General features: G+C 39.0%; 1 protein-coding gene and 1 pseudogene across 2 annotated transcripts; one reads left to right on the top strand and one right to left on the bottom strand.

Moving 5' to 3' along the window:
- Nucleotides 1–21890: 21890 nt before the first annotated feature.
- LOC140762212 (uncharacterized) lies at nucleotides 21891–24685 on the bottom strand (annotated as a pseudogene).
- Nucleotides 24686–51221: 26536 nt separating this feature from the next.
- LOC140763185 (26S proteasome non-ATPase regulatory subunit 4 homolog) lies at nucleotides 51222–62893 on the top strand. Of its 2 annotated transcripts, none has more exons than XM_073101268.1 (11): nucleotides 51222–51349; nucleotides 51555–51668; nucleotides 51830–51935; nucleotides 54176–54290; nucleotides 54369–54578; nucleotides 54669–54981; nucleotides 56031–56157; nucleotides 58536–58639; nucleotides 58730–58798; nucleotides 61732–61815; nucleotides 62643–62893. In XM_073101268.1, the coding sequence occupies exons 1-10, from the start codon at nucleotides 51338–51340 to the stop codon at nucleotides 61774–61776; spliced, it is 1215 nt and encodes a 404-aa protein (XP_072957369.1). In that variant the 5' UTR covers nucleotides 51222–51337; the 3' UTR covers nucleotides 61777–61815; nucleotides 62643–62893. The 2 variants fall into 2 exon arrangements, with proteins under 2 accessions (XP_072957369.1, XP_072957367.1); XM_073101266.1 differs by having other exon boundaries at nucleotides 56028–56157.
- The last annotated feature ends 9196 nt before the right edge of the window (nucleotides 62894–72089 follow it).

Below are 72089 nucleotides of genomic sequence, written 5' to 3'. Positions count from 1 at the left end.
CTCGAGCCCAATCTTCCTAAGGAGCCTCTTGTCAATGAAGTTGTAGGTGGACCCGGTGTCGATCAAGATTCTCACCATGGTTTTCTTGACTACACCATTCACCCACAAAGTCTTTGGCGGTGCTGTCCCTGAATAGGCATGGAGGGAGATTTCGGCTATCATGTCCTCCACGAGTTGCTCCTTAGCTACTTCTCCTTGATGTCCAGCCACACCTTCATTTTTAGCTGCAATTGGGCCTGGTGGAACCATCCTTGCTTGTCTTTGCCCATAGGGTGGTGGCAATAGTAGCTCTTGTGGTTGCAAATTTTGAACCGGTTGCGGCGAGTTTATGGGATAGGACTCGCATCGTGGGGTCGATGGTGCGTTCTCATTCGCCATAGCTTCCCTTGTCGCCCATAATTCTCGCATCATCTCTATCATCATCTGGTTGTTCATGGCCATTTGTTCGGAAAGAGACCCCAACACAGCTTAAACACTAGGTTCTTTCGTTTTCCGATTTGGCCGGGCGGTTCCGCGGGTGGAAGTCCCCGTGACCATTTCCCCATCCTCTATTGGAAGAATCTCTTCTTCCTCATCTCGCCGTGCAGCCATAGCTTTGATGGTCGTCATAGGAAGCGTGTGTCCAAGGAACGGTGGCTCTGATACCAACTTGATACGATCTCCTATTTAGGCCAAGGTTCAATCCCTCCTGATTTCTAGATCTGGATAGAATTTACTACGGAACTTTAGAAATAGATCCCGTAAGATGCTACCGTCGGATCGACGTGAGATTTTTATATGTTGTAGCCCACTCACTCACCAATGATAGGGCTGCGGAATGATAAGATAGGCTTTGATACCACTTGATAGGCTACGAAACGATTCCTCTAAGATCTAAATTTATTGCAAGAAGTAGTCAATCGAGGGAAAATATTCATAAAATATTCTTCCATAGTCAGAAAATAATCGATCTGTAACTCTCTGATCTACGATTTTCGTACTACGCCCTTTATAGATTCAAACTACAACTAGGACGAAAATATGATATATTGCGGATGATGGTGGTGATGACGGGTGGAATGGAAGTTAGGGTTATGGATGATAATAGAGATACGGGTGGATGGGTAATGTTATTTAAGGGATAAAGACGAAAGGGAAGAAGTGGTCGAGATCCCAAAGAAGAGGGACAACTCAATAGTCGAGAGAGATTGAAAGTTAGCAGAGACCTTGCCAACGGTAGAGGTGGTAGGTTGGTGAAAAGCGAGGAAGGAGATTAGGGTAGAAAGAATAGAGAGAAGATAGGAGGCAAGAAATCAATAATCCAATAGCATTATGATTTTGGATGCCATCCACACCTTTATAGAGGCTAGCCAATAAAGCAAAATACAATTATTAACTCTAATTCTAGAAGATTCCAGCCGATCGCGTTCGAACGCACTAGATCGCATTCGAACGCACAAAAGGCGTTCTCTGTATGTGTGAACGCGATGCAGGCGTTCGAACACACCCGACCACGTTCAAACGCATATTTTGCGTTCTCTGTATTTGCAAACCTGATGCAGGCGTTCACAAATCCATTCGAATGCGACCTATAGAAAATTTATTTTAATGAAAATAAACAATTAATGCAATAAAAAAAGACCCTAACTAAATGTATCAAATCCTTCCACCACCCACTTACTCACTGCTGCCACCCTATTACCATCGGCCTACCACTCCATCATCTACCTAGGATCTCGTGCCTCTATCCATGGATCCATAAACGGACTTCCTAATGTTCATCTAGTTATCTGATGATATCTCCAAATCCCACCGTCCGATTGAAATTAGATTCTTTGGAAAGCTCTTTTCTAGGGCTAGAATATATTAAAATTTCACATTGATCTGATGACTATAACTTCCAAAATCCTTTTCCAAAGTTCCGTGTCGGATCCTATCCAGATTTGAAAATGGGATAGATCAAACATTAGCCAAGGGGAGATCATATCACGTAGCTGAAGGCATTTTTTAAAGATCTTTCTAATGAGGTCACTAGATCCATCACAGAGGCTATTCAAGCCTTGGTGATAGCCCTCCTAACTCAACACGATCACCCCATGCCGCCACCGCCGTCAACCACCATGGAATAGGCACCACCTCCACCTTCAAGTACTAATAATGGTGAAATCGTGAAGACCATCCAAACCGTGGCAACCATCATTTCTCTGATTGCGGTGCAGCACCCTCCATCCTTGTAGATCGAGCACTCCATTGTAGAAAAACCAGAGCAGCCCCTAGCAACAGTCGTGATGCTGTCTTCCCCACCCGCGGTGGAAGCTAGGGCCAAAAACTCTTGCTTTCCACCGAAGGCGATCCAAGTGCTCTTGGTCCAAGCCATCACATCCACTCCCATCCTCGGACCATCTGCACCCAAGTCATGGCCTAAACTGTATGCACTAAGACCTAGGCTCAAACCACCCATGGCTAGAATTTGGTCTAAGCCAACTGCGACTAGGATGGGCTATGGCTCAAAATGCTGGGCTCTAGAGCAGAACCCACCAAGGGCCCCTCCTCTACATCGTAGACGAGATCCATACGAAGATCAAGGACATAATGTTTAAGAGCGAACGAAGGTTTGGAAACCACCATGGATAGCTTGAGGATAAGGTGATCGGAAGCGTAGTTGATTGTTATGATCCGACCATGTGGGTTGAAAAAAAATAAATCCCCAGACACACGTATGTATCTAACCTCTAGGCAATGATATTTCTCGTTCGCTTAAGTAAAAGTCGGAAGAAATATTAAAAACGAAAGTAGAGATGAACGCCAAGATTTTAACGTGGAAAAACCCAAAACGGGAAAAAAACCACGGATCCAAACTCGGATCAAAACCAATCACTATAATAGTAGCAGTTACAAGACTGACTCACAAAACACCCCGTCGATCCAAACGACTTTGTTTCTCTCAGTCTTGATCGCTAGAACCCACGATTCACTGCTTCTTGTGATTGAAGTCCAATCTCAGTAGCCCTCGAGATTGATCTTTCGTCTAGATCACCCTTAAGACGAAAGATTAAATTCTTGTAGATGAGTGGAACCTTGTTGGTAGAAGAACCGATGTAGCTTCCAGAAGTCACCCTCAATAATGTTTCTTCCACTACCCTAGAGTTAGGGTTTCATAATCCTTATATATGATATTCAAGATAGAGCCAAATCCGAGTCTTATCCGTACTCATGATCTTCAAGATAGAGCCAACTCCAAGTCTTATCCGTACTCATGAAAGTCCAATATTTTTAAACTTTGTTGGTGCGTTCGAACGGGCTCGAGTGCGTTCGAACGCGACAGCTTGAATTCTTCAGGTTGCGTTCGAACGCGTTTGTGAACACGGCTCTCTGTCTATGTGAACGCAGTGCCCGCGTTCGAACGCGTTTGTGAACGCGGTGTGAACTCAATAGCTTTTCCCCAATAACCTTGCAATTCTTTAGACCAGAGATATTCTAGACTTGTGTAAAGCTCATATACATGTAAAAAATACACTTAGAATATTTTATACACAATTGCCAACAAATAAAAACCTAACATGGGTTAAATCGAGTCGAGTTGAGTCTATTTATCTTTTAATTATTCCATGATATAAGCCTTTTAGGCAAGTCTAATTTAGTCATGTGAGTCATTAAAGCAAAATAAAGTCGAAATAAGTCATGACACCCCTTAAGGCAAGTCTAGCTAAGGCAAGTCCAAATAAGTCACGATAGCCCTTAAGGCAAGTCCAATTAAGTCAAGTAAGCTTTTAAAACAAGTCCAATTAAGTTATGTAAGCCTTTAAGGCAAGTCCAAATTTGAGTCGTGTCAACTTTTAAGCCTATATATAGAGGGGTAGGGCTTCTTTGTTATTCATCCAAGAATCCAAGTATCCAAGCATTGAGAATTAATTGAGTTTAGTTATTTCCTTATTACCTTATTTACCATTTTATCATAGTTGTTAGATGGTCTTTACCTTTCTAGGAGTAGATCATATCCCTAGAACCTCCAAAGCTTCCAAACCCTAGTCACCACTTTTCTCTAGCAGCCACTCTCCGACGACCGCCACAACATCGGATATTTATCGTTCTGCCCTCTTTGACCTATCTCCACTATTTTACTTTTAACTTTTCATCCTGAGCTCCAATTTAAGTGAAACGAGATCCTTTAGAACCCTAACTCACAAGACTACCTTCACCTAAATTTTTATAATTTTCTTACGTTTGGATCTAGACCGATCCGTCCGTAATATTGGTATTAGAGCTGACGTTCCTCGGACAATGGTGAACACATGATCCAAAGCTAACACAAGGGAGATCGCAGCCATGGAGGACTAAGTACTCATTTCAATCCTTGTGAAGGTTTCCTCAGCACCACCAACAGTAGACGACAACCCACCGACATAAACATAGGTATTTTTTAAAGATCTTTCTAACGAGGTCACTAGATCCATTACAGAGGGTATTCAAGCCTTGGCAACACCCTTCCTGACTCAGCACGACCACCTAGCGCCACCACCACCGCTGGCCACCGTGGAACATGCGCCACCTCCACCTTCAAGTACTAATAGTAGTGAAACCATGGAGAACATCCAAACCGTAGCAACCATCCCTCCTCCGATTGAGGTGGAGCACCTTCCATCCTTGCAGATTGAGCCCTCCATTGTAGCAACACCGGAGCAGCCCCCAGCAATGGTCGTGATGCTATCTTCCCCACTCGTGGTGAAAGCTAGGGCCAAAAACTCTGACTTTCCATCGATGGTTATCCAAGCACTTTCGATCCAAGCCACCATCGTCAGCACATTCCTTGGACGAGCTGCACCTGATCCATGGCCTAAACAGCATGTGCTAAGACCTGAGCTCGAACCACTTGTGGCTAGAATTTGGCCCGACTCACCCATGGTCAAGGCAAGCTATGGCTTGAATAAGTGGGTCCTATAGCAAAACCTATCATGGGGCCCCCCTTTCTCATAGCAGACGAGGTCTGGACAAAGATTGAGGACATGTAATTCAAGAACATTAGAGGGTATGGAAACCACCATGGACACCTTGAGGATAAATTGGTCAAAAGCGTAGTGGATTGATGCGAACCAGGTCAGATCGGATCACATCAAAGGGAGATTGAGCTCAATGGATTGAGTCTAGTTATCTTGTCTACTTAGCTTTAATTAGAATCTTATTTGCTTAGAATTTGTTAGTTAACTAATTCCGCTCTGCATAGTTTCAAGAAAATATTTGAAGGATATTTCACAGATGACCAAATATTATGTAACCATTTGAAGAAGATTGAAGACGTCCTAATCTACAACTTCCGTATTCAAGGTTTCTCCAGATTCAGATTCTATCTTTGGCAAAATGAAGAATCAATCCGAGAAGGATAAGAAAAGCTGATTTAGCTAAGCCATGTTTATCTCTTATGTAAACACTTGAGACAAGTCTAGTTAAGTCATATAAGCCTCTATAGCAAGTTCAATTAAGTCATGTAAGCCTCTAAGGCAAGTCCTAGTTCGAATTGTATAAGCCTGTATGGCTAGTCTGAGTACAACTCATTATACCCAACCTCTATATATAAAGGGGCTGGGCTTCTTTATTGAGTATGGCATTGAATGGAAGGAATATTGAGTTAAGTTTATTTACCTTGCATTACTTATCGTCCTTATCTTTTACCGTAGCCGTTAGATCATCATTATCTTTCTAGGAGTAGATCTAAGTTAGAAACCCTAATTCTACCTCCAACCCATAGCCACCATTACCTCTAGTAGCCACCCTATCCTACAGCCATTCACCACCACCCTTCGACAATTGCCACAATATCGGATATTTACTATTTTACCCCATTTTGATATTTCTCCACTATTTTAATTACCTCTTACCATCCATACATTCGATTGATGTGAAATCAAAGCCATTCGAACTCTATCTCATGAGGCTACTACCACCTAAATTTTTATAATCATCCTACGGACGGATCATTCCAGATCTGGTCCGTAATAGTCCTTTTGGGCACACCAAGGAACACAGCAGCAACCAAGCTCCCTACCTACACCGCAAGAAAGGCATAGCGTATCGATGCTTGCTTTTCATCACAACCGAGAACTGAATCCATTTCACCATGAAGATGATGATGGATAGACAGACTATGAAGAACTAGAAACCCCTCAATATCATCCTGGGGATGCTGGATTGAACCCAAGCGAAAGGAGGCCCAACCAAGAAGAAGAAGAAGAAGAAGAAGAATGCGACGTCCGTGTGGGGACCGTTCTCCTCAACTTTCCACCCTTCAATGGAGTCGATCCGCTCAATTGGTTCTATCAAGAAAAGCAATTCTTTGAGTACCAGCAAACACCTGATGCACAAAAGGTATTTCTAGCATCCTTCTGCCTCAAAGACACCACCATCCGATGGTACCAAGCCACAAACAGAGCTCAACCCTATCGAACGTGGGAGGAGTTCGATGATGCATTTGCATTCGGTTTGGGCCCTCCAGTTATGAAGATTTCCAAGTTACTCTCACCAAGCTGACTCAAAGGACTACAGTGAGAGCATATCAAGAGGAGTTCGAATGTGTTAGCAACTAAGTTTGAGGATGGTCAGATTCCCAACTCAAGAGCACGTTTGTTAATAGCCTTCAGCAGGACATTCAAGCCAAAGTGAAGGCCGCTCAACCAACTACATTGCTTGAGGCTTTTGCTACATCTCAATTGATGGAAGAGAAGGTTAGGGAGCTTTGGTTGGTAGCAGAAGGGGGCTGGAGCACTGCGAGGCAAACCGCAATTACACATCATGTGTCAGTGGCTCCACCAAGGACAATGGGTGCAAGACCCCTTTCGTGGCCACAACTAGAGGTAAGGGGGCCTCCTCAAGCTCCTATATGAAGACTTACCCAATCCCAAGTTGAAGAAAGAAGAGTTAAGGGGCTGTGCTTTTTTTGTGATGAACGATTCACTCCCGGGTAGAAATGTGCCTGACCAGCAACCACGGTGATAGTGTTGGACGAAGCGGAGGACATGGAAGAAGATTATGCAATGGAGGATGAACCAAAGGACCTGGTTGAAGACCAGGAGGTTGATACACTTAGTTAGGATTTTATCTAATTAGCTAAATCCAACTCTGTACAGTTTTGGAAAAATATTTGTGGAATATTCGACACATATCCAAATAATATCAAACTAGTTGGATAAGGTCGACAACCTCTAGATCTACAACTTTGATATTTATGACTTCTCCAGATTCGGAATATATCTATGAAAAAATGAAAGCTTAATCCAAAAGGTATTCGAAGAAGATAAGGAATATTGGTTTAGTTGGTTTGTTAGGGTTTCATATTGTTTTAGGACCTATTGGCTAGCCTCAATAAATATGTAGATGGCACCCAACTTTATATTGCGATTGGATTATTGATTTCTTGCCTCATATCTTCTCTCTAGATTTCTCCCTCCTCCCTCTTCACCATCCTTCCACCTCTACCGTTGGCAAGGTTTCTCCTCGCTTCTAATCTCCCTCGATTGTTGAGCCACCCCTCTTCTTTGGGATCTCGACCACTTCGTTTCTTTCGTCTACTTCCCTTAATCACTTCTACAATCCACCCTCATCTCCATACCCATCCATAACCCTAATATCCAATCCACCCGTCACCACCACCATCACTCACGTTATTCCGTATTTTCGTCCCTGCTACAGTTTTAATATGCGAAGGGTGTAAATGCAAAAGTTGTTAGATTAGGAAGATACAGATCCAACCCAATTAGTTTCGTAATTTTCTAACGACCGGAGAATATCTGACAAATATTTTATCACGGTTATGCGGACTGCTTCCTACAATAAATTCAGATCTTAAGGAATTATTCCGTAGCCGATCTTTTGGTTCTAGATCCCATCAATTTGGTATCCGAGATTTAACAAATTGGTATCAGAGCCTATCAATTGGTATTAAAGCTTATCAATTGGTATCAGAGCTTATCAGAAGTCTTGGAGAATAGTGAGAAGGTCCACGTAGAGATCTCCATGCATGCATACATCGACATCAATGCATCAATGCATCAAGGATACTTCAAGTCGACGGCACTGTGAAGAACCAAACCATGTGGATCTTCATAGACACCAGGAGCATCTACAACTTCACGGATGAACGTATGGTAAAGAAGATAGGCATGGATACATAGGCTACCTCTGGGTTTATGTAGCACTTGGAGACGGCACAACTCTTCGAGCGAATGGCATATGCCAAGAGGTTCTTTTGAAGATTCAAGGCAATTCCTTCACCTTGGATCTTCACCCTTTGGCCTTATGAGTGGCTGACATTGTGTTGGGGAACCAATGGATGCAAAGTTTAGGTCTGGTGACCTTTGACTTTTTAGAGATGTGGATGGATTTTAAGCGAAGTGGCAAATGAGTGTGGTTAGATAAAATTCTACCGTGACTTGGAGCCCAACTTTAGCCGATGGTGGGGTTGCCAAGGGTTGGCTACCATGGCCTTCTAATGCAACTAGTCTAGAGCCAAGTGGACCACACAATGGAGGAAGGAGTGCCCTTGACTTGACCAACTTATTGAAGGAATTCAATGAGGTGTTTCAAGAACCACACGGCTCGACCATAAGACCACCGCATTGAGATCACTCCCGGGGCTAAGCCGACTAATGTATGACCCTATCGGTACCCATTTGTGCAAAAGGAGGAGATCATAAAGCTTGTCAAGGAGATGTTGGACAACATAATCATGCAACTAAGCTAGAGCTCGTACTCATCACCAATGCTCCTATGATGGGTTCTCGATACCAAAGATAGGCTACGCAACGATTCCTTCAATATTTGGATGTATTATAAGAATCAGTTTGCGCAACCGTGAAAAAAATATTCGTCAAATATTCTTCTGTAGTTAGAAAATTACAAAACTAGGTGTATTAGATTCATAACTTCCTAATCTACAACTTTCGTATTTACGCCCTTCGAACGGCAACTAGGACTAAAACACAAAAGAACGTGGGTGATAGTGGTGGTGACGGGTGGAGTGGATGTTACAATTATGGATGGGTATGAAGCTGAAGGTGGATGATCGATGTGATTAAGAGATATAGACGAAAGGAACGAAGTGGTTGAGATCCCAAAGAAAAGGGGTGACTCGATAGATAAAGGGGATTAGAAGTTGGGAGAAACCTTGTCAACGGTAGAGGTGGAAGGATGGTGAAGAGGGAGGAGGGAGAGAGTCTAGAGAGAATATAGGAGACAAGAAATTAATAATCCAATAGCATAATAAAGTTGGCTGTCATCCACATATTTATAGATGCTAGCCAACAAGTCCTAAAATAATATAAAACCCTAATTCTAGTGGATTCCCGTCAATCGTGTTCGAACACGATCAAGCGCATTCGAACACACTCAAAAGCTTCATCTCTGTATGTGTGAACGCGATGCAGGCGTTCGAATGCGAGGGTTCGAACTCGCCCGACCGCTTTCGAACACACAATATGCGTTCTCTGTATTTGCGAACCTAATGTAGGCATGATACGATTCGGACTTCACCGATATCATCTCGAGCATGGATTCACTTTAGGAGTGTCTTTGTTCGAACGCGGCTGTGAACGGGGTTGTGAACGTAGGTGAAGAGTGTGCATTGTGCGTTCGAACGCACTGTGAATGCCTGCATCGCATTCGCAAATCCAAAGAAGTGGGAAACAGGCGCGTTCAATCGCGCGTTCGAACGCCTACATCACGTTCGCACTTCTAGAGAAGAGCAAACTTAATGCATTCGAACGCGGTCGGCGAAAACTATATTGTTTAGGGTTAATTTTGAGTTGTTGGTTAGCCTCTAAAAAGATCTGGATGGCAACCAGAGGTGATTATTGATTATTGATAATTGAGTTTTGCTTTGTCTTCTTCATCTTCTTCGCTTCCGTTCTCTCAATCCCCGACGACGCCACTTCTAACCTCCCTCTACCGGCCAATCACCCTAGTCCTTTAGGTGTGGCCCTCTTCTCCCCCTTCTTTCAATCTATCCAACACTTATCCTAACCCTTCCATCAACCATAACCCTTCCACCACCACTTTTCACCAATGCCACCCCATTAACGCCGGTCCACCTCCAACCACTATCACCTAGGATCACGTGCCTCCATCCACGGATCCAAAACAGACCACCCTGACCTTCGTCCACTAATCGGACGATATCTCAAGATCCCCACATCCGATTGATACGATCTAGAAACGGTGGCTCATATACCAAGCTGATACGATCTCGCCTTGGGCTATGGAGCTCTGATACCAAGCTTGATACGATCTCCCCTTTAGGCTAAGGTTCGATCTCTTCCAATTTCCTGATCTGGACTAGATCTAGCACGGAACTTTGAAATAAGATCCCGAAATATTCCGCTGTCGGATTGATGTGAAATTTTGATATGTTGTAGCTCCAGAAAAGATCTTTCCAACGAATCTAGTTTCAAGCAAATTAGATGTGGGGATCTTGAGATATCATCCGATTAGTGGACGTTGGTCAGGGTGGTCTGTTTTGGATCCATGGATGGATGCACATAATTCTAGGTGATGGTGGTTGGAGGTGGACCGGCGTTAATGGGGTGGCACCAGTGAAAAGTGGTGGTGGAGGGGTTATGGTTAATGGAAGGGTTAGGGCAAGTGTCGGATAGATTGGAAGAAAGGGGAGGAGAGGGCCGCCCATAAGGGTCTAGGGTGATTGGCCGGTCGAGGGAGGTTAGAAGCGGCGTCGCCGGGGATTGAGAGAACGAGAGCAAAGAAGATGAAGAAGGCAAGGCAAAACTCAATTCTCAATTCAATATTCACCTATGGTTGCCATCCACATCCTTTTAGAGGATAACCAACAACTCAAATTAACCCTAACAATACAATTTTCGCCGATCGCGTTCGAACGCGGTTGTGAACGTGGGTGAAGAGTGTGCATTGTGCGTTCGAACGCCCTATTCAAACGACTGCATCGTGTTCGCAAATCTAGAGAAGTGGAAAACAGGCGCGTTCGATCGCGTGTTCGAACGTCTGCATCGCATTCATAAATCCAGAGGAGCGAACTCGGTGCGTTCGAACACGACACCATCTATGGTCGAACGCGACTCCATCTACGTTAGAACGCGACCTACATGAATTTTATTTTAATAAAAATAAACACCTAATGCAATAAGAAAAAAATCCTAACTAAGTATATATGCCCACCACGCTTCCCCCACCTTGCCCTCAAGGTGAAAACTCAGGAAAACACTCCAAGATATCAGTCTCCAACTCTCATGTCACTTCATCAGATAGCTTGCCAAGCCACTTAACTAGAATCTCCATCTCCAATTTGCTACCATGTCGTTGTCGGCATCTAGCAAGTACTCGAACTGGCTCTACAATCTCTATCTCTTCCAATGGCTCCGGTAGAACCGATCCAACAATCTCATGATCTCCAATGTGCTCTCTCAATAATGAAACATGAAAGACAGGGTGCACTCTCAACCCCTCCGGCAGCTCCAAACGATATGTAACCGAACCAATACGCTCCAACACCCGAAACGGACCAAAGTAGCAATGTGCTAACTTTTGGTTTCGCATCAGACGTAAGGTCATTTGTCGATACGGTTGCACCCTCACAAACACCCAATTGCCGATGTCAAACTCCTGCTCCCTATGGCTATGATTATAAACTTGCTTCATGCGATTTTGAGCAAGTTTAAGATGAGTACACAACCTCCTCAATGTGGCGTCTCTATCCATCAATGCTAAGTCCACCTCTATCCTATCTGCCAATGCCACTGGATCATAAGCGCGTAATGTCAGAGCCGTGTGTCCATACACCACCACAAATGGAGTTATGCCAATGCTGCTATGATAGGCGGTGTTATAAGATCACTCCGCCCACGGTAAGAACTCCAACTATCGTCTCAACATCTCTTCAACAAAACACCTCAAATACTGCTCAATGCCTCGATTAACCACCTCGGTTTGGTCGTCCGTCCGTGGATGGTAGGCCGAACTGAAGTTTAATCGAGTCCCTTGCAATTTAAAAAACTCAGTTTAAAAGTCACTCATAAATACATGATCATGATCCGAGACAATCGTGTGTGGGATGCCATGTAATCAAGCAATATCTCTAACAAAAATTTCAGCCAACATCTAGGCTGAAAACGGATGTGACAATGCCGAAAAATACGCATATTTGCTCAATCTGTCAACCACCACAAAGATAACAGAATAACCACATACTAGTGGAAGACCCTCTATGAAGTCCATAGAGATGTCCTCCCAAACACGATCTGGTATCGATAAAGGCTGTAGTAATCCGGCCGGTTTCAAAATGGTTGCTTTAGCCCTTTGACAGACTTCGCAAGCATGGACAAAACTCCTCACATCCCGTCTCAATCCTAGCCACATGCAACTCTGAGATATCCTCCTATAAGTCCTCAAGACACCCTCATGACCAGCCTCTGGAGTTTGATGAAAGTGTTCCAACAATTTCTACTCCAATCTGTCATTTGCGGGTACTCGAATGCATCTACGGTCCAACAGCAAACCGCCTCAATTCTCCAACTCGGGATAGCACTCCGGATCATCCATCATCTCCTATAACAATCTTAAAATATCTGGGTCAGATGTAAATGCATACCTCAGCTCATCAAGGAAGGGAAAGGTAGGAGATGAATAAGTTGCAAGCTCGGCGGTATCGGGTTGGCGCGATAGTGCATCCGCCGCTCTATTTTCTGTTCCCTTCTTGTATTGAATTTCATAATCATACCCCAGCAATTTTGTGATCCATCACTGCTATGCCGGAGTGTGTATGCGACATCCCATAAAGTATGGAAGGCTCCTTTGATCGGTTCGGATAATGAATCATTTACCGATCAAATAAGGCCTCCACTTTGTCATCGTATGTAGAATTGCCAACATCTCCCTCTCATAAGTCGATAATTGCTGAGATTTTTATGATACAACCTTGCTAAGATAGGTAATGGGACATCCTTCTTGCATTAATACAGCTCCTATACCAACACCCGACGTATCACATTCCATAATAAATTCTTTGGTGAAGTCCGATAGCGCTAAAACAGGTGCCGTCATCATTACTGTTTTCAACTTTTTAAAGGCTAAAGTGGCTTCATTTGTCCATCTAAAATAATCCTTCTTCAACAAAAAAGTGAGAGGAGCAGCGATCTTGTCATATCCGGCGATGAAACGTCGATAATATCCGGTCAGCCCTAAAAATCCTCTCAATCCGGTGGTAGGAATAGGCCAAGCGGTCATATATACAACCTTTTGTGGATCCGCCGCTACACCATCCGCTGAAATGATGTAGCCTAAATACTCCACCTTTGGTACTCCCTATACGCACTTGGACTTCTTGATCTTCAATTGGTTTTGCTCCAACAAATTCAGCATGTCCTCCAAATACCGTCAATGCTCCAATTTAGTCCTACTATATACCAAAATATCGTCAAAAAATACCAAGACATACCTTCACAAAGAGAGGCTGAAATATATCATTTATGAGGCCTTGAAAGGTAGCTGAAGCATTGGTGAAACCAAAAGGCATCAATCGAAACTCGTAATGCCCATCCGACATCCGAAATGCAGTTTTGTGCACATCCGCCAGATAAACTCTAATTTAAGATACCTGACCCTCAAATCAAGCTTACTAAATATAGTCGCCCCTACAACCTCATCCAGCAACTCATCGATAACCAGAATGGGATACCGGTCCTTGACGGTAATAGCGTTTAGTGCTCGATAGTTGACACAAAAACGCCATGTACTGTCCGTTTTTCACACCAAAAGCACGAGGGATGAGTATGAGCTATGATTTAATTATATGAGGCCTTGCTCCAATATCTTGGCTACCGTTTTTGAGATAACTTCTTTTTGCACATGTGGATACCGATATGGCCTCATGTTCACTGGTGCAGCCCCGGGTACAATCTCTATGCGATGGTCCACCGCCCTCCTCGGTGGCAACTCCTGTGGCTCCTCAAACAGTCCATAAAAGTTATCTAATAAATTAGATAATTCAATGATAGTACCAAAACTCGTTTGAGGCTCATCTCCTGCTGGTCCTAACTAAAGAAGATAGGCCAAATCATACGCACCAAGTAGCCCCACCATAGGCTGCATTACAGGAATCGACGAAGTCCAAACACCATCAAGCCGCACATCTTTGTTTCCTTGTTTATATTTCATCAAATGTGACGGGTCCCAAACTCTATAACCACTGAGCACCAAAGACAATGTCCACTCCTCGCAGCGCCAACGGATACAAATCCATAATGATGTCGTGTCCTTGCACCTATATACTGACTCAGCGACACAAGCTCTCCGCTTTAAGCTTCGTGCCGTCTCCAATAGTAACGTCAAACCCCATGGTCGATTCGGCATCCAAACCCAATTTCCTCACTAGCCTCTCATCTAGAAAGTTGTGTGTACTCCCCAAATCGATGAGGATGTGCACACAATGCTTTCTAACGAGTCTGTCTACTCATAACGTCCTCGACGCGAAAGTACCCGAATATGCATACATCGATATTTCAACTTGGATATCTTCCTCCACACCCTCCTCAACGGTCTCCTCATTTGTCTCCTCTGGACACTCTCCATCATCATCAATCTCATCATCCTCCTCAGGACCATCGATAAGCATCACACTCCCGATTGGTTTAGAACACTGATGACCGGGGGTGAAACGCTCATCACATCGAAAGCAAAGGCCCTTCGCTCTTCGCTCCTCCACTTGGGCAGGTGTGAGAGTTCGAACGGGGGGTCTTGTGCCTCTTCTAATATTAAAAAAAGGTCTTAAAGGTGGTCGTGGTCTAGTAGTCATAGCCGCTATTTTTGAAACCGCAGAATTTCTAGCCGGCATTCTAAGTGCATACCGCCCATCTCGGTTGCCCCAATTATTTTTCGCTGCCATCCTTAAAGTCCTATACTTTTGTTCCATCCTCACGGCCTTCTCAAAGGCCTCCTCTAGAGTAATAGGACATAGAGCACGAAGATTGGCTTGTATCTCCTCTCGCAGCCCTAAAATTAATGTACTCATCAATGTACATTCGGGCAACGGTGACTCACAACGACTACTAACTCTTTCAAACTCAGCTTGGTACTCCAATACGGTAGACCTTTGAACCATCTCGCTTAATATGGTAGCAAAATCTTCATATGTCACTATCCCAAATCTACGTGTAATCCTCCTACAAAAATCAGCCCATCCAGTAAATCCACCACCACGAATAACCGATCTATACTAATGCAATACCGTTCCTTGGAGGTAAAAGCTTACCATCTGGACCTTTGCATCTTCCGTTGTACCTTGACAATCAAAATATTGTTCAACTTGAAACACCCAATCCGTTGGATCACCGCTTTGGAATTTTGGAAAGTCTAAGTGTGCGGTTCTCTCCCGAATAGCGTTGTTGGGTTCGCGAAAGATCCTTGGTTCAGGTCTAAATCTTTGTGCAGGTTGATCACCTTCTCTAATTCCTCGAGCACGTCCATCACCATCTCCATAGGGATCAACCTCATCCTCATAGTGCTAATCCTCATCATCGACGAAGTGCACCGATGCCGCACGCCTCTCGGGTTCCACCACTGCCGGTTTTGGATTTTGTAATGGAGGTGGGGGATGATGTGAAGGCATAGGTAGGAGAGGATCATTGACACTCATATGATGCACCTGAACCTGTAGGGTATCGGTTCTATAGGGTCCCATCGCTGGTCCTTCTTGAAATTCCGTTCGTCATCGAGGAGATGACGAACCTAATCGATTCACGACATATTCTTTGAATTCATTGTGATCCTTTTGTATATTGTCAACTCTATGCAACAATGTTTGGAACATGCCCCTTAGTTCATCCATATTCGAACCTATAAACGTTGGTTGACTTGGTCCTACCGTGGTCGCTCCAAAGAATCGGCCTCACAGTTAAGATCATCGTGCATTAGGTCCTTCCTTGTCGGTGTGCTCTCCATAGGTCTTCTTGTTGATATCATCTTCCTTGTCTCAACCATTAATGGAGGTCTGAGGTTCGCCTGCTCTAATACCAATTTGATGGGTTCTAATACCAATTTTATAGACTCTGATACCAAAATTGATAGACTCTGATTCCAAATTGATGGGATCTAGAACCAAAAGATCGGCTTCGGAACAATTTCTTAAGATCTAAATTTATTGCAGGAAGCAATCTGCGCAACGGTGGAAAAATATTCGTTAGATATTATCCAGTATTTATAAAATTACGAAATTAATTTTGTTAGATCCATACTTTCTAATCTACAACTTCTGTATTTACTCCCTTCACAGATTCAAACTGTAGCAGGGACTAAAATATAGAATAACGTGGGTGATGGTGATGGTGACGGGTGAAGTGGATGTTAGGGTTATGGATGGGTATGGAGATGAGGGTGGATTGTAGAAGTGATTAAAGGAAGTAGACGAGGGGAACGAAGTAGTCGAGATCCCAAAAAAGAGGGGTGGCTCGATAGTCAAGGGAGATTAGAAGCGAGGAGAAACCTTGCCAACAGTAGATGTGGAAGGATGGTGAAGAAGGAGGAGGGAGAAGTCTAGAGAGAAGATAGAAGACAAGAAATCAATAATCTAATAGAATAATAAAGTTGGCTACCTTCCACTTATTTATAGAGGCTAGCCAACAAGTCCTAAAACAATATGAAACCCTAATTCTAGAGGATTCCTGTCGATCGTGTTCAAATGCGTCCGATCACGTTCAAATGCACTCAAAAAAGTACATTCTCTGGATTTACGAACGCGACATAGGCGTTCGAATGCGGGCATCCGAACTCGCCCGACCACATTCAAATGCACAATATGCGTTCTCTGTATTTGCGAACCTGATGAAGGTGTTCATAAGGTGTTCACAATGGCATTCAAACACGACTCCACCTGCGTTCGAACGCAACCAACAGAAATTTTATTTGAATAAAAATCCTAACTAAGTGTATTATGATATGTCATTGTCCTCTTCAGCAACGTCCTTGTGTACAGCCACTCATGGAAGGAGCATCTCGTCCACCTCCATAACATGTCGTAGATTTTGAAAGACAATAGGCTGAAAGTGAAGGAGTCCAACTGTTTATGGGGTCAGTGATGTGATTCAGACTAGATTGGATCACCTCGAAAGATATTGGGCTTGATAGATCAATTCTAGTTATCTTATTTATGATTCTTATGTGGTTTAGTCAAATCTTAGTATATTAGAATTTTATTTAATTGGCTAAAAACAACTCTATACAATTTCAAAAAAATATTCACAAAATATTCTACAAATATCTAAATAATATCAAACTAATTAGATAAGATCTCTAACCTCTAGATCTACAACTTTGGTATTCACAACTTCTCCAGATACGAAATTTATCTCCAGAAAAATGAAGGGTTAATCCAAGAAGATAAGGAAGATTGGTTTAATTAAATTTGTTTTAAACTTTTTGAATCTCTATAAATAGAGCCTTATGGCTTGTTTCTTAGGCATGCTTGGAATGAAAGATTAATTAGCTTTTGCCCTGACATCTCTCTCAACTAGGCCGCAGGCCTCTACATCTTCCTCATCACTCTTCACGGCGCCACCTCTTCCATTGGCACGGTCTCATCTAGCTTCTAATCTTCCTTTGCTGCCGATCCCCCTAGTCCCATAGGGTAGGCCTACTTCTCTCCCTTCATCTTTTTATCTTAACTGTCTCTACCTCCTGTACGGTTTTTACCATAGTTGTAAACTAATCAAAGCCTTCAACCATCTATCGCATCCGCATTCGCAAACCACCACCACCATCATCTATTATTGAGCCACCACCATCAACTACTCGGCCTTCACTCCATCATCACCTCCATCCTATACCTAGAAATCCGTGCCTCCATCCATGGATCCCAAATCTTGTGTAGAACTGCTACAAATCGGATTAAGCCAGTTCATAATAGTCAACCAAGAGTAAAGTATCTCGACCACAACATATCGACGACAGGAGTGGAAGTCGATCCCTCCACGGTGTGGAACATGGTGCAATGGTAGATTTCAAAGACACCGAAGGAATTGCAAGACTTGCTTGGATTGACAGGCTATTAATGTCGGTTTATTACCAATTATGGCAAGATCGCCACCCCCTTGATGTCACTACTAAAGAAGGGAGAGTTTCAGTGGACCAAGGCAGCAACAAAGACATTTGAAGAATTGAAGAAGGCAATCACTAGGCCTTTTGTAGTGGAATGCGATGCATTAGGTGCTAGAATTGGAGCTTTCCTCGTGTAAGAAGGAAGGGTAGTGGCATACATGAGCAAGTCATTGTTGATAAAGAACCAGATGATGTCTACATACAAGCAAGAGATGCTAGCCATTATCTATGTCATCACCAAATGGAGACCATATCTCATCGAGTGGCGATTCGTAGTGCGTATTGACCAGCGGAGTCTTCCATATTTCCTTGGACAATAGATTCACACTCCAACACAACGACGGTGGGTGACAAAGTTGTTGGATTACAACTATGAATTGGTGTACAAAAAAGGAACAGTGAATCGAGTCGTCAATGCGCTATGGTAGCAACCGAACTGGCCGATTTAGCCATGATTTTGATCCCAATTTTTTTGTTCATTTTGGAGATTAGGGCTACATGTTTAGAAGATCCAGAGGTGAAGGAACTCATGAAGAAAGTAATGGAAGAGCCAGGAAGCTATCTGGGATTTGAAGTGAAGGACAATCTACTACTAGATCGAGGGCGAGTGTGGATACCAGCCAAACCCAAGCTGCGGGTTACTTTGATTTGCCACTTCCACAACACTCCTATGGGGGAACATTCAGGACCTATAAGGGGTTAACACAAAATTGTGTATAGGCGGGAGCAAGAAAAGAAGTGTTATCCTATATTTGAGCTTGTGAAATTTGTCAATGCACTAAGGTAGACTCAACAAAACTGGCGGGGCTACTGCAACCCCTAGCTATTCCAGACCAAATTTGGGAAGATGTGACGATGGATTTTATTAAAGTACTCCCCCATGTCAGAGGACATACAGTGATACTGGTGGTGATCGACTGGTTGACAAAGAGTGAGTATTTTTCATCTCTAACGCACCCATACACCGCAAAGAAGGTAATAGAAATTTTTGTGAAAGAAGTAGCCTAATTGCATGGCATGCCAAGATCTATAGTTCCAAATTGTGAGCCAATCTTTGTGAGCCAGTTTTGGCAAGAGTACTTCAAGCAGTAAGGGACTGAACTCAAAATGAGCTCGACATATCATCTGCAAATTGACATGCAATCCAAAGTGATTAATCGCTGCCTTGAGTAAGTCTCAATATTCCCATTCAAAACCAAAATTTAAACTATTGTTTCTTTAGTCCATTTCAGATTCTAGGGAAGGTGAGAGCTGTCACATATAAGTTGGACTTACCCAAGTCGTCTCGAGTTTACCCAGTCTTCCATGTATCTAGCTTGAGAGCACAGAATGGTCCAGTTGAGTTGGTAGCACTTGAATTACTTGAGCCCAAAGCTGAGGGGATTGAGCTCACACTGGAGAAGGTCTTAGCAAGAAGAAGGGTCACAGAGGTGCTAGTGAGTTGGGAAGGTCAAACGCAAGATCGAGCCACATGGAAACCCAAGGCGACATTGGTGGACCACTTTTTAGGATTTACACTTTGAGGACAAAGTGCGCTGAAGTATGATGGAGTGATGTGATTCAAACCAAACTGAGTCATCTCGTGCATGGATACAACCTATGAATCCCTTTCATGTTTTGGTTTCTTAGAATTCTGGCTATCGAATGCCCCGTTCGAATGCTTACATATGTTTGCACATATAGAAAACGTAAATTGTATGTTTGAACGCGCTCAACACCGTTCAAATGCGCTCAGCAAAAATCCACTATTTTTAGGTTTATCATTTGTTTGTTTTGTTTGTTAGCTTAGCCTCTTAATATGTGGAAGAAACCTTATTATGGTTATCAATGAATATTGAGTTAACCTTTCTTCTTCCTCTATTTTGAATCTTCACCCTCCTCGCTCAAACCCTAGCCATGTGCCATCTTGATGCCAACTACCCCTTACTTCCATCGACTATCAGACCTCCCTATACCTTGGGATACCGACCACCTTCTCCCTCTTCTTCCTTCACCCGATAACATCTCATACAAACCCGACCGATAACCCACATCCACTCCATCACCACCACCCATCATCTTTATCTCCATCGTAACTTTGCATATTTTCTCCCTAGCTATAATCCAAAATTGTGAATAGTGTAAATAAAAAAAATGTAGATCAAGAAGATATGAAACGAACTCATCTAGTTTCATAATTTTTTGGCTACGAAAAATTATCTGACGAATATTTTCCTCCGACTGCACGAACTACTTTCCTACACCCTAACTTGATCGGGTAACTGAGATTGGCCATATAAACCCTCCTCCTTATGTACCAACCACCTTCTCCCTCCTTTTCCCTCAATTCTTATCAAGTTCAACCACTACCTAGAGTTAATTACATTTTGGCCAATTTCACCATTATCTCGTTCCATCCCGTGCTTCCCGACCTTCACTCACCAATTTTATTATAACTCTCTATCTATCTATTTAAACATCAAGATATTATATTCATTGGAAAGCTCTCTTTTAGGGAAATAACATATTCAAATTTATGAAGTTTAAATGGGTGAATCTTCCAGAATATCGGCAAGATCTGCCTAGAATCTGCCACTAGTTAGCAACACATCACCACCACTACCTCCATCTTCATCCCCAATCTCTTCTACTCATTCCACCACCCCTCACTCTCCCTAGAACACCTTAGCTATCCTCTGAACCATCCTCCATAGCCTGCATCATGTTCTAGACTCCATGAGAGACCTGCAACTCTATCTTTAATTCTTTAACCGAGATCACCTTCACCTGCCATCAACACCACGAAACTTTGCCGATATTAAACCTACCTATGATCCAAATATGTGAATATCAAAATTGTATATTATAAGGTTAGGGAATGGACCCATCTAGTTTTGTAATTTTCTAGCAATGAACGAATATTTGGCGAATATCCTCTCCTACTACATATACTACCTTCTTGCACTTGATCTTGAGTCGGTAGCTGAGATCGGGTCATAATAAATTATAACCTCGTGAAGTATAAGAATAAAATTTTTTGATCCATCACTATGTATAGTAATTAACTTAGCATGACTAATTTTATTCTTTTCACTATGTGCCTTATTATTATTAAAATAAAAGAGTTAGTTATATGTACAATACACGAGAACAACAATAAATAATATAAGCATGCACAATTAAATACATAAGATATTTACTTGGCATTTTCACTATTACAATACTCTATCAAACTTCTACATTGATCTAGTAAGACTTGAATCTCGATCGACAAAACTGTCTTCATAATTATCATGAGTACCATATTCTTACCTTGGGCCTTCATTAGCCATTTTTGCCTTGTCTCTTCAATTTTATATATCAACTACATCAAATAAGTAACCATAATTAATTATGGAATATCTCACAGGAAAGTACAATGTAAAAGAATCATCATAAATCACCTTAGTTTATCCCACATTATAGCCTTGTTATGGTTTGGCCTATCCTCCAATCTCTAGACATTAATGGTGTATCAATTCCATTTCTTACAATTGTACTAAGAAATGTTAGTAAACTTTGTCATCCTTTTACTAACCCGCTGACTATCCGTTCCACTTTAATTTTATATGCCTATGTCCCTCCTCCTCCTTCTCCTCTTCTTGTACTATTGCACAAATTCTTTCATTTGAGTTGGGCCTCTACCTCATTTCTTTTTGTCTTAACTACACCTACTTACTTGAAGTAAACATATTATTATATTTACATACATCATAATTATATACCATAATTACTTCAAACATTTAGAGAATGATTGTGGATTTCATTAGATGTGAGAACCCTAGTTTCTCTCATTTGGCTTTCAGTTGGTACTTAGAAATTGAGATACGACATGATATTCTACTAGTTGATGCCTTAGCTGACTCTTTGACCGCAATATTAAGATGCTGATCAAAGTCATAAGGAAAAAGTTAGATTTAAGATAAACATGGGCAACCAGATTTTCAAGACCTTGATAATTTAAAAAAAAAGGGTCATAAGAGATAATGAGAAGATAAAAACTTTGACAACATTAAGTTATCTAGAGAAAGCATGTGATGTTATTGTCTTCTACATCTTGAGAATTTGAATCAGCAATTAGATCTTGATCTCTATTATAATTCAATTATAAAGGTGCACTAACTATCATGATAGGTATATTTATTCTTGTCTAATTTATATAATTAGTATCATAAGTTTCGATGCTATCAACATTTAGGTAATCATGAGTTGAATTAGGAAAGTATGTCTCAATATTAAGGTCGTTATTATTTTTCTTGGACATATCAAGAAAATCTCTAGGTTTTGTCTAAATGACAATATGCCAATATCGTTCAATAAGATCTTGGACATAAAAGACTTGTTCAGCTTGTGATAACATTATAAAGTGTTCATTTGATAAGTTTGCATTACTACTTAAAAAGATGATTGAAGTTGATAAAATTGTAACTAACTTCATCTTTCTTAATTCATCTACATTTAAAGTAAACTTTTACCTAGTCACACTTGAACAATATTTCCTTAGCTTGGTTGCTATAATTTAGTTTAATCATTTATTTAAGAACTCCATAATACGTTAAGTCTCCTTTGATAGGATTTTGATCTTTAGAACTAGCAAAATTTGAAGTCTTGTCTATCACTACAACTTTGTTGTTTTGTGTCTTTCTCTATTTCCTAACATCTTCAGTGTAAAATCAAAACCCATTGATAATATAGTTTTATATTTTTTTTTTGTTTACCATAAGAGGACTTATTGACAACCACTTGATTTTCTCTAGAATTTCCTCACTACCTTCTTTGACTAACTTGCCAACCTTTTCAAGAACAAAAATTAAAATGTTATTCAAGAAAAAAAATTAAAAATTAAAAATTAACATAAACTCATTCCTATATTTAATTTTATTCTCCTTGCATGATATATTTAAACCATTCAACAAATGTATTGTTATTCATTCTCTCTATAGCTTGTCTTTGTAAATGATGTTGTGAGTTTTTATATCTTGAAATTGCATTCTACATATAAAGATAAATTTGTCATATATAACTATATAAAGAAAACTTATTAAAGGTGCTAGATAGACAACTTATGTAAAATAAGAGTCGATAGGTCGTAGTTGAATAAAACATATTTATGAGCTTGTAACAATATTGTGTAATCTCAAGTGATACCTTCACCATCATCCAAAGGACAACCTCCAATTGACAAAAGAATTGTTTTCCTAATTATGATGAATCATTGATGTCATCCATTTTCTTACTAGACAATTAAAATCTAGTCTCGACCCTATGTAAATAATGAGAGCAAAACATTAAACAATTTTATTATGCACATACAACTTTAATCTCAACATATACCTACAAATTAATGTCAAATCTAATTATATATATTTTACATTTGAAATATAAATAATATTTAATTATATCTCTCAATGGGATACATCAAACAATAATGAACCGGTTAAACCGACTCTGGCCTCACTAGTAAGATGAAGTTAAGTGCACCATGAGTATCTAACTGTTAAATGTCCTTTACATGGATAACCTTATAGAATAACTCCTTAAAATAATTGCTTAATCTCTAATATTGCCGAGGTGATATTTTATGGCAAAATTCTTGTTAGAGCCAAAGGAAGTAAATGTTGCATTAATACATGGCTATCATAACTCTTGGGGCTTGAGATTTTTCTCACTTTAACACGTATATAATTTAAAATATTAGTTGTATAACAATTTATAAATTTAACTTGTTTTAGTACCTTACAAAAGATTTCTTTTTCTTTCTTGCTCATTAAGAAGCATGCTGAAGGTAAGTCTGATTTATTTTCCTTTAAAATTAGATGGAGATCATGTCTTATGCCTATATCACAAAGGTCAAGCCTAGCCTTTATATTATCTTCAAATTTTCCTTCCATATTTAATAAGGTATAGATAATATTGTCACAAATATTCTTCTTTGTATGCTTGACATCAAACAAATAAGTATTTCCCAATAAGGCAATTCGAATAATATACTCATTTTCTTCCAATTGTACTATAAACGCATAACTTCTCCTCGCCCACATTTCTTTATAGATTTTTGTTAAGTATATTTACTAAAAATATTAATCACATCCTTTAACTGATTTAATGTATCATGTCTAGAAAAAGGAGAGGGTGCTTCTCTATTTTCAGGCTTAGCATCAAAAAAGTTTGCATCACATTGAAACTTGTCACCACTATCCAAAAACTTGTGGCAGGCCATGTAGTAAAATTTTCTTTCATATTTTAAATATTTAGAACATGTATCTTTATTACAAGACGAATATTTAAGCTGTCTATTACTGCTCCACTCGATAAAGATGCATAACCAAAAAAATCACTAATGGCCCACAAAATTTTAGCATGCATTTGGAATGTTCTCCAACAATATGCATTATAAGTTTTGACTCCATCAAACCATAATTTCTTTAGATCATCAATTAAGGGTTGCATAAATACATCAATATATACCATTCTCTAGAATGGATGGACCAGGTGAGAGTATGAAATACGATTGCTTCATGCACATCCAAGGAGGTAAGTTGTAAGAAATTAGTACAATAGGTCATGTATTGTGGGAAAAACTCATTAGGCAAAATAGATTAAACCCATCGCAAGACAAGTCATATATTATAAGATCTGACAAGAATTCTTTGTGCGTATGATCAAAGTCTTTCCAAGCAAGTGAATTAGTAGGACGCCTTAGCATCCCATCTTTTGTGCAGCCATCACAATGCCATCTCATATCAGAAGTTGTTTTGATGACATTGAATATTTTCTAAAGCCTTGAGTTTAAGGAAAAGTACCTCAATACCTTTGTTGGGACTTTTTCAATATTTTTTATTTGAGGCTTTACTATGAGACTTTTCTTTTGTTAGAAACCCTAAGTCGAGGCCTTTCTCTACTAGTAAGGTTTACTTGAAAGAAGTGGTTATAGATAATGTAGCTTTTATCTAAATTGGCCCTCCTTCCAAGGTGCAATAGAAACCACCGAAGGGACACACCTAGGTGATGGTACTCCTCAAGCACAATATCCTAATGGAGCCTCAATAGATTGGCATGGAGCAGATGGTGTAGAGCCAAACAAAGGACCTCACTCTAGCCTTGGTTGCTTCAACATCAACGACAAAACCGAAGAAGATGGAGGAGAATGTTACTCAAGACAAGCATCAGTTGTCCTTAAAAGAGAGGGAGGAAAGAATGACCAAGTCCTCCTCCCACCATTCATCATTCTAGATGATAAAAACCATCATGTGGAATTGTCGGGGGAGCCTTGAAAAAAAGAGAGGCTCTAGATCAATGTCAGAACCTACACAACAAGCACAACTTGGACTTTCTATGCTTGGCGGAGACTCACATCTATGCTTCAAGTAGGATCTTATTATTGTGCTGAGCCCAAGTAGGTTGGGTGGATGTTGTCATCGTCTCTAGATATGCTGCCCATATGGTCATCTCTCCAACAAATGCTAGCAACAATCTTCTTAAGCAATGTGACCTTTAGGGGGAGTTAACTGCTATAGCTCCTTCTGTCTTACCGTGGGTGGTGGCGGGGGATTTCAACTCCTTCCTAGCTATCCATGATAAAAAATTCTATGGGCTGGTGACCCTCGGGCCAATGTCCAAAGCCTTTCAAAACTTCATGGAGTAGGTCAGCCTATGCGATTTAGGGTTTTAAGGTGTCTCTTTCACATGGTGAACAATAGACCAGATGAGGATCACATCTAGGTCAAGATATACCATCACGGCAAGGTAATTTACTTGGACTGCTCCGCATCTAATTATGCAACCTTTCTTTTGATTAGTGCATGAATGAGTTATCAAGGTGGTCAGCCTTTTCGATTCAAACGTCTATAGATAGAATCAATGATGGCCATGCCACAGGCATGGACCATGCCTACCACTGGCTGACACAGCACAGCAAGCGGCAAATCTAAACCCGCAACTCGGCAAACGATGACTGTGACTCGCTGTGCAGCAATCAACAATGGCAAGCTCGATGATAAGGTCGATGGGCAAGTAAGGAAACTACTTGTGCCAATATGCCGCCAACACGGCAAGTGCCAACTAGCACGGCTATCCATGGATAGAATATGATGAGTGTAAAAGAATATTGGAGCAATTTTAGAGTAAAGAGTGCCACAGGAGAGTAAAGAGTGCCATAGGAATCCTATGCATGCATTCACGCATAAGGTTAAGGTTTCGGAATAGCCTTAAGGATATGGGGTTAGAGCTTGTGTTGGGTCGGTGAAAAGGAAGCTAAATACGACTCAACAGGTTATAGAAGGCTTGGAGATGAAGCACATGATGGCCAGGCTAAGCAATGAGGAGTTTTTGCTCTGCAGTTTCTACAACAAGAAATGTGCCTTGAGTAGGCAAATAAATTTAAAATGGCTGTAATGGTTGCAACTTCAGTAGGTTAAAGAGGGTGACATGAACTCCAAATTCTATCACTTGTCTGTGACCATTAGAAGACGTAGAAACCACATTACCAGCATTCTTAGTACTGAAGGGAGGTGGTCTGTCTGACCATGAAGAGATTAGAAACTGCTTCTAGAATCATTATCAAGAACTCCCTTCCTATCCTACCATCTTTAACTAATGATGAAGCACTCAACATGATCACCCCCGTAACAGCTGAGGAGATTCGCATTGCTATCTAGAGCTTACCACGAGGGAATGCACCCAGCTCGGCTAACCAACAAGCTGAAGTCTTTACTATTTATTGGGAGATCTTTAAAAACTATCTCTCTAAGGCAATACTAAATTTCTTTGAGCAAGGGATGCTTTTGAAGCACTGGAAACACACCTTCATCACCCTTATACCAAAGAAAGTGAACCCCACCTATGTCAAAGAATTTAGACCCATTGCTCTTTACAATGCGGCTTATAAAGTGATTGATTGCAAAGGTACTTATCAAAAGGTTTAAAGTCGCTCCTTAACAAGCTTATAGGACCGGAGCAATTGACATTCGTTATCGACATATCCATTCAAGATAACATCCTCATAGCACAAGAGATCGCATTCTCTCTCTTATGAACAACCACTCGTCTGCCCCTTTGATGCTAGCTAAAATGGACATAGAGAAGGCGTATGATCGATCTCTCATTGGAGGTGGTAATATGCACCTTAAAAAGCATGAACTTCCTAGATAAATGGATCAACTGGATACGAGCATGCACTAAATCACCCAAGTATGGGATCATCATCAATGGCACTCCAGCAAGGTGGATTTCACACCGAAGCCTCCGGCAAGGTGTGAAATCTACCATACTTAATTTATACTTTGTTCTCAATTATTAACCTCTTTCTTGAATGCCAAAGTAGAGGCTAGGTTGCTAGAGGGTTATCCCACTAAAGTGGGATCTATTGTACATCTTATTTATGTTGACGATTTATTATTGTGGCAAGAGCTACTAAGAAGAATGCGGAGGTGCTTGCTGATGTTATGATCAGTACTCCAAGCGAACAACCCAGAAAGTGAACATGAATAAATTGAAACTTGTCCTTCCACCATGGTTGTAGGATGAAGCTAAAAAGATCCCTCTTATTCTCTCTTCTTTTCTCTCCTCTCTCTTATTCTCTCTTCTTTTCTCTCTCTCTCTCTCTCTCTCTCTCTCTCTCTCTCTCTCTCTCTCTCTTCCTTCTTAGCGCAGGTTCACCGGAACCGAGCCGCCGGTGAGAGGCCGGCCGCTGGCTGGCCAGCAATGGCCGGCGCCCTCCCCACCGGCCAAGGTCCGCGCCCTTCCTTCCTTCTCCTTCTCTTCTTCTTCTTCTTTCTTCTTGGTCCCTCCTCCTCTTGCTGTGTAGCAGATAGTGCTGGAAGAGGACTATTATTATTTTTATATATAATTATTTCCTAATGATAGGTAACATAGTCTATTTAGGTAATTAATTATTTTGATAATTTATACTCACTAATATAATTTTACTAAGCATTTTAGTATAATAATTTATCAATTGCAACTATAAATATTGCCTATAAATTTATTTAGAGTTTTAGTTATTATTTATTAGTTAATATATGTAGTCTTAATGATAATAATCTTATATTTATATTTAATTTATATTTTATATGCTTATTTTTAGTATATTAGTATTGTCTAATAGTTTGTATAAAATGGAATACTAGACTTGCAGATTATTTTTGTATAATAGGATAATGATTATTTTATGTATAATTTAGGATTAGTTAAATAAGAGTAAGTATTAAAAAATAGCTATTAATAATATTATTTTATAATTATATTTTTATTAAATCATATATATATATAGTCGTCTTGGTTATTTACAAAAAGAAGATAAATTACTATATACTTATTATCTATAATTAGCAAATTAGGATTTTATTAAATAAATATAAATAGCATATTAATATTGTCACAATTAAATTTATCCTATAAATCTAATCAATATTAAACCTAATAAAATATCATATTTTACTCGAACGAATTATAATCAGATAAACAACTAACTTTATGTTACTTAAACATTTGCAGACTCTAAACCCCTTTATTCGAAACCCCGGGGATCTCACCAGCGTCGAGTGGCAGTTGATTGATGGACTTGAAGGATACGTGTGTTGAGCCTTCTAATAAGAGGTGAGTAGTCTTATCCCATAGACGTCTTTCTCAAATTAGGATATTTTATATATTATGTGCATGCATATTTTGGCCTCCAGCATGATTATATGATTTTATCTAGAGATGATTTCAGTTAAGCATATTTTATCATGCATTTGATTAGGCTGATCTTAGATATGAGTACATTGGTGATATATAGAGATGATTGAAGATGATTCTATTGCTATAATTATATACCGAGATGACCTCTAGCATGAGTGTGCATGTGATAGACTAACGAGAGTATGCATGTGTTAGATACATAGGTGGAGACTACATTGCATCATTTTTCTCTTGACTTCTGTTTCACCTAAAATTCCTATTATGTATTGACATGTTATCGTACTGGATATATGCATATGATTTGGCATTTAGAAGGAAAGCATGAAATGTGATTGATAGGATAGTTGATCAAAAGCGTGAGGATACCCGAGTAGGCACTAGGGTTAGGGGTGCTTGGAGTGATGATTATGATCGTTGATATGCGATATCTCGTGGCCCATGTCTGAGGTCAGTTGAGTCTGTGCACATAGACAATCGGACACATGTACCAGGGCATATGTGGCGAGTTATCCTCACGAGGTTTCTATCAGCTCGGAAGGGTGCCTGGTCTGGATAGACGTTCATACTGTAACAACCCAATCCCATAAAAAAAAAATGCATGGGCACAACGTGGCCGGCCACAGTGTGACCGGCCTCGTGCCCATGCACTGGGGCTGCGTGGGGGAGGTGCCACGCAACCCCCCCCCCCTCGCGTCGTCGCAGCCAACCGGCTGCGGCCATCTGGCAGCGGCGGGCCCCAGCGCCGCCGCAGCCACCGCCAACCTCCCACCGCCTTCCCTCTCTCTCTTTAAATCTCTCTCTCTCTCTCTCTCTCTCTGGATGCTCTCTCTCTCTATCTCTCTCTCTCTCGCCGAGGCCGATCGTCGCCGTCGCCACCTCCTCGAGCGTCGGTGAGCTCCTCTCTCTCTCTCTCCCTCTCTCTCTCTCTCTCTCTCTCTCTCTTTCTTTCTTGCCCGATGGTGGGCTCGTCGGAGCCGAGCCACCGGCGAGAGGCCGGCCGCTGGCTGGCCAGCAGCGGCCGGTGCCCTCCCCGCCAGCCCGGGTCCGCAACCTCCTCCCTCACCTCCTCTCTTTCTTCTCTTCCTCTTCTCTTCTTCTTCTTCTTCTTCTTCTTTCTTCTTTCTTTCTTTCTTTCTTTCTTTCTTTTTCTCCTTCTTCCTCAGCTCCTCTTTTCTCTTTCTGCACAGTGTTGGGCTCGGCCCAGCACTGATGGCAGTTGTAATTAATTTATTAATTAATTAGTTTATTTATGTTATTTATTTAAGTATTTTGCTTCTTAATTAATGCAAATAGATTATTTAGACATTAACTATTTTAATAATATTATATATCCTTCAATGTATTTTTATTAATGATAATTTTTATAATTAATGATTAATTAGGCATAAATATAGGTAATACTTATATTTATTTATTTACTTACTTATATGTATATTAGATTAATAGATAAATTTGTAAATTATAATTATTAGATTTATATTCTAATATTCTTATGATATACATTTTTAAGTAACTCTATTAATTTATTATACATTATTATTTTGTAGCAAATAAGATAATGACTACATAGTCCCTAATTAATCAAGATATAATTTAATTATAATTAGATTTTTATCTATATTTTATTTATAATTAAAATCTAGCCAATCATAAAAACAAGTAGAAATTCTAAAATCTAATAAATCATCATATTTTACTCGAACAGATTATAATGGGATAAATAACTAACTTTATGTTACTTAAACATTTTCAGACGATCCCGAACCCCTTATTTGAGACCCCGTGGACCTTGCTAGCGATGAGTGTCACTCGGTTACCTGACGGACGTGAGAGATGCGTGGTTTGTATCTTCTGATCAGACTGTGAGTAATCTTATCCCCTAGATCCCTTTCTCAAATTAGGATTTATTATATATTATGTACATGCATGTTTTGGCCTCCAGCATGATTATATGACTTTATATAGAAATGATTTCAGTCGAGCATATATTTTATCATGCATTTGATTAGACTGATCTGGGATATGAGTACATTGGTGATACATAGAGATGATTGGAGATGATTATGCTATTATGGTTTTATGTCGGGATGATCTCTATCATGAGTATGTATGTGATAGATTAGCATGAGTATGCATGTGTTAGATACATGGTTGGAGTTTGCATTACATCATTTTGCTCTTGATTCCTATTCCACCTAAATTTCGGTTATGCATTGACTTGTTATTGTACTGGATATATGCATATGATTTGTCATTTAAAAAGGAAAGCATGAAATGTGATTGATAGGATAGTTGATAGAAAGCGTGAGGATACCCGAGTGGGCGCGAGGGTTAGGACGCGCTTGGTGGATGATTGATCGCTCGACATGGTCGCGATCCTGTTGGCCTTACGTCCGAGGTCGTTAGTCTGTGTGCGCAGCAGACATTCGGACACATGCCGTTCGCCAGGGCATATGTGGCGAGTTATCCTCACGAGATTTCTATCAGCTAGAAGGGTGCCCGGAATGGATGGATGTTGATACCCTAGCGGATGGCAGGGTATGGTTATATTTGAGATACTCCTTACGGATGGCAGAGTATGCTCTGAGCCTTCGGGCATGATGTTGAGACCGGGTACCGGGTGTTGACTGTGCACAGTGGTCTAGTATGATGATATTATACCGAGATGTCGGTGATGATCGTGATGTTGAGAAATGCATATGATTTCATTTTTATCTGACATACCTGATTATTGAGTAGTCAATATACATCATATATGGTTGCAATTGATATCATAGCATGGTCATGGTCGGCATGCATCATGTGTCATATTTGACAGAGAGTTATGATGATCATATAACATTGAGATGTGTTTATTCATTATCGAGGATTGTATACTTTTATCAGTATGACATATTAACTACTTTTCATTTATATATTATTGAGGATACATTCATATACTCGTTCATGGCATAATACTCTTTCTGATTCATATTATCCAGTACATGATTTACTCTCTGTTTGGCATCACTGATTCGGGGTAAGGTCTATTCACTGAGCCTTTTGCTCATGACTCTTTATTCCTTTTCTAACCCCCTCAGATATGTGGTACGTGATAGCGACTTGAGAAGATATTTTAGAGCGATGATGAGGTGAGCTATAGATACGAGATGGTATAGATGATAGTTTATATAGAAATCGAGTTGTACCAATATTTGATATTTGTACTCTTTTGTATTAGACAATGATTTGTATAATACAGATCGAATCATAGTGTACCCTTATATTAGTTATTTTAGTTATATCTTGATGGTTTGTTGTGGCCTGTGTGGGTCCTGCCAGATTATGTAGCGGTCTAGTGTATATTATTGTGGACTTTGATATTCATATGTTAATAGGTTTATTTGGTTAAGAGTATGATTTATTTGGTGATGGATTATGTGATCATGGATATGTTAGCAGGTGTTATTTGATGATGTCATGAACGTATGTGCACAGGAGTGTATCTGTGCGTGACGGGCCTCGCCCGACCTGTCGCGTGCGCCACGCGTGCCGTGTGGGCGCATGGGCGTGCACGTGCTCGTGCCGGGCGGGGGCGTTACCGATACCCTAGCGGGTGGTGAGGTATGGTTATATTTAAAATACTCTTACGGGTGGCGGAGTATGCTCTGAGCCTTCGGGTATGATGTTGAGACTGGGTACCGGGTGTTGACTGTGCATAGTGGTCTAGTATGATGATGACATATATAGATGACATTGATGACTGAGATGTTGAGAAATGTATATGATTTCATTATCATCTGATTACCTGATTATTGAGTAGTCAATATACATTATATATGATTGCATTTGATATCATAGAATCATCATGGTCGGCATGCATCATATATCATATTTGAGAGAGAGTTATGATGATAGTATGACGTGGTGACATATTTACTCATTACCGAGAATTATATACTTTTATCAGTTATGACATGTTATCTACTTTTCATTTATATATTATTGAGGATTCATTCATATACACATTCATGACATAATGTTCTTTCTGATTCATATTATCTAGTACATGATTTACTCTTTGTTTAGTATCACTAATTCGGGATAAGATCTATTCACTGAGCCTTTTGCTTATGACCCTTTTTATTTTTCTTTTCTAACCCTCTCAGATATGTGGTACATGATAGCGACTTGAGATATCCCGAGAAGATATGTTAGATTGATGAGGTGAGCTATAGATGCAAGACGATATAAATGATAGTTGATATAGAAATTGAGTTGTACCTATAGTTGATATTTGTATTATTTTGTATTTGACGATGAATTGTATAGTATATGTCAGATTATAGTGCACTTGTGTATCTGTTGTTTAGTTGTATCGTGATGGTTTGTTGTGGCCTGTGTGGGTCATGCCAGATTAGGTAGTGGTTATTGTGGACTTGGATATTCATATGTTGACAGATTTATTTGGTGGATAATATGATTTATTTAGTTTTAAATTATGTAAGTATGAATATGTTAGTAGGCATTATTTGATGATGTCATGATTATATATGCATAGAAGTGTATCTGTGCGTGACAAGCCCCTCTCGATCTGTCGTGTGCACTGTGCGTGCCGTGTGGGCGCGTGAGCGTGCACGTGCTCGTGCCGAGCAGAGGCATTACATTGGGTCTTGGAGCCTAATTGAGAGGCCAAAACGAAATCAATCTACTCTTTCTTGAGAGAAGACAAGACCAAGTTTGTTAGATGGGCCAAGCTATAGAAGCCGCCTATCTGTGGGAACTTTGGAACTAGGCCCCAACTCGAGCTCACCTCTATGGGTTGAAATGTGAGCCTAATGAAAGCCACGAAATGTGTTGACCTTTCTCCAAAAGTGGGGCCCACCTTTTTTACATTTGCCGATTCACATTTGAAAGTTTGGGATTGTATTGCAGAGCTGATTGAGACACTAGGGGGCAATATCTCACGATTGAACCAAACTAGATCACACAAAAGTAGGATATTATGCTAAGGCTCAACTCTATGATCAAATCTATTATAGCAGGCATAATTTCAAGGGTTTGGAAAGAGCGAAAAATCAAGATCTTCTAGAGTAGGAAATCAATGATGAGAGCGGTGGCTAGGAATGCAGTCATGATGGCTCAAGATTATTTGAAGAAGCCTATAGTAAAGAGGCAACAAGACAACGCTACCATAAAGGTGCATTAGGAGCCTCCTCCTTCGGTTTGGGTCAAAATAAATATTGATAGGTCCTTCAAGGAAGGAGAGTATCAATGGGGAGTTGGGTTCACTATCAAAGATAAGACTGGCCATATGTTACGATTTCCACTTGGGCTAAGGTTCGATCTATCCCGTTTTCATATTTGGACAGGATTTGACACAAAACTTTGGAAAATGATCCTAAAATATACAGCCGTCGGATCGATGTGAAATTTTGGTATGATGTAGCCCTAGAAAAGAGCTTACCAACAAATATATTTTCAAAAAAAATCAAACGTTGGGATCTCTAAATATCATCCAAGAAGTAGATAAATGTCAAGGAACCTGTCTATAGATCCGTGGATGGAGGCATGAGATCCTAGATGATGATGGATGGTGGTGGACCGACGATAATAGGGTGGCATCGGTGAGTAAGTAGTAGTGGAAGGGCTATGGATGATGTAAGGGGTTAGGGCAAGGTGATAGATAGATTGGACGAAGGGGGAGGAGTGGGCCGCCCTAAGGGACTAGGGTGACTAGCCGGTCAAAGAAGGCTAGAAGCGGCATCGCCGGGGAACGAGAGAACAAGAGAGAAAGAAGATGAAGAAAACTTGGGCAAAACTTAATTCATTCAATAATGATTCCTTAGTTGTCATCCACACCATTAGAGGCTAACCAAACAATTCAAAAATGGTAATTATTAACCCTAGAAATAGTGGATTTTTGTCGACCGTGTTCGAACGCGCTTGATCGCTTTCGAACGCACATTTTACGTTCTTTGTATTTGCGAACCTGATACAAGCGTTAACAAGCACGTTCGAATGCACATTTTGCATTTTTGTATTTGCGAACCTGATGTAGGCGCAAGCGCGTTAGAATGCACTCCGCCCGCGTTCGAACGCGACATATAGAAAACTTATTTTTCTATAAAATAAACACTAAAATAAGAATAAAAGACACCCCTAAAATGTATCCATATTCGAGACAATATCGGTGAAATCTGAATCGTATCATCATATCTACAAACAGCAATAAAATAAACAATTAGATATTTGATTAATTACTGTGAAGTGTGGGCCATGTAGATGGGCCTAAGGGAAAGCCTATGACAAATGCGACCTGGTGATTGTAGAGTTGGATGCTACATCCTTATTCAAATATTTAGAGGGGAAGATTAAAGGGGATACTTTAAAATTGCTACACAATTTTATCATCTTTTATAAAGATTAAATTTGTACACATATTTAGAGAAAGGAATATAGCAGCTGATTGGCTACTAAGCTAGGGAGGAAAACTGCTAAGGGTAGTTATTGGTATAGAACTAATAAGCTACCCCTAGAGTTGGATTCTATTTTTTTCTTAGATAGGAAGGGTATTGAATGGGCTCGAGATATAACAATTAGCTAAGATCTCAGCTCATTATTAAAAAAAAAACTATTTTCCATCTTAAAGCTCTACAAATATAACATGATGTTTCATCGGCAAACTTTCCTATATATAATACAATCACTTGGACATGCATGTATTTTGTCATTATCTAAACCCGTCTTTGATAATTTTATTGCTATCATAGAAGCTTTTTGGTAAGCTATCATTTTCATGTAAAACCTCTTTCAAAAATTAAAGAAGCATATCAAAGCTTTTATTACTATATCCACTTAAACATTTTGAAGCCTAGAAGGAAACAGTTTTTGTTTTCCAACATTAACCAAACAATAAACTTTTTTGACATCCTCATTTGGCTCCTTAATGAGATCATCAAATTCTATTTCAGCTGACTGTAAATTTGACGTAGAGATAAAAAAAAAACATCATGTATCATAATAGTGTCAATTTAATCACAGATATTTTTCTCATCTTGTGAATGAGATTCTTGATTATATATTAGTCTAGAAATGACTTCTCCGTAGAAGATCTATTTTGTATAGCTTCTCATAAATCCATAACGTCAAAAATGCTTATGTACAACATTCTCCTCCCTCCAAAAAATATAGTGTACTGTTTACATGAGAATAAAATCATATCCTCTTTAGATGCATTTTGAAAAGCAAATCTAATAAATTACGTTATCCTATTTTTATACTCAACACTATCTATAATATTAGCACAAAAATGTGTTATATTTTTAAAAAATCTATGACAAAGTATTTTTCAACTTTAATAGATTAAAATCTATTTACCTTGACTTATTGATCCAACCAAAGCTATTTAAAAAGTTAAATATATTAGTATACAAATAACAAGAAAGTGACCATTAAATATAATTTTTTCTCTCTTTCTCTTTAACTCTCCTAAAATTTTTTTCAAATTAAATATGGCAAAACAGGAAGTCAAAGTTCAAAAATTGCTACAATGCTCAAGAAAGATCACACTCATGAAGAGAAAAATGCATTCCTAGAATTACAAAATCTACAAATTCTAGAGAAAGCATTGATGAGAATGTGACAGGTGTAAAAATAAAGTGCAAAAAACTCTAATTACCAAGCATATTGGTACCTATCACATCACACAAATTAAAATTACCAACCTTCTAAGATAATAAAGTAATGATATCAAATGGCTGATCAAGTTTAAAGTTACTGTCTAATTATAGCCCTTCTCCATTTATTCAACTTAATAATAAAATATACAAGTCATATAAAGTCTAGATAATACTTATGGTATTGTAGTCAATCATACACACTAAAGACAATACTTCTTTAGGAGAAAACTAAACATTACTTACATTCATAATAACTAATTAAAGGGAGTATCTATGAAGTCTATGTGCCACTATTAGGAAAAAGAAAAAAAATAAAAGAAAGTAAAATAATATAAAGCTTTAACAATATGACACTGAATGAATTGATGAGATTCAAAGTAAAACATTCAAAAACTTAAAAAATATAAAGCTCTTTTCCCTACATATACAAACAAAAGCATACATGTTTGCAATTTTGATCATAGTAAACTTGAAACACCTCATTTAACATGCTGCCATTGTGAAAGCACATATATTTGACCTGTACATAGTATTACTAAATCTTAAATAGATAATCAATCATCTTTTAAAGAACTGTAATCAACCCGGCATATCTTATATAAAAACTAACTTTGATTCTTAAAATTAGTTTGCTATTCCAAGCAAATTAATGAAGACTCTAGATGAAACTTGTTAAACTAAATAAATCTTATTTAAACAAAATTATTTGTAAAAAACTATACAGAGGAGAGGAACGAGGTGGAGATGTGAAGACAATGTCGAGCATTGATGAGAAGATGACAAATATAGCGTCTGGAAAGGAAGATGCAGTCTAGCCAAACTGTCGATAGGAAAATGATGCTGACGAGGCGTTGAAGTGAAGATGAAAAACATGGAACATCAAAGGGAAGATAGACTGTTGGCAATGTATAACAGGGAAGATGATCATAAAAGGTGAAGGGTCTTACAGCAAGCAATTCTAAAGCAAGGTGAAATTGTTGAAGTTACGTCATTAAAACCCTAGATTGAAGTAAGATGAGTATTTTGATATTCATATACCACTATTTAATATAATATACTCACACTCAATTTGACAAAAATATATTTATAGAATGATGGTGTGATTTTAAGAAAAAGATAGTTTATACAAAAATACCATTTACCATTAATTTGAAAGTTTTACAAACAAACAAGTTGCCGATGGATGCTCATTTCGGCCGGGAAAATTGAGATTTCTTTCAATTAATCTTGATATTTTGTTAAAGTGTCATTAAATTAGGTCTCACCAATTTTCACCAATATTTTTTTAATGCCAATAATTATTAGAAAGTGTCAAAATTTATGCGGTTTGTTTTGGGTTTAGAGAAAGTCCTTAGTAACCAAACAATAAAATAACTTTATTTTTTTAATCAAGTCAGTCCTCAATTTGATTCCAATTCTCTGCAAATTACACTTCAGCTTGCAAATATATCTCCCATATTCATTTAAGCCTGCAAATTACACTTAAGACATCAAAAAATTTGAAAATGCAAATACTTTGAAAATTACACTTAAGCCCGCAAAAGACTAATATAGACACCACATATTATTCAAAAAATATAATAATGACTACTATCATTACATGAGAAGGGTAATTGTCTATTAAATTTACATCTCATTCATTTCCCTCCAAAATCAACATATTTTCACTTTTTCACATGACATCACAAATAATAAATACATTCTTAAACTAGTTCAGAACCAAACATCAAATTACCTTAAACTAGTTTAAGATACTTTAATTAAGACTAAAAAATAAGACTAACTAATCGAGTTTGAGGCGTAGTCTCAAACCAAATAAGCAAATGTCACGAAAAATTAGTTTTGTTGTAGTGAGAGCTAGACAGAGAGAAAGAGATTGAGCAAGATAAAATTAATTTTATAAGCATGCCTTAGATACAAGCTATAATGTCCAATTTATAGAGAATAAAATAGAAGGATCCTAAAATGAATAAGAAACAAATAGTTAAACCTATCTAAATTAGCCACCAAATCTACCTTGGATTGTAACTCCGTTTTATTTCACATAGTGTTTGAATTTCAAAAAAATCTATATATAAAATGTGTAGATCATGACGTTTCATATGATTCAAACGTTGTATGAATCTTTTATACTTATTATCTAAAATTGGCATAATGTATTTTCCTAGGATTAATATTTACACTAATTTCTTTAATGGTTTCTTATACCAAAAGATCGGCTACGAAACAATTCCTTAAGATCTGAATTTATTACAGAAAACAGTTCGCGCAACTATAGGAAACTATTCATCAAATATTTTTCGGTAGTTAGAAAATTACAAAACTAATTGGGTTAGATCCTTAACTTCTTGATCTACAACTTTTGTATTTACGTCCTTCGTAGATTCAAAATAAAATTAGGACGAAAACACGAAATAACATGGGTGATGGTGGTGATGATGGGTGAAGTGGATGTTAGAGTTATGGATGGGTATGGAGATGAGGGTGGATTATGGAAGTGATTAAGGGAAGTAAACGAATGGAACAAAGTGGTCGAGATCCCAAAGAAAAGGGGTGGCTCGACAGTCAAGGGAGATTAAAAGTTAGGAGAAATCTTACCAACGGTAGAGGTGGGAGGATGGTGAAAAGGGAGGAGGGAGAGAGTCTAGAGAAAAGATAGGAGGTAAGAAATCAATAATCCAATAACATAATAAAGTTAGCTACCATCCACATATTTATATAGGGTAGCCAACAAGTCCTAAAATAATATAAAACCCTAATTCTAGAGGATCCCCATCGATTGCGTTTGAACGCACTCAAAAGCTCCATCTCTATATGTGTGAACGCGATGCAAGCGTTTGAATGCGAGCGTTCAAACTCTCCCGACTGCATTTGAACGCACAATATGTGTTCTCTGTATTTGCGAATCTGATGTAGGCATTCACAAGGGCGTTTGAATGTGACTCCTCCTGCATTCGAAAGCGCCCAATCGTGTTCAAACGCACTCAAAAGCTCTTTCTCTGTATGTACGAACGCGATGCAGGCGTTCGAATGCGGGCGTTCGAACTCACCCGACCGTGTTCGAATACACAATATGCATTCTCTATATTTGCAAACTTGATGCAGGCATTCACAAGGTCGCATTCGAATGCAAAAAGGGTCGCGTTCGAACACGACCTACAAGAATTTTATTTTAATGAAAATAATCAACTAATGCAATAAGAAAAGATCCTAACTAAGTGTATCAGCCCACCACGCTTCCCCCACTTTGCCCTCAAGGTGAAAAGTCAGGGAAACGCTCCAAAATGTCAGTCTCCAACTCTCATGTCGCTTCATTAGATGGCTTGCCAAGCCACTCAACTAGAATCTCTATCCCCAATCTAGAACCATATCGTCGTCGGTGCCTAGCAAGTACACGAACTAGCTCTATAATCTCTATCTCCTTTAATGGCTCCGGTAGAACTAATCCAAAAATCTCATGATCTCCAATGTGCTCCCTCAGCAATGAAATATAGAAGACAGGATGCACTCTCGACCCCTCTGGCTACTCCAAATGATATACAACCGGACCAATACGCTCCAACACCCGAAACGGACCAAAGTAGCGATGTGCTAATTTTTCGTTACGCATCGGATGCAAGGTCACCTATCGATACGGTTGCACCCTCACAAACACCCAACTACTAATGTCGAACTCCTGCTCCCTTAGCTACGATCATAAACTTTCTTCATGTAGTTTTGAGCAAGTTTAAGATGAGCATGCAACCTCCTCAATGTGGCGTCTCTATCCATCAACGCTAAGTCCACCTTCGTCCGGTCTGCAGATGCCACGAGATCATAAACGTATAACGTCGGAGCCGTATGTCCATACACCACCTCAAATAGAGTCATGCCAATGCTGCTATGGTAGGCGGTGTTGTAAGACCACTCCGTTCACAATAAGAACCCTAGCCATCGTCTCCGCATCTCTCTAATAAAGCACCTCAACTATTGCTCAATGTCTTGATTAACCACCTTGGTTTGGTCGTCCGTCTGTGGATGGTAGGCAGAACTGAAGTTCAATCGAGTCCCTTGTAATTCGAAAAGCTCAATCCAAAAGTCGCTTATAAACACATGATCATTATCCGAGACAATCGTACATGGCATGCCATGTAATTGAGCAACATCTCTAACAAAAATTTCAGCCACTGACTTGGCTGAAAACGGATGTGATAATGTTGAAAAATACGCATACTTACTCAATCTATCAACCACCACAAAAATAACGGAATAACCACTTACCAACGGAAGACTCTCTATGAAATATATAGAAATGTCCTCATAAACACGGTCTGGTATAGGTAAAGGTTGTAATAATCCGGCTGGTTTCAAAGTAGTTGCCTTGGCCCTTTAACAGACTTCGCAAGCACGGAGAAAACTCCTCACATCCCACCTCAATCCTGTCCACGTGCAACTCTGAGGTATCCTCCTATAAGTCCTCAAGACACCCTCATGATCAACCTCTGGAGTTTGGTTGAAGTGCTTCAACAATTTCTGTTGCAATCCATCATTTGCGGGCACTCGATTACATCCGTGGTCCAATAGCAAACCGCCTTAGTTCTTCAACTTAGGATGGCGCTCCGGATCATCCATCACCTCTTGCAACAATCTCAAAATATCTTGGTCAGATGTACATGCATATATTAGCTCATCAAGGAAGGGAAAGATAGGAGAAAAATAGGCTGCAAGCTCGGTGGTATCGGATTGGCACGATAGTGCATCCGCCACTCTATTTTCTATTTCCTTCTTATATTGGATTTCATAATCACATCTCGGTAATTTTGTGACCCATCTCTGCTGTACCGGAGTGTGTATGCGCTGTCCCATAAAATATGGAAGGCTCCTTTGATTAGTTCGGATAATGAATCATCTACTGATCAAAGAAGGCTTCCACTTTGTCACCATATGCAAAATTGCCAACATCTTTCTCTCATAAATCTATCATTGCTGAGATTTTTGAGATAAAGCCTTACTAAGATAGGCAATGAGATATTCTCCTTGCATTAGGACAACTCCTATACCAACATACAAAGCATCATATTCCATAATGAATTCTTTGGTGAAGTTCGATAGCGCTAAAACGGGTGTCGTCATTGCTACTTTTAATTTTTCAAAAGCTGTAGTGGCTTCATCTATTTATCTAAAAGAGTCATTCTTCAACAATGAAGTGAGAAGAGCAGTGATCTTGCTATATCCGGTGATGAATCAGCGATAATATTCGGTCAACCCCAAAAATCCTCTCAATCTGATGGTAGTAGTAGGAATTGGCCAAGTGGTCATGCATGCAACCTTTTGATGATTCGCCGCTACACCATCCGCTGAAATGATATGGCCTAAATACTCCATTTTTGGTACTCCCTATAGGCACTTGGACTTCTTAATCTTCAATTAGTTTTGCTTCAATAAATTCAACACGTCCTCCAAATGCCGCCAATACTCTAATTCATTCCTACTATACACCAAAATGTCGTCAAAAAATACTAAAACATGCCTTCGCAAGAGAGGCCGAAATATATCATTTATGAGGCCTTGAAAGGTAGCTGGAGCATTGGTGAGACCGAAAGGCATCACTCGAAACTCGTAATGCCCGTCTGGAGTCCGAAATACAATTTTGTGCACATCCGCCAAGTGAAATCTAATTTGATGATACCCGGCCCTCAAGTCAAGCTTACTAAATATAGTCGCCCTTACAAGCTCGTCCAGCAACTCCTTGATAAACGGAATAAGATACCGATTCTTGACTGTAATAGCGTTTAGTGCTCGATAGTCGACACAAAATGTCATGTCCCGTCCTTTTTTCGCACCAATTGCACGGGGGATGAGTATGAGCTATGACTTGGTTGTATGATGTCTTGCTCCAACATCTCGGCTACCATCTTTGAGATAACTTCTTTTTGCATATGTGGATATCGACATGGTCTCACGTTCGCCGGTGCAGCCTCGAGTACAATCTCTATACGATGGTCCGCCGCTCTCCTCAGTAGCAACTCTTGTGGCTCCTCAAACAGTCTAAAAAAATTATCTAATAAATTAGACAATTCAATAGTAGTACCTGAACTCATTTGAGCTCATCTCCTACTGGTCCTAACTAAAGAAAATAGGTTAAATCATACGCACAAAGCAGCTTTACCATAGGCTGCATCGTAGGAATTGGCGAAGATCGAACACCATCAAGCCGCACATATTTGTTTCCTTGTTTAAATTTCATCCACATGCTCCGAAAATCAAATGTGAAGGGTTTCAAACTCTATAACTACTGAGTACCAAGGACAATGTCCACTCCTCGCAGCACCAACGGATACAAGTCCACAATAATGTCGTGGTCTTGCACCCATATACCAATCTGGCGACACAAGCTCTCCGCCTTAAGCTTCGTGCTGTCTCCAATAGCAACATCAAATCCTGTGGTCGGTTCGGTATCCAAATCCAATCTCCTCGCTAACCTTTCATCTAGAAAGTTGTATGTACTCCCCAAATCGATGAGAATGTGCACACCATGCTTTCTATTAAGTCCGTCTACCCGTAACGTTCTCGGTGCAGAAGTACCCAAATATGCATGCATCGATATTTTATGATATGATCTCTCCTTAGGCTAAGGTTCGATCTCTTCCAATTCTCTAATCTGGACTAGATCTGGCATGAAACTTTGTAATAAGATCTCAAAAGATGCCACAGTCAGATCAATGTGAAATTTGAATATGTTGTAGCCCCAAAAAAGAGCTTTCCAACAAATCAAGTTTCAAGCGAATTGGATGTGGGGATCTTGAGATATCGTCCAATTAGTGGACAAACATCAGGGTGGTCTATTCAGGATCCGTGGATGAAGGCACGAGATCCTAGGTGATGGTGGTTGGAGGTGAACCGGCGTTTGTGGGGTGGCACCGGTGAAAAGTGGTGATGGAAAGGTTGTGGTTGATGGAAGGGTTAGGGCAAGTGTTGGATAGATTAGAAGAAGGGGGAGGAGAGGGCCACTCATAAGGGTCTAGGGTGATTGGCTGGTCGAGGGAGGTTAGAAGCGGCGTCGCCGGGGATTGAGAGAATAAGAGCGAAGAAGACGAAGGAGGCAAGGCAAAACTCAATTCTTCAATAATGACTCTATGGTTGCCATCCACATCCCTTTTAGAGGCTAACCAAACAACTCAAAATTAACCCTAAACAATACAATTTCGTCGACCACGTTCGAACACGCCCGACCGTGTTTGAACGCACCGAGTTCGCTCTTTTCTAGATTTGCAAACGCGATGCAGGCGTTCGAACGCGTGATCGAACGTGCCTGTTTCCCACTTCTCTGGATTTGCGAATGCGATGCAGGCGTTTATAGTGCATTCGAACGCGGCGTTCGAATGCACAATGCACACTCTCACAACCATGTTCGAACACACTCCACCCGCGTTCGAACGTGACTTACAGAAAACTTATTTTCTTAGGAATTAAATATTAGAATAAGAAACAAAGACACTTCTAAAGTGTATCCATGCTTGAGATGACATCGGTGAAGTCTGAATCGTATCATTTTAGCTTGGATATCTTCCTCCACGCCCTCCTGAACGATCTCCTTATGGACCTCATTTGGACACTCTCCATCATCAACAACCTCATCATTCTCCTCAAGACCGTCGATAAACATCACACTCCCGATCGATTTAAAACACTGATGATCGGGGGTGAAACGCTCATCACATCCAAAGCAAAAGCCCTTCGCGCTTCGCTCCTCCACCCAGGTAGGTGTGAGAGTTCGAACGGGGGGGTTTAGTGCCTCCTCTAACATCGGAAGAAGGTCTCAAAGGTGGTTGTGGTCTAGTACTCATAGCTGCTATTTTTGAACCCGCAGAATTTCCAATCGATGTTTTAAGTGCAAATCGCCCATCTCGGTGCCCCAATTGTTTTTTATTGCCATCTTTAGATCCCTATGCTTTTGTTTCATCCTCACGACCTTCTCAAAGGCCTCCTAGAGTAGTAGGACATAGAGCACGAACATACGCTTGTATCTAATCCCGTAGTCCTGAAATAAATGTACTCATCAATGTCTGTTCGGGCCACGGTGGCTCACAACAACTACTAACTTTTTCAAACTCAGCTTGGTACTCCGATACGGTCATCCTCTAAACCATCTTGCTTAATGTGGTAGCAAAATCTTCATAAGCCACTGTCCCAAATCTACATGTAATCCTCCTACAAAAATTAGCCCATTCGGTAAATCCACCACTACGAATAACCAATCTATACCAATGCAATGCCGTTCCTTGGAGGTGAAAGCTTGCCATTTGGACTTTTGCATCTTTCACTGTACTTTGATAATTAAAATATTGTTCAACTTAAAACACCCAATCTATTAGATCACTGCCTTAGAATTTTGGAAAGTCTAACCATGCGGTTCTCCCTCGATTAGCATTGTCAAGTTTGCAAAAGATCCTTGGTTCAGACCTAAACCTTTGTGCATGTTGATCGCATTCTCTAAATCCTCGAGCACGTCCATCACCATCTCCATAGGGATCAACCTCATCCTCAAAGTGTTAATCCTCCTCATCGATGAAGCACACCGGTGCCGCACGCCTCTCGGGTTCCACCACCGTCGGTCTTGGGTTTTGTAACGGAGGTCGGGGATGATGTGTATGCATAGATAAGAGGGGATCATTGACACTCATATGATGCACTTGGACCTATAGGGTATCGGTTCGATGAGGTCCTATTGCTAGTCCTTCTTGAAACTCCGATCATCATCAAGGAGATGATGAACCTAATCGGTTCACGACATATTCTTTGAATTCATTCTGATTCTTTTGAATGCTGTCAACTCTATGCAACAATGTTTGGAACATGCCCCTAAGTTCATCCATATTCGCACCTATGGACGTTGGTTGACTCGGTCCTGTCGTGGTCGCTCCAAAGGAATTGGCCTCACGATTAGAGTCATCGTGGATTGAGTCTTCCCTTGCTTCAACCATTAATAGAGGTCTAAGGTTCGCCTGGCTCTGATACCAAATTGATAGTTTTTTGTACCAAAAGATCGGCTTGGAACAATTCCTTATGATCTGAATTTATTGTAGGAAGTAGTCCGTGCAACCGTGAGAAAATATTTGTCAAATATATTTCAGTAGTCGGAAAATTATGAAACTAACTATGTTAGATCCGTAACTTCCTGATCTACAACTTTTCTATTTACACCCTTCATAGATTCAAAATGAAACTGGGATGAATTCACAAAATAACGTGAGTGATGGTGGTGGTGATGGGTGAAGTGGATGTTAGGGTTATGGATGGATATGGGGATGAAGGTGGATGGTGGATGTGGTTAAGGGATATAGACGAAGGGAACGAAGTGGTCGAGATCCGAAAAAAGAGAGGTGGCTCGATAGTCGAGGGAGATTAGAAGTTAGGAGAAACCTTACCAATAGTAGAGGTGGAAAGATGGTGAAGAGAGAGGAGAGAGAGAGAGTCTAGAGAGAAGATAGGAGGCAAAAAATCAATAATCCAATAACATAATAAAGTTGGCTACCATCCACATATTTATAGAGGCTAGCCAACAAATCCTAAAACAATATGAAACCTTAATTCTAGAGGTGTAACAACCCAACCTTAAAAAAAAAAAGTAATTGCATGGCACGACGTGGCCGGCCACAATGTAGCCGGCCTTGTGCCATGCAGTGGTAGGAGGGGAGCGCGCCATGCGGCACGCGCCCCAGGCGCTAGCCCGGCTAGCTAGCGCGGTGAGCCCCATCGTCGTCGCCGCCACGGTCTCCCTTCCCACCGCCTCTCTTTCTCCCTCTATATCTCTCTTTCTCTCGGTCTCTCTCTCTCGCTCTCGCTGAGGCCGGCCTATCGCCGCCACCGCCGTCCTTGGAAACAACCGCCGCCACCTCCACGAGCGTCGGTGAGCTCTTTCTCCTTGTCTCTCTTCTTCTCTCTTCTCTCTCTCTCTCTCTCTCTCTCTCTCTCTCTCTCTCTTTTCTCTAGCTCTCTTTCTCTTACCCTTGGGCTTGGACTCGCCGGAGCTGAGCCGTCGACGAGAGGCCGGCTGCTGGATGGCCACCAGCGGCCGGTGTCTTCCTCGCCGGCCTGGGTCCACAACCCCCTTCCTCACCTTCTCTCTTTCTTCTCTTCCTCTTCTCTTCTTCTTCTTCTTCTTCTTTCTTTCTTTCTTTCTTTTTCTTCTTCATCTTTCTTTCTTTCTTTTTCTTCTTCTTCCTCGGCTACTTCTCATTCTTTCTGCACAGTGCTGTGCTTGGCCCAACACTGTAGCAAGCAGTGCTAGGCCGAGCCCAACACTATAGCAGAATTAATTAATTAATTAATTAATTATTTTATTGATGTTATTTATTTAGGTTTTTCCTTCTTAATTAATGCAAATAGATTATTTAGGCATTAATTATTTTAATAACAATATATATTCTTCAATATGATTATTATTAATTATAATTTATATAATTAATGATTAATTAGGTATAAATATAGGTAATACTTATATTTATTTATTTATATGTCTATTAGATTAATAGATAGATTTGTAAATTATAATTATTAGATTTATATTCTAATACCCTCATGATATATATTTTAAGCAATTCTATTAATTTATTATATGATTATTCTGCAACAAATAAAATACTAGGCTTATTAAGTTATTTATTAATTATTTTATCAAGTAAAAACTGCATTGTCCCTAATTAATCAAGATAGTGTATGAATTATAAAATTAATTATAATTAGACCTTGTCTATACTTATAGTTATTTAGCCTTTTATTTTATTTTATTTTATTTTATAATTATATATTTAGAAATACTCTTATATAAAAGGAAACATACCCCTTCTCCTTATGTTATAACTAACATTTTATGATAATAATATAATTATAGTATTTGAATCGTATCTATAATATAGACCTAGTTAAGTAATCAAAAATAAAAGAGAAGTGATTCTAAACCTAATAAACAGTTATATTTTACTTGAATTAATTCTAATTAGATAAACGACTAACTTCATGGTACTTAAATATTTTCAGACCCCGAATCCCCATATGTGAGACCTTGTGGATCCTAACGATGAGTTGATGTTTGACTGACGGACGTGAGAAATGTGTGGTTTGTGTCTTCTGACCAGATGATGAGTAGTCTTATACCCTAGACGCCTTTCTCAAATTAGAATATATTATATATTATGTACACGTATGTTTTGGCCTCCAACATGATTATATGACTTTATCTAGAAATGATTTCAATTAAGCATATTTTATCATGCATTTGATTATGCTGATCTGGGATATGAATACATTGGTGATATATAGAGATGATTAGGATGATTATACTGTTATGATTTTATATTGAGATGATCTCTAGCATAAGTGTTCATGTGATAGACTAGCAGGAGTATGCATGTGTTAGATACATAGTTGGAGACTAAATTGCATCATTTTTCTCTTGATTCTTGTTCCACCTAAATTTCTATTATAGATTGACTCATTATCGTACTGGATATATGCATATGATCTGCCATTTAGAAGAAAAGCACGGAATATGATTGACATGATAATTGATAGAAAACGTGAGGATATCCGAGTGGGTGCGAGGGTTAGGACGCGCTTGGTGGATGATTGATCGCTCGACATAGTCACGATCCTGTTGACCTTATGTCTAGGCCATTCGGACACATGTCGTTCGCTAGGGCATATGTGGCGAGTTATCCTCATAAGATTTCTATCAGCTAGAAGGGTGCCTAGTCTAGATGGATGTTGATACCCTTAGCAGATGGTAGGATATGATTATATTTGAGATACTCTTTGTGAATGGCAGAGTATACTCTAAGCCTTCGGGCATATGTTGAGACCGGGTACCGGGTGTTGACTATGCACAGTGGTCTAGTATGATAATAACATATAGAGCTGACATTGATGACTGAGATGTTGAGAAATATATATGATTTCATTATCATATGATTAACTGATTATCAAGTGGTCAATATACACCATATATGGTTGTATTTGATATCATAGCATCGTTTTGGTCGGCATGTATTATGTGTCATATTTGAGAGAGAGTTATGATGATGGTATGACATGGTGAATTGTCTATTCATTGTTGAGGATTATATACTTTTATCAGTTATGACATGTTATCTATTTTTCATTTATATATTATTAAGGATGCATTCATATACTCATTCATGACATGATACTCTTTTTGATTCATATTATCCAGTACATGATTTACTTTCTGTTTGGCATCACTGATTCGGGGTAAGGTCTATTCACTAAGCCTTTTGCTTATGACTCTCTTTATTTCTTTTCTAGCCCTCTCAGATTTGTAGTACGTGATAGCGACTTGAGATATCCCGAGAAGATATTTTAGATGGATGAGGTGAGCTATAAGTGCGAGACGGTATAGATGATAGTTGTATAGAAATTGAGTTGTATCATTGTTTGTTATATTTGTACTTTATTATATCAGACGATGATTTGTATAGTACATGTGAGATTATAGTGCACTTGGGTATTAGTTGTTTAGTTGTATTTTGATGGTTTGTTGTGAGCTGTGTGGGTCCTGCCAGATTAGATAGTGGTATAGCGTCTATTATTGTAGACTTGGATATTCATGTGTTAACAGATTTATTTGGTTGATAATATGATTTATTTGGTTTTAGATTATATGAGTATGAATATGTTAGCAGGTATTATTTGATAATGTCATGATTATATGTGCACAAGAGTGTATCTGTGCGTGACGGGCCCCGCCTGACCTGTCGCATGCGCCGCACGTGTCGTGTGGGCGAATGGGCGTGCATGTGCCCGTGCTGGGCGGAGGCGTTACAAGAGGATTCTCGTCGATCGCATTCGAACGTGCCCGATCGCGTTCGAACGCACTCAAAAGCTCCAACTTTGTATGTGCGAACACGATACAGGCGTTCGAACTCGCCCGACCGCGTTCGAATGCTCAAACCCCTCCTGCGTTCGAACGCGACCCGTAAAAATTTTATTTTAATGAAAATAATCAATTAATGCAATAAGAAAAGATTATAATTAAGCATATCATTCTTACTTGGACTCAAACCTAACTTGGATCAATGTCTTTCTAAGAATAAATTTAAAAGGGTAATCTTGTCATTTTATTCAGAGATTGGGTTAAATTATACGAGATTAAGGTACAAATATAGAAAATGAAAATGAAATGGTTTTTGACGCATACCACTTATGATGCGAACCGGGTCAGATCGAATCACATCAAAGAGAGATTGGGCTCAATGGATTGAGTCTAATTATCTTATTTGGTTATTTGGTTTAGTTAGAGTCTTGGTAGGTTAGGATTTTATTTAATTAGCTAAATTCAGCACTGTGTAGTTTTCGAAAAATTCGTAAAATATTTTACAAATATTTGGATAATATCAAACTAGTTGGATAAGATTGCTAATTTCCGGATACAATTTTGGAGGGTTAATCTGAGAAGATAAGCGGCGAAATGAAGGGTTAATCCGAGAAGATAAGGAAAACTAGTTTAGTCGATTTGTTAGGGTTTTTAACTTAATTGTTTGAGTCCTTAGGGTGGTGAGCCAAGAAACCCTAATTGGAAAGAAAAAGAAAAAATGATCTTGATAATTGAAATTGGCTTTATCTCCTTCTTTACTTGTTTCTAGCTATTGGCACCCTCTCTCTCCTCTTTTCTTCCACCACCCAAGTCTGTCGGTCTTTTCCAACTTTTAACCACCCTCTTCTACATCAACTTCTCCACCTTCACACTAAGAACTAAACCTAGCATCTATCTAGTCATTGATGGGCTATCAAGCTAGGATCTAATTGACCTTCGACTACTATTTGGTCGATATCTTGAGATCTAACCGTCCGAATCTTGTGATCTTAGATTCGTTGAAAATCTCTCTTCAAAAACAACAACATATCCAAAATTCAGGAGGATCCATTAGTTAGATTGTTTACAGATCACTTTAGAAGTTACGTGTTTTATGGAGTCTAAAATCATTGCGGATCGAATTAGGCTGGTTCATAACAACCTAAAGCATTCTATCTTAACTTGCTCATCCAAATAGATCAGTTCAAAGATTTTTAATCCACTAGTCTAGACCGGACTTAAAATACAATATCCTATTTATAATCAGTGCACTTGTGCTTGAGTGACCCAAACTAACCCAACTCTTTTAACTTTTGACATGCAATTTAATCTCAAAGAAATGGAAAATTTTCATGATTCTTTTTAGTTATGGCATTGCCAATTTTAAGCTTTTTAGTTTTGAAACAGTAAGTTATCATTTAGTTATAATAAAGTAAAAAAAGATTGTTGTATTCTAAAATATATGCAAGAGTACGTAAAATATATACTTTTAATTTTATCAAAGTACATATCCAATCTAGTAAAAAATGATATGCATTACTAATATAAATTATACGCAAAGAGTGCAAATTAGAAGTTTTCAATTTATCAAGGTATGGAACTAAATTATACATTCAATAAAGACTAAACGAATAAAACAGTACAAATTTACTATGCTAAAAATAAAAAGCTTAACATTACCAATAACATAATTACGGGTTTTTTCGTGCAAATAGCCCCAGAGGAAGTCTTCGGGAGGCGACTCTGACCCAATTGATCGTTGGGCAAGATTGGGCTTGTAAAGGGAACAATTATTTTGGGCCGGGCCGGACTAGGGCCAATCAGAACTTTGATCGGGCGTCTGAGTTAGACGTCTGGTATTCACTGTGCGACGGTAAAGGTTAGCTAAATAAACTACTAGTATTCCTCGACTATAGTATTATTAGTATTCCTTCTTACTTTACTACTAGCAGTTTGTTTAATTCGCAAGCAAGCACAACAGAGCAAACTCTTCCTCTCCATCTCTTATCACTGACCTCCTTGTCCGATCCCGACCTCGCTCGCCGCCATGGTTCTCGAGGTCTTCAACTGATACATCCAACCCCGTTTTCTTTCCTTCGTTTCTTCATTCGTCCCCTTCTCTTATTCATTCTCCCCCTTCTCTTCTTCTTCTTCTTCTTCTTCTTCTTCTTCTTCTTCTTCTTCTTCTTCTTCTTCTTCTTCGAATCACTAGGGTTTCTGCATAATTTTAATTCGTCGTGTAATTTTTCCTTGGTGTCTCGCAGGCCACCATGATCTGTATCGATAATTCCGAATGGATGCGGAATGGGGACTACCCTCCATCTCGCTTCCAGGCCCAGGCCGATGCCGTCAATCTAATCTGTGGAGCTAAAACTCAGGTATCCTTCCTCTTTGTCCCCCTTGTCCTCTTCTTTTATGCCAATTGACTTCTTGCATGTTACATTCTTAGGGTTTGGGTTTGGGGTTTCTTTTCTTTTCCTTTCCCCATCTTAGATGTTTTCTAGGATTGATTTGCCATTGTGAATTATTTGTCTTGCAGTCCAATCCGGAGAACACCGTCGGTGTGCTGACGATGGCAGGGAAGGGAGTCCGTGTGCTGGTCACACCAACTAGTGATCTTGGAAAGATCCTCGCTTGCATGCACGGTATATTATGTTTGTTAGATACCACGTATAGATTTTTATTTTGGAGGAAGGCAATACTTCCCTGTTTCATTTAGGATCATCCCTCGTGAACAGTATCAAATACACCCAAAATATTGAAAGTCTAATCCTGAGCCAAAGTACATCAAATCCTACATTGGGACAAGATACCAACCAAACATCTTTAAAGTCGGGATGTGCAGTACCTTGTCCTTCATAATATATCCACCACCATATGTCACGCCCAAAACAGTCTGAGTTATGCACAATATCATCACTAATATTGCCCTTATGGTTTCTAAAAATTTATATGTTTCTAATCATTCCATAAACTCCAGAAAAATGTTGCCGAGTCGAGCATATATCCTAGAGGTCTCTATCATCTTTACCCTTTCTCTAATTCAGCCACAGGTCCCTAAAACTGATTGGTTTCTTCCTGCAGGGTCACACTTACATGACCCAATTCCAAAATTTATGTGCTGCTGTAATCTGAAAAATAAATGATTAATACTTTCCTCATGCTCAAAGGAAACCTAAATATCGCCCCCTTGCAACTTCCTTTTGATCAAATTGTCCACTCTTAATACCTTATTATAGCACACCGACCAAAGAAAAGCTTTTACTTTGAGGGGAATCCTTAAATTCAGGTTCTGAGCAGTACCTCAGCCAATTTTCTATTATTATTGATGAATCTATATAGGGATTAAACAGAGAATATCACTTTGAATTCAAGTCTCTATCTTATACCATCACAGACAGTTTCACTCACCTGAACAGGAACTCAACAAAATATGGCTCATCTCCTGAATCTTTTCAGCTAGCTGTGTCCATTTGCATTTCTGTTCAACTTTATATCTCATGTCCGCCTGTTCCACATTTATCTACTTTGACATTAATATCCCAAACAATTTCACAAAACATTGGGAAGAGGGTACCGAGAAAAAGTTCCCTCAACAACAAATCCTTCTAGAATGACATCTTCCTCACATTTCCAGCTCTCAGACCATCCCAATCTTAACAAAATTTATCTAGTTTTTTACATTCTTCCGAAATGGAGAAATTCTATCAGAAATTTCAATGTAAAAGACTGCAATAAATCTTTCATAATATTTTTTGAGTCACAGTTTTTGCCCATAACTGCTTCTCTGAAGTTAACAAACGCCAATGCACCTTGGGAAGCAATGCAGTATGATTTTGGTTTATGGAAGGGAAGCTTGCTAGAAAGATATGAGTTTCTCAATTTTCAAGTTAGCTTCTATAGTTTCACCTTGTTATCTAGAAACAATATAACAATGATAGGAGCATATGATTTGACATATGTTTGATGACAATGATCTCTTCATGCGGCTCGGTGATTGCAAGGTTTAAAAGAGTAGTAGAATTTTTGGTTCTGATATCAAAATTATTGTAGGACAATGATATAAGGAAAAACAAACCCGTAGAATCCATTTGTTGAAATCCACCAATGAAAGGAAACCTATGGAATCCACCAATGAAAAATAAAATAGAAAATCTCAAAATCTCAAGGTATTCATTAACCTCAAATAGAGCCTTTATATAGACAAACCTTAAAAAGCCAAATAGACTAACATGCCCTCAACATCAGTCTCACCCTTATGATCTATCACTCAACCGAAGTATTACTAGGCAACTTGGGACTACACACATTTCTGATTGATGATTTGGGAGTTGGGACTAGTGTTTGCACTAGGGGGCCGTGTGGGTCAGAGAGGGAGAGTGTTTTGAGGGAGTGAGAGATGAGAAGCTTCATTCTGTTTTTAAAATTTTGAAGTGAGAGTGAGAAATTAGAGATGAGAAGGAGATGTGAGAAAGAGTGAGTTGGAGAGAGAGAGAAAAAAAGGACTTGTATTTGTGTGAGAGAGAGGGGAGAGAGTGAGTGGTAGAAAGGTACAAAGAGATATAGATTGAAAAAATAGAATTTCTAATTATTTGGACTTCATATGTGAGTAATTTATATATTTACTCATATTTGATATACTATCATTATTATTTTCAAAAATTTTAGATTTTTTTTTTCATTTTAGAAATTATTTTAAAATACAAGTTGATATGAATCGTTGATATCGCTAATACGTTTGATATATATCATTTTTTCAGGCAATCAATCCCTAAATTTGGAACCTTGGTTTAAGCTCTTCTTTGCTTATATTAACTCACTTAACTAGCACATGTGTTATATACCAATTTAGATGGATGTGCTATTTCCTTTTGTTTCTCTTTAGGGCTGGAACTTGGCGGTGAGACAAATTTAACTGCTGGAATTCAGGTTGCTCAGTTGGCCCTTAAGCACCGCCAAAATAAGAAGCAACAACAAAGGATTATTGTTTTTGTCGGAAGGTAATGTACTTTCTATCTGATTCCTTTCTTGTTTTGTCCCATGAATTCTTGACTTTATTAACAATCCTAGAAATTTAGTCCACTTAAGTATGAGAAGAAGGTATTGGAGGCAATTGGTAGAAAGTTGAAGAAAAACAGTGTTGCTCTTGATATTGTTGATTTTGGAGAATCTGATGATGGGAAGCCTGAGAAACTGGAGGCTCTTCTTGCTGCCGTGAATAATAATGACAGCAGTCACATAGTTCATGTACCTCCTGGGCCGAATGCTCTCTCAGATGTTCTTATAAGGCAAGTATTTGCGATTTACTTAAAGTCTGTTTTGGCACTATAGATCCTTGTAATTTGTGCTGATAATCTGATTTATGTGTCGTTATGCAGCACACCAATCTTTACAGGAGATGGGGATGGAGGAAGTGGTTTTGCTGCTGCTGCTGCAGCAGCTGCAGCAGGTGGTATGACTGGATTTGATTTTGGTGTGGATCCCAATATAGATCCTGAATTGGCTCTTGCACTTCGAGTTTCAATGGAAGAGGAGAGAGCAAGACAAGAAGCTGCTGCAAAGAAAGCTGCAGAGGAGGCTGCTAAACAAGAAAAAGGAGGCAACCAGGCTTCAAGTTCTCATGATGCAACTATGGCTGAACAGGACAGTGGCTCTGCTCTTCCAGCTGAAGATAAGAGAGTTAATCTAATGGTACTTTTATTTCATATTTCTTTGTGAAATAATTTGTTTCCTTTTCTTGTTTATGAAAGTTTGAAACTATTATCACATTGGAATAGATAAAAGATTGTATCATGATGCTCATAATTAGGTCTCAAGACACTCAACTGATCCTCTTCTTTGCAACTCTAATTCTCTTCTTGCGACATGTAGTTTTGACCTTTTGTTTTAACTGAAATTATGTTGGAGGTCCTTCAATGTGGAATTACATAATCTAGTAATAAATCTTCCCTTATGATATTGATTGTTAATCTCAAATATGGGCAGAAAGCTTTTGTGCATGTTTAATTTCCCTTATTCTTTGATGTTTTCTGCTGTACGGCTCTTTGTTGACTCCTGAATTCTTGTTTTCTACAAGTAACAAGCTGGCCTTCTTAGACAATTAGAATCCTTGAATTTTTTTCTTTACATCTAGTTACTTGCTTTACATGTAAACAAAGCACTTAAAGTTGCATATCATCTGGTAGGTATTTTTATAATTTGTCTTGCCTCTACTTCTCTTACATCTTAGATTATGTTACCTGCAACATTTTTCTCTCCACGTCTTCATTTCAAGATGATCTAATAAATTAGAATTGGTCATGCATGATACATATGGATGATCTTGGCCTGTGATACTTAGCATGCATTAGTTTGGATGGATTTAATGTGAGATCTTTTCTGGGCAACTTGCATTATTGGAAAAACCTTTAATATCATGCATGATAGATGCCTTTTTTTCTTTTGGAGATAGTACTATAATTTCAATATATAGTATGAATATGACAAGCTTAGTCTCTAAAAGGTGAGGCTGTCACTTTGTGTGATGCTGAAATTTAATCTCCTTGCACTTAGATAGACATGGAAAAGTCTCTCCAATGTTACATCTTACCCGCCTTACTGCAACAGGACACCCTTTTAGTTTTTATGATTCTTTGTAGAAAACTATATAGTTTATTATATGGGTAATGATGTTGGATTGCCTAAGAGATCAAGTAAATTAATTAATTAATGCTAAATGTAATGTACTTCAATTGCAGCAGGACGATGATGATGCATTGCTAGAGCAGGCTCTTGCATTGTCCATGAATGATGCGAAATCTGGAAATGTAGCTATAGTGGATGCTGACATGTCAGATTCTGCTACAGCTGATCAGGACTTAGCATTTGGTGAGTTATCTAAATATCTTCTGTTTAATTTGAGAGTAGGATTTTGTACATGCACTTGCAAATAGCAGATTTAACTGCGCAGCATTATATGGGCACAATATTGCAGGAGAAAGAGGACTGAGTTTGGGGGTGGTGGAATTGAATGGGGTGTAGGGAAGAAAGGGAGAAAGAAGAAAAATTGCTGGATTCCTAGTCCTAAAATCCAACCCAAAATCCTTTTAACTGAATTCCTGGGGTTTTAGGTTGGGTTCCTGTTGGATAAATGTTGTCTGAATCTGGTAACTCTTCTTTTTTTCTCCCTTTTTTCCCTGGGTGACCTAACCCATCCAGACCTATTGAGGTCATTCCAAGACCACAACCTCCATCCCCCTTTCGTCACCTTATGTGGTTTTGTTGCCCCTTCCTTCCAAATCTCCCTGCATATCTGACCCTCTCTCTGCTTTCCGTTGTTCTGTTGGCTCGATGAGAAGTCATGTCACCTCATGCAGGCAGCAAATAAATCCTTGAGATTCATTATGAAATATTCTTTTTTAGGGAGAATACATCTAAAAGATGAGTGGACAATTATCAGTTTCTTGGAAAACCTGCCACTTTGTGCATTTTAAATTGGCTTTATGTTCCTTTTTGATTTCTTCCAACATGAAGCTTATTATTGTATGAAAGAATGTCTAGAAGATGAGTGGACAATTATCATTTTCTTTGAAAACCTGCCACTTTGTGAATTTTAAATTTGCTTTATGTTCCTTTTTGATTTCTTCCAACATGAAGCTTATTATTGTATGAAAAAATGTCGAAAAAAGTTCTAGAGAAAGATATTCCGCCCTTCTTTGCTAATTGCTACTCTAACGAAGGGGCTTGAATATTGCAAATTGAGCTCCATTTCGATTGTTTTGACGATATTTGTAATACTGATCACTTGTAGTTGGAGCTTGTAGGTTTTAACGTTATATGATGATAATATGTAGATGAAAGCACTGAAATGTGTAAAATAAGCCCCTAAGAGCAAATGGTCAGCCCTTATAATTAGTATGAAACTATCGTTTTGTGCTGTCAAGTTCGAAAGAAGCTTTTGAGCTATTGTTATGCTGGATGAGGGAAGAAAGGCTGGAACTTGTTGATTAGAAGAATATAATTAATACTATTGGTGTGAGGATGGATGCATTATATGGTTTTCATGCTGCTCAACACAGGTAATGGAATAAACATCTAGGAGGTTATTCTGTACTTTAAAGATCTTATAGATACATAAGCTATTTTTAAAGTTATTATGGACAATGTAAACTATTTATTTGTTTACATGTAGGGGCAGAATCAGTGTTGTTCCTTCTGGGATGTCTCCAACAAATAAGAGATGTACTGGAAAAAACTTGGACTTTATAGAATTGATGTAAATTATTTTCTAACTTCACTATTCATTCATTCCTTTAGTTGAGCACGAGGGTGGAATTTGTTGGTTTTTGGTTGAATTTATATGGAATTTGCTAGTTTATTATTCTTTCAACGTCCCTAATAGTGGATGAGAGAAGCATGCACCGTAAAATTCTGGAGAGAGTAGGGGACGCAGGTTTTCTCTATTAGTAATGGATATCTAGGGTTGCCACTTATTGTAACGGTAAGGCTTGCTTGTTGCAATGCAAAAGGTCATCGGACGACTCACAAAAAGACCCCTTCAGAAATGAGAGTATGATTGCTTACATCTTCCCTCCCTAGATCTCACATATATAACATTACCTGTTCACGTTTATTTCTCTTGGAGGTTCAAATAGATGATAAGAATTTTGGCACAAGGTACCATTAGTCGATCCTAACAAAGCTAAAAGGAAGACTAAAGGTCCGATAAATGCCGAGGAGCCCAATGAAAGGAAGTGGGGAAATTGATCTCTGGTATAATACCTCCAAAACATCTTTAGTTGGTTGACTTTGTGCTTGACTCAAGGTCCATATGGCTAAATTTAATGAAAGTGAGGTTGTTTTATTGTGTGGGTTCTATTGGTTTATGCATAACTTAGGTCCGGAGGGCTAACCTAAATGAAAGTGAGGTTGTTTATTTTGTGTGTTCAATTGGTATTTGGGGTATTTTCAGGTTCCCTTTCACAAATATAAACTCTAATTCTGCCAAGTGACAACAATACACCCTGGCAATGAAAGGAGAAAATTATTTAAATCTTTCGAGAAAAGGACGCAAGGCTTCTTTTTGTTTTTGAAAGAAATCTCATCCCAATATAACTCTATTTATACTATTATAAAGTTCAATTCCTTGGCTGAACTTGCATGTTTGTGCCATTGAGAAATTATACTTTGTTTAATCAAATGACATTTAAGGAGTTTGAGTGTAGTTGACTTTGCTGATTTAGTAATTTATTACCTGTTGGATGCAGCTCTTCAATTGTCTGTTCAGGACAGTGCAAAAGACTTGTCAACTCAATCTGAGATGAGTGAAGTGTTGGAGGATCAGTCATTTGTCTCATCTATCTTAAGTTCGGTATGACATTTAATTTGAGATTTTTGTTGGCCAAGTAATGACCTTTTTACTCTCTGCTTTAGAACATATATTAATCATGATTTTCTACAGCTTCCTGGTGTAGATCCTAATGATCCCTCTGTGAAAGATTTGCTAGCATCACTGCAAGGTCAATCTGAGGTATTCTTCTGAGGAATAAGTAGTTGCTCTTGAGACTAAAATATTTTATTGTATCTATGAGACACTATTAGTTGATAATATCATATTTATATGTAGACTCATCCCATCGTGAACTTCTTGGCACTAAATTTCTTTGATATCCAACTACTTGTATTTGTGCAATCCTAAGATTAAACCATGATATAATAATCTGTAATTGTCTGTTTTCTTTCTCATTGCCTGATAGACAAGCATTGTCTTAGTTTAACTCTCCTTTATGTGGTCATATTTTTGCATTGTAGTGATTATTGTTGCATCTACTATTGGAGAATCTTTGAATTCATTTCTATCATGATACATCTTATGTTACTGCAAGGTAGTCTCTTTCAACTGAGTCCAGTTTTTTTAGGCTTTCTACTTTCCAGTTTCCATCAGAAGTTTGACGAATGCAATAACCTAGAACTTTAGTGTCCAATAGACTTACTGTTACCCCTATATTTTATCTCCTTTCACAGAGCTCTGTAGTTTCCCAACTTGATAATCTCATGTATCTGGATGTCAGCATCAAAAGTTGGTGGGATATAAATGACACAAATTGCCCTGTCTCCATGTAGATGTGAAGTTGCAGTACAAAAATAAAATATACAAGATACTGGTGGATCTGTTCTGACAAAGAAGAAAAACAAAAGCTGGTTTCACTTCTATAGCTGATTTCTTTTGCAAATCAGTAAAAGGTAGATAAAATAGAGGAGGAACAATGAGAAAAGGAAGAATAATTTCAGAAACTAAATGAAATCAGAAGACCTAAGTATTGATCTGCTGGTTGGCATGCCTCTGGCCGATGGGCTATCATAACCTGGCATGGGGCATGCCGATGGCACACCTATGCTTAGCCGTGCTGATCGGATTGTCTTTGTGATGGTTTGTGTCGAGCCTGTATCGTATGATGCAGGTATAATATCAAGCAACATGCATTATGTGGTGCCTGGAACCCATTAAATTAAGTCAATTAAACCCAAAATGATAGTTCTATCTCAATTTTATATTATTTATAAGAGATTCTATATTATTCTGGCATTTTGGTGCTAGATTTGTGAAGAATGCTTTTCAAAATGTAAGAATCAAAGGGGAAATTTGATTTTCCCCAAACTTTGGCCCATGTTTTGAAAATTCTAAAATTAGTATGCCAAATTTAGTCAAATTGGGTCAAAAAGTTGCTCAGGGATATATTAGATTAACTTCATGTGAGTTGATTTGAATTGGAAATTTATAATTTTGAGTTAAAATTGCTGCATAATTACAAATTCTTTGATAATATTGTTTTTCTCCAAATTACTAAATTGTTGTCAATGATTGAATGAATGTGTTCAATCATATATTTACTTGATTATTGTTATATTTTTAGCAAAATAGGCCATCTAAACATTATCTAGGGATAAAATGCTAACATAAATTTTAATGCATTTATCTTTAATAGAATAGATCATTTACAATACTTTCTAGGGATATATCTGATGTATTATGTAAACTTTAATACATATATTAGAGCATATATATATATATATATATAGATATATTAGAGCTGTGTCACTAAGTGGGCCAATAACCATGCCGGTGTGCCTGTCATTAGCATGGTAATCCTTGATGAGTACAACACGTGCTACTGGATGACAATCCTTGATCATGACTTTATTAGTTCATTATTAAATGTCTTGACACCCTTGTTACTACTTTTATAGTCCTAAAGTATCATAGGTTAGTTGTGCTGAAATATAAAATATGTTAATTCACAAGGTTATTTTGATATCTTATAAGATAATAAAATGCACAATCCTTGATGGGCACAACATGTGCTACTGGACGACAATCCTTGGTCATGACTTTATTAGTTCATTATCAAATTTGTCCCATATGACATGCTTGTTACTACTTTTCTAGTCTTAAAGCATCATAAGTTAGTTGTGGTGAAACAAAAATCATGGTTTGCCAGATCAGCCGAACTCGATTTCGATTGAGGCTTGATCCAAACTCTCTCACTCTTTCCTTTTACTCTTTTTTTTTTTTCGACTCTTTCTTTCTTTTTATCTATCCTTATCATATAACTATTGTTTCTTTTACGGAGAGATCTAGCTTTGACAAACTCCAATGAATTTTAATAAACTCCGGTATATAATTTTTTAATTTATTTCTGTATTTCTCTCTCAATTTTTTTCATTTCTATTACTCTCTCCCTTTTTCTTCTCCTCTTCTTCCTCTTCTTCTTCTTCTTCTTCTTCTTCTTCTTCTTCTTCCCTACACTATGGTTTTTCTTTTTTTTTGTTTGATTTTCTTTCACTCTCTTTTTAATCTCTTCTTCTTTTTAATTTTTATTGCACCATAGTTTTTCTTTCTTTATTTTCTTATTTTGATAAACTTTTTTCTAAATTTTTAGAAGTTTTCTTGTATTTTTAAATAATATTTAGAATTTTACGTAATTAAAAAATTTGATCCCATCTAGGCGACCGATACGGCCAATCCGGCCGATACGTATCACTTTTTTGGAAGGCCGATTCCGATCCTGATTTTTCGAACCTTGATAAAAATGTGAATTTACATTGTTATTCTGATATCTTATAAGATAATAAAATGCACAATTTATGCCTTAGCCTCTCCCCTGTGTATGATGAACTGATGTTCTGTGATATTGCTTAGATGTTATCTTTAACTTTCTGATTAGTTTATGTTTTAGAAAAATTATGATAGAAATCTAGAGAGAATCATGTCCTATTTTGTTTTAGAATGCATAGAATTATTTGCATGCTTTTGCTTGGTTACAACTACTTTCCCCCAAATCTGTTCGTAGCACTGAAGACAACTGTTTTTCTGCTGATGCTTTTGTGTTCCGTTGTCTGTGATACTTCAGTATATTTGTTGTTGTCTGGTAAATTCTTGACTCCGCTGATTTTCCATCCCAGCAAAAGAAAAAGGAAGATAAGCCAGAAAGCGAGAGCGATAAATAATTACTTGTGAAGGCTGCTCGTGCCTGGTGGTTCTCCATGGTAAGGATCAACACAATCTGACGAAGTATTCATGCTTTTCTTCTATCAACACGAGCCATTTACTACTGCTAGTTCTAATTTGGTACTTAGCAGTTGCAATTTGTTCTCTAGCCTGAAAGGTTTATAAATTCAGCCAACTTACCACAATTTGGTGCTAGGTATTAGTAGTAGCACAGAATCACCAATACTATTGGTTACTAAAACATGTTTGTTCTGATTTTTCTTATCTTTATGAAATTTTATTTTTAATTTTTTTACTTTTTGATAGAAGTGAGAAATTAACAGTGTCCTAGTTAAATCGATATAAGCCTTTTTAACGATCTGAGCACTGTTATATTGGCAGGTGAAATCTTATTTGAAGTGATGATGACTTAAACATTACTGGTTTTATATTTACACAGATTAATCATAATTAACTTCCCTTTTAAAAGGTTGTGCCATTGGACAAGGCTCTCAATGATACTAGGTTTTGAGAGTGCATTAATTATGTTGATATACCCAACTGCTTCCATGACATATGACCTACCCGAACATTATGTAGGGTACTGCTCTTGGGAGATTTGGAGGCAGTGGGTGACTACTTCCCCACTTCCTCCTTGGCCCCTTTTGAGGAGTTCTCGACTCTCCCTGCCTTGTAATCCTTCTATCTTTGTTGATTTCTAAACAATTTAACTGGACCAAGTCCACTTCTCTCAAAAAATAATATCAATAAACTATGTGGCTTCTTTTCCTTCATTTAATTTCCAAATCATTTCTGCTGCCCGTACTCTCACAAAAAATAGGAATGAGTAATAAATAACATATATTAATATTTTCCATTGTTGCAGGTCTTAATCACTGTAAACAACTTGTATCTTGTGGTGGATTGAAGGGAGCTCCTATACATTATCAAACTAAAACTAAAGAAAAGGATGTTCAGTGGCCCTACTGTGGTGCGCCAGACTTTTCTTTCTCCATGAGCTCTTCATTGCTATTGATTCGTATATGACTTGTCTCTTCTTTTCAATTTCTTTGAAATCGTTCCTTCAAACAATAACCTGGACACATTTCTGATTTGGAAAATTTAGTATTACTGTCATGCGAAATTAGAATGTGACTACTGGTTTAGTTGAGTGCTTCTTGTTATTTATTCTGATGCAGCAATTGCGCTGCTAGCCTTTTTCAAAATGGTATCAATGCCAGGGTGCATAAATAACTTGCGTGAGATAACATAGACAGTTTAAGTTCAATTTTGAAAAGGAATTGAAGCACTGCAGGTGATACATAAGATCTAAAAGGTTTGTATGTTGAAAAGGGGATAATTAAGTTGACACCCTCCTATTTATGGTCAAATATCAGTTACAATCTGTCATTCTCTATGAGATCAATATCATTTTTCAAGGAAAAAAACGGATAGCCGCCACTGTAGCTAGGTGTCAAAATGAGTTGGATAATATCTAATCAAAAGCTTGGTTTCGTATCTGAAAATGTAATATGTCGGTTGCAAAATTTATATTCACCCCTGATTCGGATTTAGAAATGGATACAAATTCAATACGGATATGGAGAATTTTATTTGGATAATATGGATTCAGATTTGGATATTTGTTTATCCACGAAATATGTAACTTAAATTTACTAGTATTTAATAGATTTCTAGACTTTCCAGTTCTCCTAAGTTGGTTTAGTTATAATTTATTTTTATTTTTCATTCCGTGATACACATTCTACTATTAAATAAAGATTATTCTAATATTTGCTCATCAGAGAATATATAATAAATAAATTTGTTAGTATATTGTGTATACTTGCAATCCTCAAATTTCAGATATATTTAAATTTATTTATTTTTTAAATCTATCTAAATCTCCGTCTAGATAGCATTTTATTTGTTTAAGGTTTCGTTGGTTATTCAATTTATATCAAAATCCATTTAAGATATATGCATTTGAATCTATTTGAGATTCTATTCGTATCTATTTTATTCGAATATGGTTTTATATTTTACTATTCTCTAGTATGCGCATTCGAATCAAATATATGGATCTAGATGTGTGTGTTAACTAATATCTGATCCATTTTCATCCCTAACTGTAGTTCGCTGAGTTATTAGGCCTTATGATGAGAGGTTATCATTTTGATTCTCCCTATGGACATTGGAGTTGATACTTAGATTTTTTATCAGTGTGTTATGTGAATAATTTAAGTAGATTGAGGTCCAAAAAGAAGTCTCGGTCAGACTATAATTTATGGGCTTATGATCAATAAAATAAATAGAAAATGGATGAAAAATTAATGCCAGATAATTATTTAGACTATGAATTATTGTTTGTGTGTGTGTATATATATATTGAACCTTTTTTATTATACCTAGACTTTGTAATTGGAAACTTTTGACCCTCAGATGTCAAATAACGCAGAAAAAATGAAGATAAAATGCACCTATATATTAACATTTATTCTTCTTTCTTTCCAAAAAATAAGGGTATAAAATTTACAAATTTACTCACATGTCAAACCTACGGCAGGAAACTTTAAGAGGTTTTTGATTGTTTAGGGGGGTCTATGTACCAAACAAAGCTCATGGAGTATATGTAGTAATGGACAAGAATAAAAAGAAAACTAGGAATTAATGTTAATATGTTCCAAATTACTCTATCACTCCTCCCTGTTAAGGTATATCTTATTGCATCAAACTTGTATCAGTCTATTGGCATTCATTCATTCAGAAAAAAGAAAATACTATCTCAATAAACTCACATCGCTCATCCTAGGTGCAAACATCTAATTTGTTTCGGATTGATTCATTTCTTATCCTAGCATTTACGGTAATTCTTCTTATCGACATCTCAGTATACACGTGCTGTTTCCCAATTGCTCAACAGTTTTTTTTCTGTAAAAGAGGACATTATATATAAATGCCGAGTGCCATGATTACATAAGTTCCCCCCGCTAAGAATTGGAGAGCATGTTTTTTTTTTCTTAAAAAATGGAGCTGAGAGACTAGCTAAATTTATTTACTCATCCGAAGGCGTTAAAAGAGATCGAATCCGCTAGATCTGCCGCTGAGAGCATTGAGGGGATCGAAAAGATTATCCAAGCCTTGATGGCAACCTATCACACCTCGTTGCGCTACGACGAAATCAGCCCTCCCATGGCCATTGTTTTTAACTCGCGAGGGAGGAGAAAAGTCAGCCAAACCATGGACAAAGCACCACCTTTGGTCGTGGAGGAGTCCTTGGCACCTCTGTAGACCCAAACTATTACAACCATGATGCCGAAGCAGCCTTTTGTGATAGGTCCGTTGTTGTCTTACCCAACTACGGTGGAAGCTAGGCCCCGAAACCCTAGCTTTCCATCGGTGGCAATCTAGGTCCCTTCTTTCTCGACCCAAACTGTCACATCTGATCCTATTCATGAGACCCAGGCCGACATGATACACCTTATTAGAGTCTTTTCTTATTGCATTAGTTGTTTATTTTTATTAAAATAAATTTTCTGTAGGTCGCGTTCGAATGCGGTTGGGGTGCGTTCGAACGCATTTGTAAACGCCTGCATCAGGTTCACAAATACAGAGAACGCCGCGTTCGATCACCTGTATCGCCTTCGCACATATAGAGAACGCCTATTGTGCATTCGAACGCGATCGGATGCGTTTGAACGTGATCGGTAGAATTGCGCTAGGATTATGGTTAGTTATTGTATTAGAGCATGTTGGCTAGCCTCTATAAAGGTCTGGATGGCAGCCAAATTCATTATGCTATTGGATTATTAATTTCTTGTCTCATATCTTCTCTCTAGTCTCTCTCCCTCCTCCCTTTTCACCAACCTTCCACCTCAACCGTTGGTAAGGTCTCTCCTAACTTCTAATCTCCCTCGTATATCGAGTCATCCCTCTTCTTTGGGATCTCGACTACTTTTTCCCCTTCGTCTATATTCCTTAACCACATCCACCATCCACCATCTTCATACCTATCCATAACCTTAACATCCCCTTCACTTGTCACCACCATCATCACCCACGTTCTTTTGTGTTTTCGGCTCAATTGTAATTCGAATCTGTGAAGGGCATAAATATAAAAATTATAGATTAGGGAGTTACGAATTTAATCCACTTGGTTTGGTAATTTTCTAACTATCGAAGAATATTTGGTGAATATTTTTCCACGGTTGCACGGACTAATTCCTATAATAAATCCAAATCTTGAAGGAATCGTTCTGTAGCCTATCTTTTGGTACCGTAACCCATCAATTTGGTATCAGAGCCAGGTGAACTTTAGACCTCCATTAATGGTGGAAATAAGGAAGATGACATTATTAAGGAGACCAATGGAGAGCACACCGACAAGAGAAGACTCAACCCACGATAACCCTAACCATGAGGTCGATTCCTTTCGAGCGACCACTCCATAGGTATGAATATGAGCTTGGCGGATAAACTTAGGGGCATGTTCCAAACATTGCTGCATAGAGTTGACGCAATGCAAAACGATCATAATGATTTAAAGGAATATGTCATGAACCGATCGACTTCGTCATCTCCTCGACGAAGATCAGTGCCTCAAGAAAGACCAGCGGTGGGAGCACACCGATCCGATACCTCACAGGTCCAGATGTGACATGATAGTGTCAATGATCCTCTTTTACTTATGCCTACACATTATCCCCCACCTTTGATACACAACCTAAGACCCACGGTGGTGGAACCTGAGAGGCGTGTAGCACCAATGCGCCTCGTCGATGAAGAGGATTGGCATTTTGAGGATGAGGTTGATCCCTTTGGATATGGTGATGGACGTGCTCGAGAATTTAGAGAAGAAGATCAACATGCACAAAGGTTTAGATCTGAACCAAGGATCTTTTGCGTATCCGACAATGCTATTCGGGGGAGAACCGCATGCTTGGACTTTCTAAAATTCCAAGGCGGTGATCCAACGGATTAGGTGTTTCAAGTTAAACAATACTTGGATTGTCAAGGGACAGTGGAGGACGCAAAGGTCTAAATGGCAAGCTTTCACTTCTAAGAAATGACATTGCATAGGTATAAATCGGTTATTCGTGGTGGAGGATTTACCGGTTGGGCCGACTTTTATACGAGGATTACACGTAGATTTGGGACAGCGACATACGAAGATTTTGCTGCCACATTAAGCAAGATGATTCAGAGGAAGACCATATTGGAGTACCAAGTAGAATTTGAAAAAGTTAGTAGTCAATGTGAGCCACTTTAGCCTGAATCGACATTGATGAACACATTCATTTTAGGGCCGCGGGATGAGATACAAGTGGATGTTCATGCTCGTGGTCCTACCACTCTTGAGGAGGCCTTTGAGAAGGTCGTGATGATGGAGCAAAAACATAAGGCTATTAAGATGGCAGTAAAAACATGTTGGGGCAACCGAGATGGGCGATTTGTGCTTAGAACGTTGGCTAGAAATTCTGCAGGTTCAAAGACAACGGCTGCTAGTACTAGATCACGACCACCTTTAAGACCTTATTCCATTATTAGAGGAGGCACAAGACCCTCTGTTGGAACTCTCACACCTGCCCAGGTGGAGGAGCGAAGAGCAAAGGGTCTTTGCTTTTGATACGATGAACGTTTCACCTCCGATCATTGGCGTTCCAAATCGATCGGAAGTGTGATGCTCATCGACGGTCTCGAGGAGGATGATGAGGTTGTTGATGATGGAGAGTGTCCAAAGGAGGTCCATAAGAAGGTTGTTGAGGAGGGTGTGGAGGAAAATATCCAAGCTAAAATATCGATGCATGCATATTTAGGTACTTCTGCGCCGAGAATGTCACAGGTAGATGGACTCGTTAGAAAGCATTGTGTGCACATCCTCATTGATTCGGGGAGTACACACAACTTTCTAGACGAGAGGTTAGTGAGGAGATTGAGCTTGGATGCTGAACTGACCACGGGGTTTGACGTTGCTATTGGAGATGTCACAAAGCTTAAGCTTAAGGCGGAAAGCTTGTGTCGCCGGGTCGGGATACAGGTGCAAGGGCATAACATCATTGTGAACTTGTATCCGTTGGCGCCGTGAGGAGTGGACATTGTCCTTGGCACTCAGTGGTTACAAAGCTTGGGACCCGTCACTTTTTATTTTTGAAGCATGTGGATGAAATTTAAACAAAGAAACAAATATGTGCGGCTTGATGGCATTTGATCTCCGCTAATTCTTTGCGATGTAGCCGATGGTGGGGCTGCCATGTGCGAGTAATTTGGCCTATCTTTTTCAGTTAGGACCAGTAGGAGACGAGCCTCAAATGAGTCCAGATATTACCATCGAGTTGTCTAATTTATTAGGTAAATTTGTTGGACTATTTGAGGAACTAAAAGAGTTGCCACCAAGGAGAACGGTGGACCACTGCATAGAGATTGTGCCTAGGGCTGCACCAACGAATGTAAGGTCATATCGGTATCCACATGTGCAAAAGGAAGTTATCCAATATGGTAATCGAGATGTTAGAGCAAGGCCTTATACAACCAGGTTGTAACAACCTAAGTAGGGTTAAAAAATAAAACTACTACTAAAGCTTGTTGGGCACGATACGACCTGCCATGCTGTGGCCGACCTCGTGCCCAGCATGCCATGCATGCTGTGGCACGGTGGGGGTGCCACGCACCTCCACCGATCCAATATTCTCCACGCCACGGCGACGTGTGGAGGTGGGACCCAGCCTATCGGGCCTCTCCGCCGCCGCTGCATGACCCGTTCTTTCTCTCTCTCTTCCCCGCATTCTCTCTCTCTCTCTCTCTAGCTCACTCTCTCTCTCTCCCTCTAGTGCACCAGCAGTCACCGGCATCGAGAAAAGCCATCGTTGGCCCTTCGGTCCATCGGTGAGCCTCTCTCTCTCTCTTTCTCTCTCTTGCTCTTCCTCTTTGTCAGTTGTCATTCGAGACGCTGGAGGTTTGAGCCGCCGGCAAGAGGTTGGCTGCTGAGTGGCCACCAGTAGCCGTACACCTCCCCTGCAGCCCAACCCTTTTCCCCCTTTCTTTCCTCTTAGATTGCACCACTTACACCCTACGCATGGTGCTGGGCTGAGCCCAACACTATGTATATTTTATATATATATGCATATTATTGATTTCTAATTATATTTGATTATGTTATTAATTATTCAATTAGTTTAGTTAATTTAATGTATTTAATTTGTATAAATTAAATATAATTATATCATAGTTAGTAAATAATTCTAATTATATCATGTTTAGCAAAATACCTGTAATATAAATTACTATTTTAATCCTAGGTAGGTAATAGTAATTATTAGGGTTATGTACGTATCTTTTTACGTAATTATTTGCAGTTACTTAATTCTTATTTTTTTAATTATCAAAGAGAATAATAGGCATATAACTATGTTTTAAATACTCTATTAAATAATAAAATTAGGATTAATAAATAACAAACCAATATAGAAATGAAGAGTGCATAATTACAACAAGAAACTATCTTTGTCGGGTTAATTTTAATTAATAGAAAGACTGACATTATTTGTTATAAATAATTTCAAATTTCGACCCCCCTGTTCAAGACCCCGTGGACTTAGCTATCGAGGCTTGATTGTTGTCGTAACAGCGTGAACGAGTGGTTATTTGGTATTTACAATGGTGGTGAGTAGTCTTATCCCCTAGACGCCTTTCTCAAATTAGGATATAATATATATTTTGTACATGTATGTTTTGGCCTCCAGCATGATTATATGACTTTATATAGAGATGATTCTAGTCAAGTATATTTTATCATGCATTTGATTAGGCTGATCTGGGATATGAATACATTGGTGATATATAGAGATGATTGGAGATGATTATACTGTTATGATTTTATACCGAGATGATCTCTAGCATGAGTGTGCATGTGATAGACTAGTAGGAGTATGCATGTATTAGATACATGGTTGGAGTTTGCATTACATCATTTTTCTCTTGGCTTTTTTACCACTTAAATTTCTGAGTTGCATGGTCTGTTATAGTACTGGATATATGTATATGATCTATCATGTATAGGAAATTATGACAATAGTTGTGTATGTGATGTGATGTAATAGCTGAAATGGTATCTAGTCCGGACTGGTACTGGACATACTCTTAGCATATGACAGAGTATGGTGATAGCTAATGGTTGTACTCTTAGCGTATGATAAGGTACAACTATCATTAATATATCCTTAGTGTATGGCAGGGTATGATTACTTTCTTCTGAGATACCCTTAGCGTATTGGCAGGATATGATTTATCTCTAGAGATACTCTTAGCGTATGACAGGGTATACTCTGGTATACTCTAAGCTTGTGATATGATGTGTATCGAGTTTAGGGCTGAGTACCGTAGTCTAGCATGGTGGATGATATTCAGAGCTGAGATGGATGATTATGATAGTGAGAGATATGTGGATTATATCTGCCTCTGACATGTATGATTTTTTAGTGGTGGGAATGCATCATCCATCATCATTGATATGATTAGAATCATTGTATCAGGATTGTTATACATCATATGTTATATTCGGTGATGCTATATTATAATTTCATCATGAGATATATTTTTGGTTGAGGATATAATATGCTCATTCATGAGAATTGATTCCATTTATATTTAAATATATATGTCATTGATGATACATATATATATGCTCATACATGGCATCATGTTGCTTTTTGATTTATATTATCTAGTAAATGATTTACTCTCTGTTTGGCTTTATTGATTTGGGGTAAGGTTTAATCCCCCTCTTCTGTTGTAACTTCTCCCCCTTCACTCTAAAAGAAGAGTTTTTCTAGCACTTATCTAGCCATTGAAGGGTTAGCAAGCTAGGGTTCATTCGACTTTCAGTTACTGTTTGGCCGATATCTTGAGATTTAGCCATCCAAATCCTATGATTTTAGATTCGTTGGAAAGCTCTCTTGAAGAGCAACAACATATCCAAATTTCAATAAGATCTAATTAGATCCTGCGGAATATCCTTCGAAAGTTACATCCTCAAATCTGACCTAAACCGCTACGAATTGAGTCAAGCCGATTTGTAACAACTAGTATCAGAGCCAACAATCCTCGGACTATCATGGCTGTAACAAGATTGGAGGTAGGAAAACAAATGAGGAGATCACTGATTTTATCTAAACATTAAATAAAACCTTTTGCCGGGGGGCATTTCGAAAGGTAAGGACCCGCATTCGAATGCAGCATTCGAACACCTACACGTATTCACTAAAACAGAGAACGAGAATTGTGCGTTCGAACGATCCTGTGCCCGTTCGAATGCCTGCACGCGTTCCCAAAGATAAAAAATGAAATTTGTGCGTTCAAACGCGATCGGGCACGTTTGAACATGCCATAGTGAGAATGCTTGGTTTTTAGGGATTTATTTTTGTTGTTTGGGTTAAAAGGGTGAGCCTCTATAAATATGTGGAGGAAACCATAATTGGAGTTTAATCTAATAATTGCATTGACATGTTGCCCCTATCTCCCTCCTTCTTGCTCTAGTCGTCGACGCTTCCTCTCACCTCCTTCCTTCCACCGCCCAAGTCCTTTGACGGCCTTCTCTAACTCCTAATCCTCCTTTTCTATAGTAACTTCTCTCCCTTCACTCTAAAAGAAGAATTCTCCTAATACCTATCTAGCCATTGAGGGGCTAACAAGCTAGGGTTCATCCAACCTCCACAGAGCTCGTGAGGTTGGACAGAAGGCCCCCCTGATCTTTCGCAAACCCTAGCGCTCATGGCACAAATGATGTTGGAGATCAAGGTGACCCTTGTGGACATGAACCAAAGTCTTCTAGGGCATACACTTGAGCATACCAACCATGGGGAAGGTAATCAAGGTGGCACTCTGCCTAGAAACAATGAGGAAGAACCAACTAAGGCTACGGCTTTTGTGGTTCCACCATCGGTTGCTGCCCAACCAGATCGTCGACCTCCACCTCATGATCATCATCGAAGACCAGAGGAGCATCCCTTACCACAAGATCGGGTCTAGTAAGGACCGATCTTGACTGCACCATGGCAACAACGCTCTGAATCGCAAGGGTGCTGCGTCGAATTGCCACCTTTGCATCCGAGGGCTCCTTTGGCCCCATACCCAGTGGAGGAACCTTGGAAGGAGTGGGAGGATCCCCCATATCAGCCAAGAGTCCAGCAACATGAGTCGCTTCACCAAGGACACGAGAACGGATGCGATCAAATGCTACAACCTTGAATCGTTTGAGTTGATTTTCCTGAATTCAGCGGAGGCAACCTGTTGGATTAGATCTATAGGGTAGATCAATTCTTCACCTATCAAGGGACAC

The sequence above is a fragment of the Typha angustifolia genome, chromosome 7, assembly GCF_048772165.1.
Source record: "Typha angustifolia cultivar Huaian chromosome 7, ASM4877216v1, whole genome shotgun sequence".
Lineage (NCBI taxonomy): Eukaryota > Viridiplantae > Streptophyta > Magnoliopsida > Poales > Typhaceae > Typha > Typha angustifolia.
Note: the sequence above shows the minus strand (reverse complement) of the source record. Positions and strands in the feature narration are given on the sequence as shown.

Excerpts from the sequence above, each read along its gene's own strand:
- LOC140763185 (XM_073101266.1), top strand. Across the intron at positions 54,579-54,668 it reads CTCTCAGATGTTCTTATAAG|CACACCAATCTTTACAGGAG; the intron begins GCAAGTATTTGC and ends GTCGTTATGCAG. Across the intron at positions 58,640-58,729 it reads TCTCATCTATCTTAAGTTCG|CTTCCTGGTGTAGATCCTAA; the intron begins GTATGACATTTA and ends GATTTTCTACAG.